Below are 72,089 nucleotides of genomic sequence, written 5' to 3' on the forward strand. Positions count from 1 at the left end.
TTAGTATGAAAAAATTTACCAAGAAATATTACTGGTGCTGCAAAAATGCCATAATAAGATGCTAGTATTTGAAATTTGGTATTGAAAACAAGCTGAAAATGAAAGTGTGACAGAGATCAGATTATTCACATAATAAGATGTCAATATTTCGTTTCTTTTTGTTTTTTTTTTTAATTTTCAGTTTTTGTTTTTATTTAAGAATAAAAACTCGATATGTAATTTGACAACAATAGTTAATTTTAAATGTATCTATATTTTAATTTTATTTGAGATAAATTATTTTTATCTCTTGTGATAATTATGACTCAAAATCCTTATTTATCTGTGATTGGATTTCTTAATTTGATCGTAACTATGATTTCAAATTTGACTATGATTATAATGTAAAATTTGATTTTATATGAGATTTATTTTATTTGGAGGAATATCTTTATGCATCATTTTCTGATTAGGATATGATTTTTTATGTTCATCTATAGAAAATTTTAGCTTTATAAATAAGTACTCAGGTCACATGAAATTAGATACAGAACGTGTGTGTCAATATCACTTTTGTATTACTATTTTTGATTAGTGATATTTTATTATTTCTGCTCGTAATTTTTTTAGATTTGAGTTTTTCATATTAAATTTGATGTTCGTGCGATTAATTGATTTGATTATGATTTGTTGCCGATTCAATTTCATAACATCCTTCTAGCATTTTTTTTTTTAAATCATAGAAGTTCATGCATTTTTTTTTATTATTTATTGTCAGGACACTCTTTTGCTAAAATAAAGTTAAATTGAATTTAATAGACATTTTTTTAATATATCTGTATAATTACAAAAAAAAACTAAAAAATTAAATAGGATGGGTTTGGATGTATGTAGAACCCATGATCGGGTCTAAACAAGTACAATCATTCCAAGGTCTTCATGTAATTAATGGTTTGAAATTAGTGAGGTTATTTAATATTTCAAAGTTAAGAATCTAAGAAATAAAGAATTTATTAATGTTAAAGGTGTTTGACTTGGTTTAAATTAGACTTTTATATGTTCTATAAAGAGTTTATAACTTACAAAAGTTCATTTTATATGATATTTTGATCATTTACTTAGTTAATAAGAACATGTTTTATATAATTTATAAGTTCTTGAAAAGAAAAAAAAACCATTAAGGGGACACCAACTCTCGGAAAAATTATATTATTTAAAGAGTTTATAACACTACAAGAAAAACGAAATTTAGCGACATAAATTTCTATCACTAAAACAGGTTTGCAACGATTTAGTGACAGAACTGCTCCGTTGCTAAAATACTCGTCGCTATTTGACTTAATGACAAAACTGAATATTCCATTGCTGATCAACGATAAAATTGCCAAATTGCAACATAACATTCAATTGTTGGTCAGCAATAATGGAATTGCAACAAACTCTCCATCGTTGAGCATTCGTCACTGATTGCAACAGAATTGGAATTGATTATTACATCGTCAATCTGATACGAAATACTTCGTCATTGATGGAACATAGCATTGCAATTCAATCTTCGATCAACGATGGATGTTAAGCTGCAAATCTATCACTATTTTTTAATGATGAATTGTTTTTATTAAATATTTCCTTTGTCATTTTGTGGCTACTATAGTTGTGAAATTTTGGTTATCAATGTTATTTATGCTTGAAACTAATAATTTACTTTTGAAAAGTTTTACTCATTGAGAGATAAAAGGTAAATGTATTAATATCTAATTGTACTAAAATATAGAATTTGAATTTCTATATTTTTAAAAAAACTAACTATAATATAGTTTATAAAGACTAAAAAAAATCTAAATCCTAAACTGTAGAAACCTAATAATGGTGTGGTCAGGCTCCTGGTTCTCTTTAGGTGTATTAGATGGAGGAGGCTTTGTGCAGACATTTTGTTGCCACAATTGGTGCATAAGTGCCTCCACTGCTATGAACGGTTATTGCCACTATTACTGGCCCTGCTCTAATTGTGCTTGCTATAGGTGCTAGACCTACTCTTGTGCTTGTTGTAGGTGTTGGACCTGCTCCTCCATCTAATGCTAAAACTACTTCTGCATCTGTTGGTGGTGCTACTAGAACTTTTACTATAGCTCAGTATGTATTTGCTCACGAAGCGATCCTTTATCTATCTCTCTATTAGGCGACATGCGAGATGTCGAGATGTTGCTACCGAGGGACTACTGATTGATTAGGTGTAGAATCCCGATGCTTCGGAGCCGAGGTCATACACCCGATGCTTCTTCTCCCTACCCACGACCTCCAAATATATCTACTTAATGTCCACTTCTTGCTGCTCTGTGCTCCCCTCCTCTGGCTAAGAAGTAGAGGTAGCTAATGACTCGACCTGATCTTATATATGAAACCATTATATAAGGACAGGTTAATTTACTTAAAAGAGGAAAATTTGATTTTGTGACTTATTTAACTTACATTGATATCACTAGACTGCTTATCTATAAATATTTGTTGGCCATCAATTGACTTAGTGTGAGTTTTCTTGAAGACCTCGAATGGATTTAGCTCATGTCCCAATTTCGTGGCTTGAAAATTACATTGATCAAATAAAATTAAAAATGTGAACCCATGCAAAAGAATGAGGGGTATGTAAAAATTTTCACCAATCACTGAGTATGCTCAATGAGGGATATAAAGGTGCGGCAAGATGGACTTGAATTGGGACCGCTAGTCTCACTGAGCCAGTTCTTCGAGGCTTGTGTGGCTCGAAGTTTGAACTAGTCGGTGGCCAAATCCTATTGCCATCTATTCCATACCTTATGTGGAGAAACTTGGAAAACATGTCCGAGTATCACCTTCAAGCCTGTTACTGCCATGCCAGATTGAGCAGAGCCTCAATGGCCTCATCCCATGTGAAATACTTCTGCAAAAAAGACAAAACAACAAAATAGATAATAATCATCTTATATTTAATTTGAAATCTAGCAAGGTCTCACACATAATCTGATATGTTTAATGAGTAAATTATACCTTAAACTCTTCCTAATAAAAGTCCTTGGTCTCCTGGGACACTTTCTTCCATGCAAATCCATTTGTGTTTAGCCTCTCTTTTAAAATTGATGTGATTCAGTGAGAACACTGACTAGACGAATGCAAACTACGACAAAAATAATAAAAACACATTAGCATACAAATAGGGACATTCTATTTCATATGGTAACATATACATACTTTCCATTTATAAGCTCAATGTGACCGATGCCACTATTCTCTAAACTGGTCCCTGGGGTCGATAAGTCAACCTGGGGGCCAATGCTGCACAGGTATAGGTGATTTGGGCAGTGATTCAAACCTGGTGCAGATGATCGATCACCAAGCGATATGAGAGATGAGGGAATGCCTGTAGAATCATGTGATTGGGAACCATGACCTGTACTGGAATCAAAATGACCTTTACCTGAAGAAGCCCCATGGGGACGGTCGCTTCCTCTCATTTGGCACAATACCTATCATAGAAATCCTTTTTATTAGTTGGAATATATTCGTTTAACTATAAATCAAATACCTAAGTAACAAAATTTCTACAAAAATTTGATATAACCTGAACATCCCTAAGAAAACAATTACCTTGCATGAGACAACACTTACATAATATTAACATAATTTTGGTAGAGTTTCGACATAACCGAAACATACCCAAGAAAACCAATTATCACACTTATATAATATTAACAAAATTTTGACAGAGTTCTAGCATAACCGAAACATCCCCAAGAAAAACAATTACCTTGTATGAGAAAAACACTTTTAATTGCACTCGATATAAGTGATTCACACGTTATCTACATCTCCCAATTCAAATCAAATCATCTCAAACAACCCACAAAGCAACTCTTACAAGTAATAAAAAATAGTACGTAACGCATTCACACTTCTAATAAAACTACCTTGAATTTGTACTTACAAGTAAGATAATACAATGAGTAAACAAGAAAACCTAGTCAAATTCTTCATCTTCAGACTCTGACCTGAACCGAACTTTTAGTTCATCTTTTAACTCAACGTCTACGTCATCAATGTTGATGAAAAAATCATTTGGAATGTGTAAAGGCCTAGATTCTCCGTTTGCTTGAATGTCAATTGAGTGAATATTGTTGACATCCTCTTGGAACAATAATACACTTGGTGGAAAGTGTAAAGGCGATGGGGATGGAAATAGAGGAGGCAAATGTAAGCATTCTCGTCTGGATATCCTCAATCACTCGGACTAGCTGAACGGAAGCGCCTATGGAGGAGAAAAAGAATAAAACACGAGACGAAAATACACTGGCATGCATACTCAAAAATGAGAGTAACGAAAGCAAAGCTAAACACATACATGCACTACGGGAACACCGCTACCACAGCGGTCATAAGATCAATAAATGAAAACAAACTCCTGTGCCAACATACACGAGACTTGAGAGATGACCTGGCACAGTAAAAATAATAGAGTAAATCCTACTCAACCATCAGAGTTGATGGGGACTGACGGGACTGTCTGTACACCATACTAACTTTGTCGCTAAAAGCTGACTCCCTTGCTCGGACCCACACTAGCACTACCTGGAATGATGGAAAGCAAAGTGAGTCGAGAGACTCAACAAGTATAAGAAAAGAAAGGCTGAAAGCTGCATAAATCCAATAAACTCTCCCCAGAATAAACCCCCAGGTACACACAAGCCATGAGACGCTACAACACAATAGCATAACATAATTAAAAGCACATATCGGTCCTTGGGGCCCACACAAGACACACGGCACCCAAGTCTCATACCAACCTGCCGCTACCCTGAGAGGCAACATGTATCTCCAACAAATCTGCGCGCGCTGTCCTGGGTCGGTACTCCCGTCACCCGTCCATGTTGGTACTCCCGACACCCGAGCAATAGGCTCCCTTGGAACGATCCTCCCACCCAAGAACTAATAACTACCAGTATCCATGCAATGCACATAGAAATGCAATGGTGTAATGAGCATCAACGTGATACACTGGCGCCCATACATCCAGGCATCAGGCCATGCTCCGCTCACATAGTAAACCACACGCGATGCATATGCCCGTGCTGGATGCAACCTAACCAAGCTAGAATGTCTGTGTCCAAGCATACTTAATAAATGAATATCCCAACATGCAATCCGTACTCATGTGCATATCAAATCATAAACAATAATACAATGTATATAATTATGCAGTAAATCACATACCGGTAAAACTAGTCAGCATTGCTCGGCACCAGTCAACGACCAGTGACTAGGAGTGTCCACCCGACGGTCCACTTCAGGACAGTACCATAGTCTACCCCAACGTCACCAAACAGTCAACCCCTACCCCACTGCTCGATTACTCTAACTGAACTATAATTAAACCCAAGAAAAGCTGAAAATAAATCCGCATATATAGGAACCTAGTCCCTAAGCTGGTTCAGCATCATTCCCAAAAGGAATGGGGGCGATACAAACCCCCGTAGGCACTCAACAAATAAAACTCTAGAAATCTCGGATTTAATTTAAATTAAAACAAATGAATAATAATTTAACAAATAAGGTTAGGTGCCGAATTAGAGTAAGAGAGGCGATAAAATACGAGAAATGATGGGGTCTTTCACGGGAATTAAAGATCATGAGGAGAGGGTTAGGAGCTTGCCTTTACACGACCGTTCCTTGCCTTTCTTGCATTCCCACTGCAAAATAAAACGTTTAATAGCGATTAATAAAACCATGACTGGCATTAATTAAATCTAACCGTGTAATATAAATAATTTAACGGTCTAAAATCCTACGTAGGCGCATCTCAAATAAAATTCCAATAAATCTCATATTTATTTTAAATTAAATAACGCCAATAACATCCTCCATTTATATATATAATTAATACGCGATACCGAAACGAGTTAAGGGAAGATGAGGGGTTCATAAAATGGAAAGAAATTGTATGGGTAGATGAGAGCTTGCTTGTATCTAGTCATTTACAGCGTTTTTAACTGCTAAAATCAGCCTTTAAAAAGGCAAAAGAATAGGCATCCAGAAGCTGCCACGTGGCAGCTTAATTGAACCCACCGCCTTGCCCCAAATGACGCCGTTTTGGGCAAGGTTTTGGCTGAAAATTCAGCCAAAATCCTTCCACAGTGCGCGCAGCCCCCTTGGCTCGATCCTGGATCGCCTGGCTAGTCCCTTGTGACGCAACCAGCTAGGCTAGCTACTTCCTTAAATATATATGCGCGTACTATTAAATTTAAAGGAATCCTCAGCCCATTTTTGCATTCACACTTTAAGCCCCCTGACTTTCGAAAATGCCATATACACCCCTAAACTCCAATTCCTCTTATTACACTCACACCCCAACTTTTCAGAAATTCACCCAAATAATTTTATTTTATTATTTTCCTAAATACTCCCCAATAAATAATTATTTTCTCAAAATAACATCGATAAATATTTTTCTTAAATCTCCAAATTTCCAAATAAATTAATATTTTCTTTTAACCCACAAATAAAATAATTAATAATTATTAACCATTTCTAAATAATGTAATCAATTATCTAAATTTCTTATTTTCCTCAAAACCATATAAATAAATACTTCCTCTTAAATTTCTAAATATTTAATAATGCCCTCAAACACCGATATTTATAATTATTATTTATTTTCAAATTTTAAAATATTACAGCAAAGACGATGGGACTAGAGGTGACAAAGAAGATGGAGATGGAGATGGAGATGGAGATGGAGATAGAGGCAACCAAAGAAAAGCTTGATGGAGGCGTCAAAATGAAAGGAATTGAAAGGTCATTTTACATTCATATTTTATGTCATTTTAGGCTACAGAATCCTACGTTACTTTAAAAAATAATCAATTACAACTTCATTAATAGTATTAGAGATTTAACCTCTATGAAATTTGTAATATGTTAAAAATATAACAGATATAATATAATTAAAATATAACAGTGGTGTGGTCCATGTTATGTATATACAAATTGAAAATATAATATTTTAGATAATTAATGATTAATTAAGTATAATTTAGTAGTAGTAGTAGAATAATTTTCAAATTTTAAAATAAATATGAATCTTGATATAATAACAAAAAAAAAAAAAACTCTATTGGTGAGTTACAAATATTTCGTATTTTAAACATTTTAACCACTGATAAAATTATTTTAAATTTAAAAAATGTGCACCTTTATATCTATAAGAAAAAGAAATTCTTATCTAAAAAATTGCATCTTTTATATCTAAAAGAAATTCTTATGTCACGTAAAATTATAAACCAACGTGCCATTTCAAGTTATGTATCATTTTAGGATACATACAAAGTAATTATTAGTTGTTTGAATTTTTTTAAAATTTTACCTAATAAATCTTAAAAATAAACTCATAATTTAAATGATAACAAATTATTATCAAATGCAGATTAAATGATATATTCACCCAAAAATTTCTCCCATAGTAAGAGTAACATCCCTTGTATAGGAAGAACACAATTCAACTCCCATTCACAATTTGAATTTGAAAAAGAAATTGCTACTTTAACGCTAAATAATAATATTCTAAATAATATTAATATATTTTATATTTAACTTATCAACGTCAAATATTATTGAGACGAGTGTCTTTACACGGCTCTCGATACTCGTACTTTTGATTATGTATAAAATATTATTACTAATATTATTATGTCTCTTTAGATTCGTAAGGTGAGCCTTCCAGATCAACACGAATTTCTCAGAGAATCTTTTAAATTTTTCTTTGTAACTAGTTTCTGATGATGAGATACAGAAACATAACTGATTCATTCGTATGCTTGGGGACTATAACCGTTGAATTTATAGAGGTAACAGCCCGTTACCCTGTTGATAATTTTGTTTCAACCCATCAAGAAAACATAATTATCCTTTAAGTATCTACACATTAAATGCTCACACCTTGTTAGATACATTAAAGCCCAAATGGCCCAAAACTTAACAGATCACTTTTTAATTGGACTTAAAATTATTTGACAGCTCGCAATACATAATCACTCACATATGAGCCCAACATTGGATTAAGGATCCAACAATCTCCCACTTGGGCCATATGTGTAATCTCATAATTATGCTTTGCAAAAAATAACCGAATGAGCTCAACTTTGCTGTCATTACCAAAATGTATCTATAACCAATCTTGTCCATCAATTATACCAACATAGGATCAAAGCGGCCTTTGTTACAGTTATCGTAACTCAACCCATGAATGGTCACGTATGCCGATACAATTAAATGACATGGATCATGATGTGGATGTGTAACATGGAAATTTCATGTAATGTGATCTTAACATGCTTATTTCCAATTGGCCCACCCTTAAACCTTAGTGAGATTACCATAGCAAAAACAAAATGTAAATAAACTAAAATTTTATTTCTGTAGAAAATAACCTCAACATATCCATTAACTGAAATAACTGAAAATGTGTCTATATCATAAAAGCATCTAAAATTACAAACTCCCACTAAACCTGAATATCCTCAATTGAAATGACACTCATACGAGCAGAGTGCTCATGAAACACTTTGGGTGGTAATCCCTTAGTAAGCGGATCCGCAACCATGGAGTTTGTTTCAATGTGTTCTATAGACAATTGTCCACTCTAAACTCTTTCTTTAATAACTAGGAACTTAATGTTTATATGCTTTGACTTCGTCGAGCTCTTGTTGTTGTTGGAATACATAACTGCTGACTTATTGTCACAAAATAATTTGAGTGGTCTTTCAACACCATCCACTATGCGCAGCCTCGTGACAAAATTCTGCAGCCATATTCCGTGATTGGACGCCTCATAACATGCTATAAATTCTGCTACCATAGTAGAATAGACTATAATTGACTATTTAGCACTTTTCCAGGAGATAGCACCTCTAGTAAGCAAGTAAACATAGCCCGGCGTAGATTTCATACTATCTTGGCATCCAGCAAAATCGGAGTCAGTATACCCAACGATCTCAAGTTGATCCAACCTCCGATACATGAGCATGTAGTCTTTTGTTCTCTGTAAGTACCGCAAGACCCGTTTAGCTGCTTTCCAATGGTTTACTCCTGGATTGCTTAAATATCTGCCCAACATCCCAATGACGTACGCAATATCCGGACGCGTACAAACTTGAGCATATATTAGACTCCCTACTACTGAGGCGTAGGGAATCTTCTACATTTCATTTTCCTCAAAATCATTTTTAGGGTACTGATTGAGACTAAATTTGTCTCTCTTAGCCACAGGGGTATCACCTGGTTTGCAATTCTGCATGCCATACCTTTTGAGAACCTTTTTGATATAGCCCTTTTATGATAATCCAAGAATACCTCGAGAGCGATCCCGATATATCTGAATGCCCAATACAAATGAGGCGTCACCAAGATCTTTAATCTCAAAATTCTTAGATAGAAATCTCTTGGTTTCGTGCAATAAGCCTATATCGTTGCTGGCAAGCAAAATGTCATCGACATATAAAACTAGAAAAATATGTTTGCTCCCATAGAACTTATGGTATATACAATCATCGACCAAATTCATCTCAAAACCAAACGAGATGATCACTTGATGATACTTGAAATACCATTGTTGAGATGCCTATTTGAGTCCATAGATGGATTTCTTAAATTTGCAAACCATATTTTTCGGGTCTTCCGACACAGTTTTCTGGTTGCACCATATAGATTGTTTCATCAATGTTACCATTGAGAAACGCTGTTTTCACATCCATCTGTTGTAACTCAAGATTGAAATACGCCACCAATGCCATTATAATCCTGAAAGAGTCTTTCGAATATACTGGAGAGAAAGTCTCTTTATGGTCGATGCCCTCTTTTGTGTAAAGCCCTTTGCAACAAAATGAGTCTTGTACCTTTCCACATTGCCTTTCGAATCCCTTTTGGTCTTAAATATCCATTTGCAACCAATGGGTTTCGCACCTTCTGGCAATGGGACAAGATCCCACACGTTAATGTCTTTCATGGACTTAATCTCTTCATTCATGGCATCAATCCACTTTTGAGAGTTAGAACTTTAATTTCATGGCTTGATGGAAGTTGATCGGATCATCTTCCATCACTCCAATGTCCACCTCATGTTCTTGAAGAAATACAATGTAATCATCTGGCACTGCACTTCTCCTCTCTCTAGTGGATATTAATGGCATAGGTTCTTGTGGTGCTGGAGTTTGTTCTTCTGGATCAATTTCTAGAATGGGAGGTTCTCCGACATTGTTTTGATTTGATGTGTCTTGAATAAGGTCAGTAATGAAATCCCGATCAATACCAATAACACCTGTGGGAATATCAACATATTCCTCTTCAAAAACAATGTCCCTACCTACATTCCCCCTGCAAACTCGGCATCCTCAAAGAACCGTGCATTTCTAGACTCGAAAATCGACTTAGTCGTGGGATCATAAAACTTGTACCCCCTGGATCTTTTAGAGTATCCAATAAAATAACAACTCACCGTCCTTAAGTCTAGTTTCTTTTCATTCGGCCTATAAGGCCTAGCCTCAACTGGACATCCCCAAATGTGCAAGTGCTTTAGACTAGGCTTCCTGCTCGTCCAAAGTTCATAAGAGGTTTTGTTAGTCGCTTTAATTGGGACTCTGTTAAGGATATATCCTGCAGTCTTAAGTGATTCTCCCTAGAGTGATTCCAGTAAGGTAGAATGACTAATCATACTTCTTACCATGTCCTTAAATGTCTTGTTTCGTCTTTCAGCAACACCATTGATAGTGGGAAAACTCAGCATGGTGTACTGTGGGATAATATCGCATTCCTCTAGGAACTTAGAAAACAACCCTGGACGTTGTTCACCTGAACCGTCATATCTTCCATAGTATTCACCACCATGATCAGATCTGACACTTTTAATCCTTTTGTTGAGTTGGTTCTCAACTTCAGTCTTATAATTTTTGAACACGTCCAGTGATTGTGACTTTTCATGAATGAGATATATATAGCCATATCTAGAAAAATCGTCTATGAACGTTATAAAATATTGTTGACCATTCCAAGCAACCGTAGAGAAAGGCCCACAAATATCTGTATGTATAAGTTCTAAGATGTCTATAGTCCTATTGGCTTCAAATCTCTTTTTATTGGTTTGTTTTCCCTTTATACAGTTAACACAAATCTCAAAATTTGTGAAATCTGAGGGATCTAAAATTTTGTCTGACATAAGTCTCTCAATTCTCCGTCTGGAGATATGACCTAATCTTTTGTGCCATAACGTAGCTGAATTCTCAGTGGTTAATTTTCTCTTTACACTTCATGTATTTAATTGAAGGGATTCATTATATGAAGCAATTGTATCAATTAAATAAAGATTATCATAGCCTAACAAAGAGCTGGAACCAACCAATTTTGAATCATGAAATAAACTAAATTTTCCATTTCCAAACGAACAAGAATAACCAAATTTGTCCAAAGTAGAAATAGAAATCAAATTCCGTCTAAAAGACGGTACAATAAATGTTTCATCATGATCCAAATAAAATCCAGTCTTTAACAATAATCTAAATTTTCCTATTGCCTCAACTTGAACCATCTTGCCATCGGCCACATAGATGTATCTTTCAACATCATTTAACTTTCAGCAACTCAGGCAACCCTACATAGACACACTGATGTGAGTTGTTGCACTAGAATCTATCCACCACGTGTGTCTAGGTACCAAAATTAAATTAACCTTAGAACAAATCAAATTAAGAAGCATACATTTCTTAGCACACCATGCATGATAGTTGGTGCAATGTTTCTTTTGATGCCTTTCAGCTCCATAGAAGAAACTACCCTTACCAATTGAGTCAGTCAATTTCTTTTATTGTTTCTTATGAGGTGTTGTACCTGCAGCTTCCGTATCCTTCTTCCTTTTCCTTGCTTTGTCCTTAAAGGTTAAGGCCAACTAAGCACTCTCTGTCTTATCTTGCTTCAGTCTTTCCTCTTCCTGAACACAATGTGAGATAAACTTGTTTAGAGACCAAGTCTCTTTCTGACAGTTGTAGCTCACCTTAAACTGGTTAAACTATGTCGGAAGTGAAATCAAAACCAGATGCACTAGTAATCCCTCCGAGAGTTCAAGTTTAAGTGCTTTCAACTTAGAAGCAAGATGAGACATCTCCATGATGTACTCCTTGATGTTTCCTTTACCCTTACACCTCATTGAAATTAGGCTTGCCAAGAATGTACCAATTTCAGCCTTTTCATTCTTGGCAAACTTCTTTTCAATATCCGCAAGGAAATCCTTAACCATAGTAATCTTTTCAGATATTGTGCCCCTGAATGCTTTCAGAATGGCTTTCTTCATGATCATCATGCACATGCGATTTGATCTCTCCCACTTTTCCATCTCCCTCCTTTGATCAGAGGTACTCAAATTCGTAAGAGGTGCTGGAGAATCAACCCTTATCGCAAGGTCAAGATCCATGATTTCGAGAACTATCATGAGATTCTCTTGCCATGACTTGAAGTTAGAGCCATTTAACATAGGAATAGAATTGATAGTGGCAGTAATATTAGCAGGAGCGAGTGCTGAACAGAGAACAACAAACAAACAAAAAAGCTCATATAAGTCTCAAAACAAAAATAAATTCAAATAAAGGCAAATTCCATCTCAAGATACCGAGCACTCCATTAATAATTTCATCTTTGGACAAAATATTAACTTGTAAGTGATATCTTGATGTAGTAATCAAATACTGATAATAATAACATAACAAACAATAAATCTTCTTTTGGGCCGATTTATTGGTCATATGTAAACCAAATAATTATCACGCATTTATTACCACATGTGCACATGCAATTCTGTTAAATATTTACCTTCCTTTGGGCCGATATATATTTACACAAGTTACATGCACACAACCATTTATATTTCAAAACAAATTAATTTCCACAAGAGATGTCACTTTGGCGACATGTTGTTTTAATTAATTTATTTCAAAATATATATACAAAATCATGCCAATATCCGAATTTAAAATTGCACCAAAGGAAACAGTTTAATTAATTAATAAAATATAGTTAAAAAAAATACTAAATTTAATTAACTAATTAATAAATTAATTAATTAACTAATTTACTAAAATCAAACTGCTTTACTGAAGTTAATTAATTAATAAATAAATAAATAATTTACTAAATTTAATTAACTAATAAATAAAAAAATTAATTAATTAATTTACTGAAACCACAGTCCAAAACTTTCATGGGCCCATGTTTGAAAACCCTAAGGGTTTCCTCCCTAGGGAAACTGAACGCCGCGGCCAAATGGCCGCGGCTCTTCCCTTGATGCCACGGCCACTGGTCGCGACTTTCTTGATGAAACGACCATCTGGCCGCTACTTTCTACTTCTTGATGCACCGGTCAGATGGCCGCTTCTTTCATTACTCTGATGCAATGGCCAGATGGTCGCTGCCATCCCTGATGCCGCGGCTATTCCCTTCATGCCGCGGCCAAAAGGCTGCGACTTTCTTAATGCTGTGGCCAGAAGGCCACGACTTTCCCTTAATGTCGCGGCCACTGGTAGCGGCTTTCTTTTCTTAATTTCGCAGTCAGATAGCGGCGACTTTTCTTAATCGGCGCGACCAGAAGCCTGTGCTGCTACTTAACCCATAAAATTTCCAAATAAATCATGGACCAAAATAATATGATTCTTAATGACTTAACATGAAAAAGGCTCTGATACCACTTGTTGTAAACTTTAAATCTTTTTGTGAAAACTATCATCGAAATATCAAGAATAAATAAATAATAAATGGAAGCGTACCTGAATCTATAATGATTATGTCTATTTAAATCTATGCGGCGAGCCTTCCAGATCAACACGAATTTCTGAGAGAATCCTTTAAGTTTCTCTTCGCAACTAGTTTCTAATGATGGGATACAGAAATAGAACTGATTCGTTCGTATAACCTAGGGACTATAATCGCTGTATTTATAGAGGTAATAACCTATTATCCTATTGATAATTTTGTTTCATCCCATCAAGAAAACATAATTATCCTTTAAGTATCTACATATTAAAGGCCCACACCCTATTAGATACATTAAAGCTTAAATGGCCCAAAACTTAACAAATCACTTTTTAATTGGGCTTAAGATTATTTCACAGCCCGTAGTGCATAATCATTCACATATGAGCCCAACATTGGATTAAGGATCCAACAGTTCGCATATGCTCGTGCCCGCACCGGCTGAGTTACCCTTACACAAGTCTGCGATCCGCGCATTATTACCCCTGCGAGACTCGATCAAAACTATATTCGAGTTACTCACCAAAGAAATTTGGTCACTCGACACTTAATTGTCTCTTCCATCGCTATAAATAAGAGAGTCCCCTCCCCCTAATTCAGTATGCCATCTCCCACACTCGCATTTTTTTTCTTGCATTCGACTACTTTATACTTTCGAGAGGCTAACTTAAGTATCGGAGAGCCTGTGCGAAGATCCCTACTTGCATCCTTAACTAATCTTCTTTTCAGACAAGTCATCCATCATTCCCAATCCACCTGAGAGACTCATACATTGCTATTGCTATTCCCAAGAGAGTCATTCATCGTTGTTGCTACCCTTGGGAGAGTCATCTATCGCTGTCGGTAGAGTTGGCAATGGTTCGGTTTGGTTTCGATTTTTGTCAAAACCATAACCAAATCAAACTTAAACTATTAAAATCAAAACCAAAACCAAACCATTACCCATTAGTTTTAAAAATTAAAAACCATAACCAAACCATTCAGTTTCGGTTTGCTTTCAGTTTTAACCATGGTTTTTTTAGTTTAATCCATACCAACAAACAATGACAAACTCTTGCAAATAGCATTCATAAAAATTTTTGGTAACTCTACAACAAACAAAGACAAACTCTAAGAGCAACTCCAAGGAATATACAATTTTCAGCGCCAACTTCAATTTGGCGCTGAAGAGCTCTCCAACGAATACACCATTTTGGTGTTGTGCACAATTTCCAATCATCAAATTTGGTGTTGAGTGAATAGTATAACACCAAATTTTCTTTTTTATTTTATTTTCAATTTTAGCCTTCAAAACAACTTATTCTCTTTATATTATTTATCAATTTTATTATGTTTGTATATTTTTATTAATAATTAGAAATATAAATTAAATTATTATAAAAAATATATATCGATGTAAATATTTTATTAAGATCTATAAAATGAGTATAATATTGAATATATTTTAAAATATTTAATATATTTTATAAACACCATGTTAATATAAAATGAACTATTTTTGTTTATGTATATGAAAATTTTTTATTTTAATAATTACTTAATAGAAAGAAAATATTCTTAATCCAAAAACTCAATAATATAATAAAAGTAATAGCATTTTCATTAACTTAAATTAAAAATACATGATGAAAATAGAAAAAAATTTAAAATAAAAGCAACAACAAATGGCTTAAAAATAAAATACTTTCTATTCTTATATTATGCTAAATTAAATAAATTAATTAATATTTATTAAATATTTATTTATAAAATATTCTTTAAAGATTATCTTTTACACAAAAATTAGTGTTGAAAATTTTAGTGTAAAACACTATTGGACACCAAATTAGTACTAGATTTTATATCCAACGTTGGAGTTGCTCTAATAAAGTTACATTCTTCTTGCATAAAGTTACAAATTAACTTCAAACTTCTTGGATATAATTATTTGATTGATAAAAATAAAATAAATCCATATTAGATTTTATTTTTATTCGTTAATTACTTTATAAATGTGAAATATTTTATATATTTGTAATGCATTAGTTAAAATACTTGTAAAAAAATGCATTAATCAATATATATATTATGTATATATATAATATATTAAATAAAAAAATATCTATTATATATATATGTGTATTCGATTCGGTTTGGTTTGATTACCCACACATTCGGTTCGGTTTCAGTTTGAGTTTTGGTTTGGATTTAGTAAAATCATAACCAAATCATACCTATTGAAATAGTGTTCAATTTTTGTCCAAACCAAATCATTACCCAAACAAACGATTTTTAACAGCGTTGACCTGTTCGATTTCAGTTTGGTTCCCCACAGTTTTGGTTGCAATTGCCATCCTTAGCTGCCGGTCCACCTCGAGATAGTCACCTATTACTCCTGATAGTCACTTATCGTTCGGATAATCTACACATGAGTCCTATTAAGACAATTTTTTATCTATAAATTAATCGTTGTAATCGAGCAACAGGTCTCCATTAATGAATTGTATGTAAAAGGTTTTATTTGAGTTTGTATAAAAAAAATAAAATAAAATTGGGCCATCTCAAAAGCCAATCGGCCGAAGGGAACAATTAGGAAGCTGTAATTTTGACAACTAATTAATTATCTAAATTATTGATTATTGATATAGAATGTAAAAATAAAACTACTAAAATGCTTATCCCACATATAATAAACAACAATTAGGAAGCAGCTGTTTGCAGTAACTCACTCAGTTTGATAAATTTAATAAAGTGTCAACTTTTTATTAATTTAAATAAATATTAAATGATAAAATTCTAATTAGATTTGGTCCCAAACATTTTTCCCATTTAAGTAACGTGAATGATGTAAAAAGGCCAACTACCATCACAAATTCACAATCAGAGGAGGCTTTGAATGGTATGGAACCCTTCAGACTGCAACTTAACTTGGATACGATGTTATAAATTAATGCCAAGTTCATTTAATTTCCCAGCCCTTACAATTAATCCTTAACTGCTCTACAAGTCCAAATTAATTTGTGCACCACATAATCCATTTTAATCAGTCAATAATTATTTAGGTAAATTTCACGTGCTTTACTAGATTTCTTTAAATTGTATTGATTATTTTTATATTTTCAAAAATAATATAAATCTCTTTTAATTAAAATGGACTCTAAAAATTAATTATTTTATTTCTATATTTAAATTACTTTTTTTTATCTTTCTCTCTCCTAAGACTGTGCACGATTTGGTTTGGTCAATTTTTAATATTTTTAGTACGTCAAACCACTTGTATGGTTTTTCTGTCAAACCAGACTGCTTGGTTTGGTGTGCAGAAACCGTACCGAACCGCACCGCAAAACATCCAAACACCGAAATGCAGTGCGGTTTGGTGCAATTTTTGCGGTTTGTCCAAAACATCCAAAATATTAATCCACTCATTTTCGTAGTGCAATTTCTATGGTTTCATAAATTGTTTCATCAACCATTTAGCCCATGAACCAAAACAAATAAAAGATTATATATAAACAATATTTTATTTACACAATTTGTTTATATAAATAGATTGTATATAAACAATCTGTTTGAGATATGTTTTTTTTGTTTGAGATCTGTATTGGTTCATGATGTAAATAAATTGTTTTATAATTTTTTTATTATTACATTATACTCGGGCGGTTCGGTTTAAAATCAAACCGAGAAATCCTTAAATCGCGCGGTTTGTGGTTTGAGAATTTCTCAAATCGTACTGGACCACCCCCCTCAAAAAACCGTGTGGTACAATGTGGTGCGGTTCGATCGATTTCTACGATTTGTCAATTTTTTTGAACACTCATACTCTCTCCCTTCCCCTCCCCTTAATCTATCTTTCACTCTACTAAACACTATGGTTTGGCGACAATCCACGATCATTGTCAGACTTACCAATAGTGTCTCTTTTCTCCCTTACCTTTCTCTTTCCCCTCCTTTCATTATCTTTCCTTGTCCAACTGAAAACTAGGACTCCAATTAAAGAACACTAAACCCATAATGCATCAAACCTAGAGATGAGTCTAGATCTAAGTTTATCTTTAATGCTAAACCCAAATCTGATTTTGTATTTTTGGGTTCATCTTCAAATGAGAGAAAGATAAAGAGAAACAAAAAGAAAAAGAGAGAGATATACCATACGCACAAAGTGAGTTTCATTTTCATAGATACTTGTTGTCAATATCTTCTTTCTCCTCCTACTTCCAATTGGCACTAGTGATGGGATTACTTGTCTTCCATTGTCGGGCCTTCATGAGAGAGAGAGAGAGAGGAAAGGGAGTCATGGTCATTAATGGCTATCAATTAGAGTGAGAGAGGAAAAAGGTGGAAAGATGAGAGAAAGAGAGATATGGAAATATAAATATAAGAATATTTTAGGTATTTACAAAATATTAACAATAGTTTTAAGACGAAATAGGGAAATTGATACGGGGTAATAAAAGTCAAGGGAGGTCTATATTATTTTTTAAAAATACAAGAATGACAAATGCAATTTAGTAGTAATAGAATAATTTAGTGTTGGGATCGCTAGCGATGGCCCAGTGGTGTTTGGTCTTCGGCCTACAACTTCTCATATGACAGGGCCACCGGTCTCCTCTTGAGACTTGACTAGATAATTGCTTGAAGTGAAGGAATATGATCATAGAAGACATTCACTCAAGAAATGAACATTGGCTTGAAACAGATTCAGCTTGGTTGTGTCTAGGTTTAGTTCAACTCTAGATTGTCTTATGCTCACTAGACAATAGTAGAGTACTTGGCCTTTTATAAAAGTTTTGAGACTTGAGTTTTGCCTTGTTACGTGTATATACTCATAACTTCTTTTGATTTGATCGATAATAATTAAATTTATCAAGAAAAATATGCATATTATAAAGATAGATATTTTGCATATTATATATAAGCACATTTATCATCTTGTTACAAGAGGACATGTAACATCCTGAATTTTGGAGATAAATAATAATTATTAATACTAGTGTTGAGGTCATTATTGAGTATTTGGAGATTTAAGAAAAAATAATAATTTATGTTATTTTGAGGAAATAGGAAATTAAGGTAATTAATAATTTAATTTGGGGGTATTTATGAAAATAATGAATGAATAAAATAAATTAAATTAGTGCATTTTTTGAGATTTTAGGGTGTTAAGTGAAATAAGGGAAAAATGAGTTGTAGGGGTGTATATGTTGAATTTCAAAAGTGCTGGGGGTGCTGGTATAATTTTGGGAAAGATCCAGGAGGTTTCCTTATAATTAATTTAGGGCGCATATTTAACGAGGGGAGCAACCAACCCAGCTGCTGGCGTGCGCGTGGATGATGACAGTGGACGCGGGATCGAGCCGGGGCTTGCCAACGGGGGAGAAAATGCTAATTTTTATCAGTAAAGGTCCCCTTGAAACGACGTCGTTTTCGGGGAGGAAGGGGTGGCTGCGCGATAGTCACTAGCCGTGCCACGTGGCGGCCTCTAGGCTGCCCATTCCACCCTGCACTCCAAGCAGCGTTTTACTGCGTTTTTAAAGGCTAAACTTAGCCATTTTTCAGGCCAAACCGAGAGGAAGGAGAAAGGAATTACGAGAGAAGAATATGGAGATTGGCCAACAGGAAAATGGAAGAAAAAAGGGATGAAATGGGAGAAAATTAGGGATTTTGCGGCTATTCGGTATCTAAAAGTATCTTGGTGAGTGAGTAAAATTACTAGAAGTGTTATATATCTAAATTATAGATTTTATACGGATGGATTATGTATTATATGCAGTTGGGTTTAATTAATTTAAGCCACGATTTTATTAATTGCTAGGAAACGTTTTACTTTGCATCGGGAGAGCAGAAAAGGCAAGAATCGGTTGTGCAAAGGCAAACTCCTAACCCTCTTCTCATGTTCTTAACTTTCACGAAAGTCTCTGTAGTTTTTCGTATTTTATTCCCTCCCTCACTGTAACTCGGTTTCACTCACTAATAATGATAATTCGCATGGCAATCACCCTATGACTTATATTTATTTAATGAGATTATTGTTAATGGAATGAGTTAAGCAGTGATGTTTTGGTGTCTTTCATTATGTCCGTTTTGGGGCCTTGTATCGCTCCGCTTCCTTTGAGAATGATGCCGAACCCGTTAAGGCTAGGTTCTTAGAAGAGTTGATTATGGCTTAATGAGCCTATGTTAAGAGTCTTAATGAGAAAACTGTAATGTTCGGTACAATAGGTATTGAGACAATTTTCTATGTTTGAGAAGAGACAAGAATGAGAATGGTATCATGATGTCTATGTGACTATGTACATGAAGAGTTATGGAAAAATCTTATGTAATGCAAAGTCTAGAAGATATACAGTTAATGGTGTCTATGTGTGTCAAAGGGTATGAGGTACAAAGCCACTGACTGTCGACCGTAGGTCGTAGCAGTTGATGGCTAGATGTATGGGCGCTAGTTATCGACTGTTGCGATAAGCGCTAGACGGGTCAGAAGAGCTGGTAATGTTGAATTCCCGCCTTGACTTTGTGCATATCATGATGTGTGTGTTGCATGGGGTTGGGTTGCATTCATTGGGGGAAACATGTTTTGTGTGTGATGGGATATGTGAGCATTTGCATGACCCCGTTGGTCTAAGAGCCAATTTGGTTTCCCTAGGTGAGCCGGTGCATTTGGAGTATTTCGCATGTGTGTATTCCTATATGGGCATAGCATGACTTGATGCTTGGTTTATGGGGGCTTTGTCATCACGTTTATGCTACAAAAGCCATTGGATTTCCTATTTGTTGCATTGCATGGTGAGGATGTGTAATACCCGGTATTACATGGTATTGAAAATAAATTTTGACTATTTTGTCAGGATCTCGGGTGGTCCGGGAAGCCTAAAAGTCAATTTCGAGTAATTAATTAATAAAAATTGTCGAATTAGCGGTAGGGAGTGCCCCGGGACTTGGATGTCCAGGGAAGAAGGCAAGAGATTGATGAGCATCTCGAGATGAGGATGATGACGATGGAAGTGGTCCGACCGGGAATAAATTCTGTATAAGCTCGAGTGGGTGCTAATACCGAGGGGTTGCAGGGGACCCCCTGGAAGCTGAGGGGACCCTATGGGTGGTTCGATTTTCTAAGTAAGGCAACCCTAAAGCGTTTTCAAGTCGAATACAGGTCCCGTGCAGGCGCAGGGATGAAATTGATATTCCTGAGTAAATGTCGACAATTAATTTTTGAGAAATCAAGAAATTATGTGGCTTGATGGAATTTAAATTAAAGATTGAAGGGACTAAGTGCAATTATAGAAATCCCTAAGTGTAATTATAAATTTCTAAATGAAATTATGGAATAATTGAGGGGTTAATGTGTGTAATATATATGTATATATATATATGGCCGAGTGAGAAAGCTTTCTTGAAGCTTCCTAGCAAACGCCTCTATGTATTTGAAATGGCAGAGAGAGAGCTCATGGGAGCTCGGCCAAGAGGAGAAATGAGGCCCGAGAGAGAGAGAGCAATGTGAGAGAAGGAGAGTGAGAGAGATGAGGGCTCGAGTGAGAGGGGTTGATCGGCCATGGCAACGACTGCCATGCCCGATGATGGAAGAAGAAGACAACAGCAGGCGGAGCAGCGAGGCACGCGCGATGGAGCTCGTGGAGGCCGGAGGCGGAGCGGGCTTGCGGCTGAGGCGGTGCTTGCAGTGGTGGCCGGCGATGGCTCAGGGGCAGTTGCAGCAGCCGAAATGGCCCGCGACGAAGAAGCAGCTGCGTGGGAGGCGTCAATGATTGATAGGCCGTGGCAAGCTGCAACAGAGGTGACCGGTGAGGTCGCGGCTCACAATGGCGGTGGAAGGCAGCCACGGCAAGGCGGCCAAGAGCTTCACCAATCGGCTATGGCAGTCGGCAGTTGCAGCGAGGCAAAGGAAGCATTGGAGTTGTAGCAGCGCGCAAGGGGCTGCAGTGGCTTGCGGCAGCAGCGTGGTTGCGAGAAGCGGCCGAGGATGGCGAGTTGGCAGGTAGCAGCGGTGGCCAGCGGAGGCTAGGCAGGCGTCGGCCGGCGCTGGTTCGCGCTGGAGTAGCTGAGGAGGAAGAAGTCGCGCGCACGGGAGAGCTGGAGAAGAAGAACAGTGGATGAGAGAAAATAAAGAAGAAAAAAGAAAAATAGAAAATAAATAAAGAAAGAAATGCTAGAAAATTGGGAAAAATAGCCGAAAAATCTAGAAAAATTGGGGAAAGTCCTAAAAATTAATTTCGGGCTCGAGGAGTGGGCCGGAGGTTCGATATGGGAATTCGAGGGCATTATGGCGGACCAATAGGTGATGCCAATGTGGGCGATTAGCCGATTTTCTCTTCCAAATTAATTGAGGTGAGTTAATTAATTCCTTTCAAAATATTTCCTTTATGTGAGATATTAAATTGTGTAGAGTAATTAATTGTTGGATTAAACCCTGAGTCGGGGTTTGGAATTTATTGACGGCTGATGTATGCCGTGGTTAGTGTTGTTTGGAGATAGTGTTGATGAGTGATTTTACGGAGTAAGCAAAAACGAAGGCGTTGGTTAATGCTTGATATGGTGGGGTTTTGTCTGTTTGTATCTAGGTTCGACCGGGGAGGCGATGATCCTAGAAGAGCTCGAAGTTCGGGCTGGCGTTCTCGCCGAGGCAGAGATGAAGCTTCGAGCCAGGTAAGGGATGGCCCCATGTGGAGGTGGCCTTGCAAGTTGGTAAATATGTCTGATAATATTTTTATGTTACATTGCATGTAGTGGTTAACACTTGCGTGATGCGAGACCTAGTGGACCTGTGGCCATATGAAGGACTAGTGTGGTGGGGGCTGATAGGTTGATGCCTCAAACCTTAGTGGGTTGTGAGGATAAGTGGGTCTAGCCTCATTTGCATGCATTTGACATACATAAACATGATTATATTCATATTTACATGCATTACACCCTTATTGAGTCTTTATAACTCATGAGGTTTTACCTCATGTGTAGATGATGCAAGTCCAGATGCGAGCAGGGATGGTGCCGGGAGGCTATTGTGGCAATTAACGATATTGCCCGAGTTGTGTATTTATTTATCTCTTGTACGTAGCCATGTGGTGTTATGTATGTACACCCTTGTGAGTAAAATGTATGTGTTGATGAGCGTTAGATGTATCTAATTGTTGTAATCATCAGTGTGTTAGATGATTGTGAGTTTGCGTGATTATATGTGGCTTGAGTTATTGAAGCCAAGTTAGGGCCGAGTAAAGATCAGCAAGGTATGTTCTCATAAATCCCCAATACTCAGCGAAGTGTTTGTTATGCTAGCTTTATGCCTGGGTCACCTCTGGTTTGCTTTGAGACGAGCTGAAGGGAGGTGAAGCTCACTCGGGTTCGGGTCTAGGTCCGCTGTATTTTCTTGTTTAAATTGGGACCGATTCTTGAGTGGAGCTAAGGGAAGGACGAAGCCTAGTTCCCACCCAGGGCGTTTCCTGTTGAAACATAGTGCAACCCTTCAGTTGTGGTTCGTCGGGTGAGTAATCCGGTCGATTATTTACCAGTGGCGCTCGTAAGTGGGAGCGAGTCGTTACAGGATGCGTGGCTATAAGTGATGGGGATGGGTTGTGCCCACCACAGAGTGTATGTTGTGGAAGTGACCCACGTGGTAAGTGGGATACGACCCACAGTGTGAGTGATTATGGAAAGCGGGACACGACCCACAATGTGAGTGATTATAGGAAAGTGGGATACGACCCACAGTGTGAGTGATTATGAAAAGTGGGATACGACCCATAGTGTGAGTGGTTATGGGAAGTGGGACATGACCCACAGTGGAATAATGATAAAGTAGCCTATACGACATTGCTAACAGGTTTGTATGCTGGACTTGGGCACTAGTGTGTGTGTTATGTGGGCCCTAAGGGTCATTTATGTGCAGTTTACTTTATGGTTTTGCATTCGGGATTAAGGCATGTAATGAGCATGGCATGGTGTGTCGTTGTATTGGCATGAATTGCATGGGATGTTGGGGAAGAGTCTATCGTTAACCTAAAACCTTTTTTTCCAGAGCTTACCGAGTCTCGCGACTCACCTTTGTTTTCCATCATTCCAGGGGAGAGGATAGCTTGAGTTGGCAGGTACACTCAACGGGGTTGGGTCCTATTGACGTACGAGAACCATCAACCGGAGTTCGAGAACCCACAATGCGATAACAGGTGCCGAAGAGTAAGGAACAGAAGCAAAAGAACAAACAAGAAGCACAAAAGATTTTTACGTGGTTCGGCCCGAATGATGCCTAGTCCACGACTGTTCTCTGGTTATTCCGGCAGAGTCACAGTATGTAATTCAGTGATCGATCCCTTTATAGTGGCGTGTCCTTCTCTATAAATAGAGTCGTGTTGTTTACAATTCGAATCAGTTCTAAGTATGGAAGGAGTCTATTCCGTTGATGGCGTTTTCTTTATCGGCTTCGGAATATCAAGGATAGGTTCCTTGTCTTCAGGGATTTGAATTACTTCTGATAGGCAGGTGTATATCGCTTCCGATTATCTTGCGGTCTTCTAGCTGTTCTAATCTTTGGCGCGTCTTTCGGCGAAGCTGAAGTCGTGATGTTGTGATACTGGGATGTTGTTTTGAGCGAGCTCGCTTAGGGCGAGCTCGCTATCTTCAAGCGACCTGACTTTTTACCATGAGACTCTTCATTGGTGGTTCTCGATCTCTGGGCCTAGCGGGCCTCTAAGGAATTTCGGTCGGCCTATTGGGCCTTGGGTATTTTGGGTTCGCCCTGTGGGACCAGGTCCAGCCCGTCAGCTGATTCCCGGAGATCGCCCATAACATAAGCCCCCCAGCTCTTAGTGCGATCTGCGAACTGAGAGCTGTTTTAGTTGCCGCGACCTGTTTATCTGCGTTTCGGATTATCTCCCGTCCCTTCCTCGAGAAACGTTTCGAATGGCACGTCTTGTCCGTACCACTTTTAATGTGCGCACTTTCCCATTACTGTGCGTGATTATGCCTGTGGGCCCCACGAGATATCGTGCGACCGATTTACTTGGGGCATGCCGTGAGTCGTTTTCTGATTCGACGGCCGAGATCTTTCGAGTGAAAGGTATAAATAACGGGCAGAGGCTACCTTCTTCCCTCTTCGCTTGTCATTTCGAATTTTTGCTTGTGCAAAGGTTTTTTCTTCCGTCTCCGCGCTCAGCACCGGTTACAATCGCCTTCTTGGTTTTTGGGTGCCTTTGCTGCCGTTCCCGACTCCGGCACCACTCGCCTGCTGTTTTTCCTGTAAGTTCCAACTCTTTTAATTAGCCTTTTGGTTAGCTGCACTTCAGTCTTACTCGCGTACTGCCTTCTTCGTGATGGCTGTCTTTTTCCAGTTTCGGAGCGTCGTTTGCCCCTTTTTGGCTCGCAGCTGTAGAAGCGAGCTCGGCTCGTGTATAGATATCTTCCAGGCTGGAATGTCCAGCCCCCCCTTTGCTTTAGGCAGTGTCCTTGTTTCGCGGATCTTGCGCGACCTGATTGAATGGGGGAGCCCTTAAGGCTTTTTTCTATCTCGCGAGTACTGGTCGGCTTCCGGCGACCTGACTCTAATCTTGTCGTAGATGTCCCTCTCAGGTTACAGGCGCCGCGACTACAAGATAGGAGACATGGACACTCCGACTTCTTCGGAACCATGCGAAGGGTGAGAAGAGACTATTCAAGAGCTCTCCTCTCGGCGAGATGGGGGCGCTCGGGAACTCGCTTCGTCTGTCTCTGCTGCTTCGTCTCAACGGTCTAAGGATGACCGAAGCGCCGGCGAGGTGTTCAAGCGTCATCCTTCAAATGTGACCTTCAGCGAGCTCAATTCATGGGTTAGGGAGTATAACTTCCCTTCGAGCTCCAGTGCCATGGTTCTTTCTCTAGAGGACCATGCTGCCAACCCCCCTAAATGGTTCATTGCTCTGAGCCTTCAACATCTAGAATCTGGTTTTAGGTTTCCAGTCCCTCCTTACTTGATAGCCCTCCTGAACGACCTGAGACTTTCACCTTTCTAGCTCACCCCAAACTCCTACACCCAACTTTCTTCATTAGCTCTCCTTTTTAAGAGGGCAGACCTTTAGTCTCCATCCCCTAGGATCATTAGGTTCCTCTTCTCTTTCAAGGGTTTAGGTAGCGGGCTGTACTATCTCACCGCTCGTAGGTCCAAATATAAAGATCGCTTGCCAAAAGGTAAGGCAAAGGGGAAGTCCAACGTAGGGGCATATAAGGCACGGTGGTTTTTTGCCTCTTGCATTTCTCTTCACGAGCTACGACTTTGTTCAATGTCCCAGTAAGCGGGCTCATATCCTTGTCTTTCATGCTTTTCCCTTATTCTTTTGACTAACTACTTTCTTTTTCAGATACCTTTGGTGAAAAGCCCAGCTTGACCAAGGACGAGGTTGAGCTGCTCGAGAGTGTTGCTGCTTTGAAGACGGACGCCGATGACAGCGAGCCTTCTGACGACCTGCTTCGCAAGTTCGGGCTCGCCCCCTCGCTCAACGTAAAGGAGATAGACAAAAAGAGGATAGGGGTTCGGGGGAGGAAGGACGTTAAGTCTTCCCTTGAACAGATTGACTTGGGTGCGAGCTCGGACGAAGGTGATCGAGAAGAACAAGCCGGTCAATCGATGCCGAAGATGATAAAACTGAAGTACGCCCCGCGCGGCAAGCCGGCGGCGACCTCTACTGCAACTCCTTTAGCTCCGACTTCGCAGGCTCAGGTGGATGCGCCCGGGTTTGAAGGGTCCATAGTACCTGCGGCCGATCCTCCGGCGATTCCATCTACTCTACCTCCCCAGAGACAATCACGACCCACGACTGATTAGTGGTTAATTTTGTAAAAATTTTGTTATAATTATACCATTCTTTTGATCTTAAAAATGGTTTAAATTAGATATTAATATATATTTTATGGTTATATGCAAGTTTAAATTGAAAAATGAATGAAATGAAATTTTAAAGTAAAATTTAATATTAATAATAATAATATATAAAATTATATATAATACATATACATCATTATATGCATGCATGTAATATATATATATAATATAATCTAATATATATATGTGCCATGTGTAATACATATATATAATATATAATTTATTAATAACATTAAATTATTATTATTATTTTTTTTTTTAGGCATGAAGAATTCAAGCCCATGAAGACTTAAAGTCCATGAAGAATTCAAATCCATGAAGAAATCAAACCCATGAAGAAATCAAGCCCATGAAAAATTAAAGTCCATGAAGAATTCAAATCCATGAAGAAATCAAATCCATGAAGAAATCAAGTCCATGAAGAATTCAAGCCCATGAAGAATTAAGGCCCAATTTGAACAACCCATGGAAAATATTATTTTAAGAAGGCCCAAGGATTATTTTTAATCCTAATGAAGATTAAAAACCAATTTATAGAAATCTATTTTTATTTTTTATGTGAGAGCTTTATTAGGTGTGTTTTTTAGCTAAAATCCATTTAACTATTAGGTGGATGTTATAGCTAAAATCCATTTAACTTTATGAGTGCTTTATTAGGTATGTATTTTAGCTAAAATCCATTTAATATTAGGTGTGTATTATAGCTAAAATCCATTTAACTTTAAGTGTGTGAGTGCCCATTAGATATAATTATGTCTAATTGAATAATTGAAATTGTGTGGTTTGTATTGCATCTTGTGGCCTATAAATAGCTCACTTGATTGCATTTGTAAGTGTGATTATTATTCTTGAATAAAAGTTTAGTTGTTTCCTTATAATTCTCTCTTTGAGAATTGTTCTTGTTCTTTCCCTTTTTCTTTAGTATTCTCTCTTGTGATCTTACTTACTTCCTTTCTTCTTTTAAATTCTTATGTCATTTATTATTACTTTATTATTCACCGCCTAAATGGCCGGTTAATTTATACCTTTAAATTTCTGCAATTTTAATTCTTATCATTTAATTGTTCACCGCCTAAATGGACGGTTAGTTTATGCCTTTAAATTTCTGCAATTTTAATTCTTGTCATTTAATTATCTACCGCCTAAATGGCCGGTTAGTTTCTTCTATTTTAATTCCTGTCATTTAAATTCTGTTATTTAAATTATGTCATTTAAATTCCTGTCAATTAATTTAATGGAGATGAGTAGCTAAATCTAATCTTGGGTTAAGGCAAGGACAGTGTCCAACGCCAATGATTCCCAAAAAAAGCTGCGTTTTAAATAAGTAACATTAATTTAAATTTCAGTATGAGTGTGTATTAATTATTGAAAAATCACTAGGTTTGGATTGGAGCGTAAGCCTAACTTAGAGCTTTCATGCCATGTATGAGAGTTACTAGAACTGAAAACGCTATCATACTCAAACCCGGATGATTAATTTAGTTGTTTTGTGTATTAATTGCAATTGGATTTATGGTGGTTGCTTAAATTAGAATCCCGCATATCATGTATGGGGATTGCTTAACCTAGAACTATCATCATCTCTAATTGCATTTAATAACAAACCCTCATATCTGAAATTAAATTAATGTTGCTAATCTTATATGCTAAAATTTGGGAATCAACGGGTTGGTACTGAAATTGTCTTAACTCAAGCACTATCCAAATTCATATTTTTACGTTTAATGTTTATTTCAATTTTTGCCTTACTTTATTTTCTAGTATCTGTTGTCTAAAAACAAAACCATAAAAAATCTTGTTGTCAATTTGTCCAAATGCGTGTGCGTGTGTGTGACATTCTTTTTCTTTTGCCATAAATAAATCTCTCAGTGGACGACCTGGATTCATCCAGAAAATATAAATTTAAATTTGGACTACAATTGCACTCGTACACTGGCGAGTATAAACCTCTCACTAAAATAAAAAAAATATAAAAGTTTTATTATGATTTGTTTTTATTGTGTTTTAATTGCAGGGTGAGAGTGCAGTCAAATTTTGGCGCCGTTGCCGGGGAGATTAAGGCAAAAACAAAAAGAAAAAAAATAAAAATAAAATAAAAGAATAAGCATCTCTTGATAAAATCGGTAACTCTATTTCTCTTTTACTTTATTTTTGTTTGTGCATTGTATATGAGACTGAGATCAGGTAGAATTTTGAAACAGTATTTTCATATCATTTTGAGTCTTTACCTTCAATTGGATTGTCAACTTTACACTCATGTCTCAAAATTACGACAATCTGTCTGCACAAGATACTTATCATGATGAAAATTATCATTTTGAATCTGATTTGTCTAGACCTCTTAAGGATTATCTATACCCTCTTAGGCAAACCACTTTTGATTTGCAACCAGACACTACCCATTTGTTACCTACTTACCATGAAATTGAGGTTTGGTGTGCTGTGTGTGAGACTTCAGCTCATTTAACGGATGACTGCCCTATAATACCTGCTTTTAAGGAGGTATTGTATGGTCAATCCAATTACACACACACACACAACTATGAGAGAATGTATTACCAGAACCATGAGGAAAACTACCATTCGGACTTTGATGCATATCACCTTAATTCACACTTTCATCCAAATTTCTCATGGGAAAATGATTTTGTAGCCCAACCATATGGGCACTTCCTTTCCCAGCCTCAATCATTTCAAACGAATGAAGGGTCTACATTCGATGCATATCAACCCCCTCATGGGAGTTCATTAGAAGATACCTTCAATCTATTTATGCAAGGCCAAATGGAAATTTTTACACAAATGTCCAAATGTCAAGAACATACCATTAGAGTTACAGAGGACATTAGGAACCAATTGACACAGCTAACACAGACTTTGAGCATGTCAGAGCCTGTCCATCCCAACTCACTCCAAATCCCATTAATAAAACCCATCATCAAAAGTGAAAGTCAGGAGCAGGACATAGGAGTGACTGTCTTAAGGAATGGAGAAATAATTGAGAAACTTGATGCCCCTAGGACAGTACACCCTTTGGTGCAAGAAGAGAGAGTGGTTGATCACAGTGAGGTAGATGTCAATGAAGCCTTGAAAAAAAAAAGAGACCAAAATGATGTAAGAAAAGAAGAAACTTGGGAGGAAGAAGAGGATAAAATTCGAGAGCCAAAATGTGAAAAAATAATAAGTTTATCCACATTTACCCCTCAATTTCTATCTTTTAGGTTAGTCGATATTATTGAGGATCAAATTAAACCAAACACGTGTGAGATGTTTGTGCAAATTAATGTGCCATACGCGGATATAATAAAACCAACACCTCCGGACGATATATTTTCAAAATATATATGTGCATTCATGAGAAAAATCAATTTATATAATTTTGAAAATAACTTTAAAAGTGGTGTAGTGAATGGGAGATATTATACGATTAGGTGGGCAATCACTCATTTGATCCTTAATTGGAAGAAAAGAAAAAAAAAAAATCTAAAAAAAAATAAATGAAAATATAATAAAATAATTTTATATATACATATAAGTTGTTCCTTTTCTGCATTACTTAACTAGTGTTTCTCTATGTGCAGTCTAAATAAAATTTCTCCATACGAGTTTATGTATTGAAGACCACCAGGTATGCCTATCTTCTATCCTTTTATTGCCAATTGAGGACAATAAGCAATTTAAGTTGGGGGGTAAGGTGTCTACAAAAATTTACCTAAAAAAAAATAAAAAACAAAAATTAAAACAAAATTAATTAAAAAAAAAAAAATTGAATTGAGAGAGACAGAATTGACGCTGGTGGTAGCCATCTTTTCTTGGGCAGTGCAATCACACTGCCCTATAAAGAAAGAAGGCACACTGCCAAATGTTGAAAACAGAGGCGCCGAGCGTTGAAAAAAAAAAAAAGGCACACTGCCAAATGTTGAAAAATAAGACGCTAAACGACGTCAAGTCTGACGGTGCAATTATGGCATGCCTCGAGTCGAGTGTAGAATAGTGATGCCCATTGCTCTATAAGAGACTGCATATCTGTATGAGGCAAGTCACCCCTCTTGAGCTCAATCTTCTCTCCTTTGTGTTATTCTCCGATCAGGTACTCTCATCCCTTTTGTAAAGTTTATAGTTCTTTACTTTCTTCTTAGTATAATTTTTTTAAAAAATAAAAAAAATGGATCTTTATCTCTCAAAAATTCACAAGTACTATCCATCTCTCCCGCAGAATGATTTGAAAAAAATTTATGTTGCTAGGTGTGAAAGACTTAGGTTGTTGATGCTTAATAACATCCCTGAAGATATTCGTTGGCTGATCGAAGCAAAAGTTCGATTAGCTGGTGAAACTTCACCTAGTTTTAAGCATTTTCCAGACTTAGGGAAGAGTAGTTTTGCGAAGAAAAGAAGAGCGAAAAGAGTGAATGGTTGTTACAAATGTGCTCGATGGACCTGTAACACACGATGCAAATCTGTGGGGTTTACGTCCATAAATCGAGAAGATAAAATTAGTTTCATAAAGGATGGACTGAGTAAGGAGTCTCTGGATGATATCCGATTGACTCTTGAGACGCATCCGTGTGGAATAGTGCAAAGAGAACTTCTTGCTTTATGGACCCAGTTCAGAAGTGACCACCAACGCTATAGTCTTGGGAATCTGACTAAAAACGACCCTGTTTGCCAATCTATAAGAAAATTGGATGGGAAGCTTATCCCCACTTCATAGAAAGTGTTTAAGCCGTTTCTGGACGTAAAACCAGAGGAAGATGTGAGCCACAATCACAACTACTTATACATACGCATGATTTTTGTTTGTATTTATTTCTTGTTGAATTGTTGTATAGCTACTTTTGATCGCCAAACTTCTTTTCAGGACATACAAAAGAAACAAACATGGAAGGTCAGTTAGTTCGTCGAATCAATACCATATGTGTACTTTGTGGCTCTCAACTTGGGAGCGATATTTGTTACGCACTTGCAGCGAGCGAACTTGGTAAAAAATTAGGAGAGAAAAAAATTAATTTGGTATATGGAGGGGGAAGTCGTGGATTGAATGGTTATGTTTCACAAGCTGTACATCTTGGAAATTCATCTGTGGTAGGTATAATGCCAATCCCTTTAGCTGAACCACATATTTCCGGGATTACACGCGGTCAACTTATAGAAACGACTTCTATGTCTGAGCGCATGGCTTGTAAGATTTATCAGTCAGATGCCTTCATTGCTTTACCAGGAGGTTTTGGAACACTTGAAGAAATCTTTTGTATAATCTCCTGGGCCAAGAGTAATCTCCATACCAAACCTATTGGACTTTTAAATGTTAACCATTTTTTCGATGGGTTACTCTCTTTTCTTGATCAGGCTGTGGACCAACAGTTCATTTCTCGTTCAGCAAGAAAGATTCTCATTTCTGCATCCACCATTGATAAGCTGCTAGAGAAATTACATGCTTATGTTCCACAGTACGATCTTCATGAGCCTCGGATAGACTGGTCTAAGGCAATTAGTAACAAGCGCCAAAGGGGTCCGATTAATTTAGATTTATCACTGTGAGAAATGCTCTTTATTAAGATGGCTGAGTAAGGAGTACTTTTTGTACTCTTGAGACGCATCTAGTTATTGTACAACTTGCAGAATTTTTCTTGGTTGTGTTCTTTAAAAAAAACAAAAAAAAAACAAAACAAAACTGTGGAATGTTGTTAGCAAAGTCTTTGATAAGATGGCTGAGTAAGGAGTACTTTTTGTACTCTTGAGACGCATTTTGCTTATCTTATGACTTGCATGAAATTTTTATTTTGGTGTGAAAATATAAATATATATATATGGTGTGCTCATTTGTTGTTTAAGTTTTAGCAGTTCACAGCAAAATGAACTTGTGGAGTTACAGGTATTCTTAACAACCCTAATTTATTACTGCAATTCAAGTTGGGGGGTGTAAGGTTTAGTTATGAATTATTTGGTTCATATTTAACTGTGAGTTTGCTATTGCTAGTTTGTAGTCTTGTGTGAATTGATTATCTTTATCTGCTCTTATTAAAAAAAAAAATTGTGTTTTAAATAACGCTATTCCTAAAGTTTTGAAGTTATGCACTGATAGCCGGTTAAGTTTGCAATACGAAACATGAATGTATTGATTTCTCATTTGAAAACGTTTATGCATGAGAATAAGTAATTTGCATTCATCGGGGATTCAAAATTTAAAAATTGGTTATCGGTCATAAAGTCAAAGGTAACAGTAATTAGCTTATTAGTACATTGAATGATCCCTCAACAGAAGTGGAGACTATTACCCAAGCAAGTGTTTGAGCCTAATAACCGTTAATTCTGAGTGAAATAACACTTACTCTAAATATGCTCTCTTGTTTATCTTATCTTTTCAATGGCTTCAAAATATCAATTCGCTTTGAATGTCTAGTATGATAGCGGATGAATTTAACTGGTTTCAAACTATGAATTAGATGACTGAGAAGCATGATAGGGGGATCAATTTCTTTCATTTTGAGCCTTTTTTTTTTTCTTTAAATCAACCTCTTGTTAGCCCATTTGAGCCATTTGTAGTACAACTTCTTTCGTTACCCTTGTTTAACCCATAACCATATGAATTTTATCCAACCTGGTGTGATTTTGGGAATTAGTCTGTTTATCTATTTTCATATTTAAAAAGAAAAAGAAAAAAAAAGAGAAAAAAAAAGAAGAAAAAGAAAAAGTGAAAAAAAAGGGGCAAATTCTCTTAGCTATTCAGCATAACTGTTTCAAAATGAATGCTAAAAAAAAAAAAAAAAAAAAAATCCCTACACACCCTTTGCACACTCTACATTTTCTTTGACAACCCGTATTAACCTTATAGCCCCATTACAACCCAGTCCGGTCCCTTTTGATGCTATAAATCATGTGATCTCAGAATTCGAGTTTGGAGTAGGGAATCATGTTTAAATTCAGAAGTTACTCGTCTAGAGCATTATTCCAATCATGAAGCTATGTCAATTTCCCTGTTCTTTCATGAAAATACGTTCCTTGTATTTGGGATAGCACCGAGTTTTGAACTTGTTCTGCATTTACTCTTATAACGGTGCACCCCCTTGTGTGTACACCTGATGAATCCTTTTTATTGGAGAGAAAATCCATAGTAAGATTTGAAGTCAAAACTTCGAGGGAGTAAGTCTGTGTGTTGGTTATCCTAATTTCCATTCCTGAGATTGTATGACCTTTAACCAAAAATCTGATTTAGAATGCTAAATTATTTATTTAATTTTATGCATTTCGGTTTCGAATTTGAAATTTTTACATTCATACAGTTATTAAAGCTTGGCATGTGTATAATCTGATTGCTAAGGGACTAGCAATGTTTAAGTTGTGGGGTATGATTAGTGGTTAATTTTGTAAAAATTTTGTTATAATTATACCCTTCTTTTGATCTTAAAAATGGTTTAAATTAGATATTAATATATATTTTATGGTTATATGCAAGTTTAAATTGAAAAATGAATGAAATGAAATTTTAAAGTAAAATTTAATAATAATAATAATAATATATAAAATTATATATAATACATATACATCATTATATGCATGCATGTAATATATATATATATATAATATAATCTAATATATATATGTGCCATGTGTAATACATATATATAATATATAATTTATTAATAACATTAAATTATTATTATTATTTTTTTTTTAGGCATGAAGAATTCAAGCCCATGAAGACTTAAAGTCCATGAAGAATTCAAATCCATGAAGAAATCAAACCCATGAAGAAATCAAGCCCATGAAAAATTAAAGTCCATGAAGAATTCAAATCCATGAAGAAATCAAATCCATGAAGAAATCAAGTCCATGAAGAATTCAAGCCCATGAAGAATTAAGGCCCAATTTGAACAACCCATGGAAAATATTATTTTGAGAAGGCCCAAGGATTATTTTTAATCCTAATGAAGATTAAAAACCAATTTATAGAAATCTATTTTTATTTTTTATGTGAGAGCTTTATTAGGTGTGTTTTTTAGCTAAAATCCATTTAACTATTAGGTGGATGTTATAGCTAAAATCCATTTAACTTTATGAGTGCTTTATTAGGTATGTATTTTAGCTAAAATCCATTTAATATTAGGTGTGTATTATAGCTAAAATCCATTTAACTTTAAGTGTGTGAGTGCCCATTAGATATAATTATGTCTAATTGAATAATTGAAATTGTGTGGTTTGTATTGCATCTTGTGGCCTATAAATAGCTCACTTGATTGCATTTGTAAGTGTGATTATTATTCTTGAATAAAAGTTTAGTTGTTTCCTTATAATTCTCTCTTTGAGAATTGTTCTTGTTCTTTCCCTTTTTCTTTAGTATTCTCTCTTGTGATCTTACTTACTTCCTTTCTTCTTTTAAATTCTTATGTCATTTATTATTACTTTATTATTCACCGCCTAAATGGCCGGTTAATTTATACCTTTAAATTTCTGCAATTTTAATTCTTATCATTTAATTGTTCACCGCCTAAATGGACGGTTAGTTTATGCCTTTAAATTTCTGCAATTTTAATTCTTGTCATTTAATTATCTACCGCCTAAATGGCCGGTTAGTTTCTTCTATTTTAATTCCTGTCATTTAAATTCTGTTATTTAAATTATGTCATTTAAATTCCTGTCAATTAATTTAATGGAGATGAGTAGCTAAATCTAATCTTGGGTTAAGGCAAGGACAGTGTCCAACGCCAATGATTCCCAAAAAAAGCTGCGTTTTAAATAAGTAACATTAATTTAAATTTCAGTATGAGTGTGTATTAATTATTGAAAAATCACTAGGTTTGGATTGGAGCGTAAGCCTAACTTAGAGCTTTCATGCCATGTATGAGAGTTACTAGAACTGGAAACGCTATCATACTCAAACCCGGATGATTAATTTAGTTGTTTTGTGTATTAATTGCAATTGGATTTATGGTGGTTGCTTAAATTAGAATCCCGCATATCATGTATGGGGATTGCTTAACCTAGAACTATCATCATCTCTAATTGCATTTAATAACAAACCCTCATATCTGAAATTAAATTAATGTTGCTAATCTTATATGCTAAAATTTGGGAATCAACGGGTTGGTACTGAAATTGTCTTAACTCAAGCACTATCCAAATTCATATTTTTACGTTTAATGTTTATTTCAATTTTTGCCTTACTTTATTTTCTAGTATCTGTTGTCTAAAAACAAAACCATAAAAAATCTTGTTGTCAATTTGTCCAAATGCGTGTGCGTGTGTGTGACATTCTTTTTCTTTTGCCATAAATAAATCTCTCAGTGGACGACCTGGATTCATCCAGAAAATATAAATTTAAATTTGGACTACAACTGCACTCGTACACTGGCGAGTATAAACCTCTCACTAAAATAAAAAAAATATAAAAGTTTTATTATGATTTGTTTTTATTGTGTTTTAATTGCAGGGTGAGAGTGCAGTCAACGACCCCGAGGTGGTTGTGGCCATATCTGGTTGTAGGAAGGCTCGGGCCGAAGGTCAAATTGCCTCAGCTTTTGGGAGCAAGAGGAAGGCTCTATCGACTTCGTCTCCTACTACAAGGAGCTAAGCCGAGAAGAAAAAGGCTGCCGCTCCTCAGGATTCTGCAGCCCAAGAGGTTTCTGCGGGGGGAGTATACTTCGACCTTCTTTTAAACAACCTGAACCGAGTCCTTGGGAATTCTGCCCAGGCCTTGGAGAGGGAGAGTGTTACGGGAGAAAGACTCCCACTCTTTTCTGCTCGTCACGGCCTCTTGGTAAGCTTTCCTTGTTTTTCATATCTTCGTCGTTCCTTTTGTTTGCAAGTTTACACGTTTTGTTTTTCCTTTCAGTCTGTCCTCAGCTGCGTCAAACAAGCGGAGGAGCTCTCTGTCCTCCTGGAGGAGAAGGAGAGGCTTGCGACTCTCGCGAAGGACCTCAAGGAGGATAAGAAGAAGTTGCAAGATAGCCGCTCCTATCTGACGGAGGAGACCCGGAAGATGCGGAGTCACCAGGAAGGGCTCGCAGACCGCGTCCGGGTGGCCGAGGAGGCTAAGAGGGAAGCTGAGGATGAACTCTTTAAAGAGAAATCCATGTATGTCGAGGCCTTTTCCAGTTATAACGTGAAGCTCAAGAAAGCTTCGGAGTAGTTGGAGGAAAGCAGGAAGGCACAGAGGTCGGCCGAGGAGCGAGCTGAAGCTGTTACTTGCGAGCTGGAGAAGTTTAAGGAGGAGCTCGTGCGGAAAGAAGTCGAGGTTGGAGCTCGGGTGACCCGGGAGCGCGAGGAGGCTACTTCAGAAAATTCAATCGAGTTTCTGTATACTTTGTGGACAGTTCACCCCGATCTGGACGTCTCTTTCTTTGGTGCTGATGCCGTGGAAGAGTTCGCAAGGTATGCAGCTGAGGCAGCTGAAGGAGAGGCTGCTGGGACATCCACTCAGCCTAATCAGACTGAGGTAGCTGAAGGAGAGGCTGCTGGGACTTCCACTCAACCTGATCAGACCGAAGCTACCCCTCCTACTAAGGATGCTGCCGGCCTTCCTCATGAAACCGCGATTCCCCCCTCTAGCTAGGGTTTTTCTCCTTTTTTTTTTTTTTTTGTAAGACATTTATGTTTCAATGAAACCCCAATGCTTTTGTATCTCTTTAGTTTTTTCTTCGAGCACAGATTTGGTCGAGCTTTTGGGTCTTGGTAGCTCAAGTCTCGGCAGGTCGGGCTTTAGGGTGTAACTTTTAGAGAACTTCATAAATAATCAAAGTAAACTCAATCAAAATTTCGAAGAAGTGGAACTTAAACCTGACTTATCGAGTAGGGACGTTAGGTCGTGTCGGAGTGGGCTTTGAATTGGCTTTGGGTCGTTGTTTCGAAATTTCAAAATTTTCGCACTGCGAGCTCGTTATCGGTTGTTCGAAGACCCGTCAAGGAGCTCGCACCTCGCAACGCTTCGGATATTGGCCCAGCTCAACCTCGCACCTCGCAACGCTTTGAATATTGGCCCTGCGACCTATCCTTTGCTTTACGAAGTTGAACCGTCGTCTTGGGACTCGCCATATCCTTGGGAACAATTTTTGGGCTCCGGAAATAGTCAGCGGACCCAGGAACGAGGGCTACCATTACGACCCCGCTTTTCATGGTTTTGATCGTGCGTCCCCCCTTGTTCCAAGACGGGGCTTATAAATACCCCATTTGTTTTCAAGCTATCAAGGCATGTTTATTCTGGGTTGCTTAGTGGAATGTTCTTGCAGGCATGAGGCTGCTCGCTGTACTTCGATATTTCAACTGCGGCCAAGCGGTCCGACAATCTTCTTCTTCCTTTTCTGTCGAATGTGGGATGAAGAGGATTACCAGCCGCTCGGTCAAAGCTGAAGGTTGTTAGATCGCGCGGTTAAAGCTTGAAGACTGCCAAGCCTCTTGGGATCCGGCTAACTGTGTCTTTTTCTTGCTTTCGGGGGAGGCCAAAGATCATTGTGGACTCTGGTTATCCTCTAGTTTGTTTAGGCTTCATTCCTTCTTCATGCTGTAGTTCGGTAGAAAATTCTTGTATCAGATACCTTCTTGTAATAAAACGATGTTTGCTTTGAATTAATCCTGTGATCTTAAAGAGTTTCTCAGAACAATTGTTCTTTAATAATAAATCTTTGATTGTAGGTCGCAAGTTGCTTGTCTCGAAAGCTTTGCCTAGTTGAGCAGTAGGTCATAAATAACCTTTAGACGCTTTAATCAGTTCGTCAAGAGGATAAATGATCTGCTGTTGAAATAACTTATAAAACCAAAACGAGCTGTTGCAAACATAGAGAGAGAGAGAGTTGTATTGCGACTTGGCCGAATCATATGCCTGCATAGACCATTTCACGATCTCAGCTAACGGGCTGTGGCTCGAGACGAGCTTCCTGTGGGAGATATATTCCTGCGGAAAAGTTGAAGACAGCCAAGATACATGTCCGGGTAGGTCGTGGAGCGACCTCAGCTAACATATCAGGGCTTTTCTTGTAAATTCGTGGAGTTGAAGATCCAGCCAAGATATATGTCCAGGTAGGTCGCTTAACGACCTCAGCTAACATACCGTGGCTCTTCCATAAGTTTTTGCATGGGAGTTGAAGACCCAACCAAGATATATGTCCAGGTAGGTCGCATAGCGGCCTCAGCTAACATATCATGGCTCTTCCATAAGTTTTTGCATGGAAGTTGAAGACCCAACCAAGATATATGTCTAGGTAGGTCGCATAGCGGCCTCAGCTAACATACCATGGTTCTTCCGTGGTTGGCTCGAGAGGGGGGGACACCCAGGTAGACCGCAGATCATGGCCGTATTGGAGATGAAAGGGGTCTCAACTAGTGATCCCTTCGCTCGAGATGGAAGTGGTTGCCCAGGTAGGCGCCAAACCGTGACATTGGGTCAAGATGAATGGGCCTCAACTAGCAAACCACGACCTGAGGGAGGACCAAGAGGAATGCTCAGATAAGCCACAAACCATAGCCTGTCGACTAAGATGAATGGGCCCCAGCTCGCAAACCATTGTTTTTACCCTTCCCCCGAAAATGTTAAGATGTTGTGGTGGAGAACAGACAACAAAGTGCAGCAAAATTGATTAGGCAAAAATTTATTAATCTCAATCGAGCTTAAAGAATTGTAACATGAAACATAGGCAAAGATAAACACTTTTACTGATAGTAGGGGCGGAGATGCTCCGCGTTCCAGGCTTGAGGGAGGACAGCCCTGTCCTGTGTTGGCTAGATGGTACGCCTCGTTGCCCAAGTCTTTGTGGATGACAAAGGGTCCTTCCCAGTTTGGGCCAAGCGTGCCGCCACTAGCTTTCCGAGCTGCGGGAAGTATTAAGAGTAGTACACGATCTCCAACTTTATAATGACTGATCCGGACTTTTCTGTTATAGTAACACGCTACCCTTTGTTGGTATACGACGATCTTTAAACGAGCTATGTCTCTTGCTTCCTCCAATAGGTCCAAATTTACAGCTAGCAATTCGTGATTCCCTTCTGGGTTGAAGGTGGCTCTTCACTGTCTTGTCACCTCGTATTCTGCTAGGATCATAGCTTCGGATCTGTAGGCCAACGAAAAGGGAGTCTCCCTTGTGCTGGTGCGAGCTGTCGTCCGATATGCCTAGAGCACTGTTTGCAGTTCGTCTTCCCAAGCACCCTTCCTGTTCTCCAGCTTCGTCTTTAGGGCGTGCTTGATGATCTTGTTAACTGCCTCGACCTGCCCGTTCGCTTGGGGGTGGTCTACGGTTGTGAAGCTCTTCTCAATGCCTAGTGACTCGCAAAACCGAATGAACTACTCGCTGGTGAATTGAGTCCCGTTGTCCGTAATTATCTGCTGTGGGACCCCAAACCTGCAAATGATATTATCCCAGACGAATCTTTGTACCTTGGAGGTGGAGATTTCGGCGAGTTCTTTCGCTTCGGCCCACTTGGTGAAGTAATCTACCACCACGATAGCGTGCTTGCAGTTGCCTCGAGCCGTTGGGAGAGGCCCGATCAGGTCCATGCCCCAGAAAGCAAATGGCCATGGGCTGCTCATCTGTTGGAGGTAGACTGGAGGAGCTCGCGGGACTTTAGCAAACCGTTGGCACTTTTCACATCTCTTCACCAGCTCTATCGCATCCTGTTTCATCATGGGCCAATAGAATCCCTGCCAAAGTGCTTTCTGGGCTAGCGACAGAGCCCCAGCGTGGTTGCCGCAATGTCCAGCATGTATTTTCTCCAGCACGGTCCGACAATCAGGGCCCTCGATACACCTTAACAGTTGAGCTGTGAATCCTCGCTTATACAACACCTCATCGTAGATACAATAGTGGACAGCTCGAGCTCGCAGTCTGCGCGCTTCGAGTTTGTCTATTGGCAGCTTTCCACCCCGTAGATACTCCAGAATAGGACTCATCCATGAACCCTGGGGCGCGCCAATCACCATCATCTCAGCCGATTGTTCTGTGCTAGGGGCGGCTAGAAATTCCACCAGTATAGCCCCCAGGAACTCTGTATCTCGCGCAATTGCCAGTCGAGCTAGTGCATCTGCATGTGAATTTTGAGAACGGGGAATCTGGAGTACCTCGAATTTTGGGAGAAGGGCCAAAAGCTCGCGCACTTTGAGCAGGTATGCCGCCATCTTTGCACCTTTCGCTTGATATTCCCCCCGTATTTGATTAACAACCAGTTGGGAGTCGCTGAAGATTACAACTGCTTCGGCTCGTACCTCCTTTGCCAGGCGTAGCCCTGCGAGCAATGCTTCGTACTCGGCCTCATTGTTGGTAGCTTGGAAACTGAATCGTAGGGCACAGAGGATCCTGTGGCCCTCCGGGCTGATTAACATAACTCCAGCCCCAGCTCCTTGATCGCTTGACGATCCGTCAACATATAGCTCCCAAGACGGTCCTTCCGAGGCTTCTTCTCCCACTTGGGCTGGTCTAGTGAATTCAGCAATGAAATTTGCGAGTGCTTATCCTTTGATAGCCGTCCTTGGTTTGTATTCCAAGTCGAACTGAGCGAGCTCGATCGCCCATTTCAGCAGGCGACCTGAAGTGTCTAGTTTCTGCAAAATCTGCTTCAGGGGGTACTTGGTCAGAACGTCGATCTAATGGGCCTGGAAATAGGGACGCAACTTCCTCGATGCTGTGACTAGGAAGTATGCGAGCTTCTCCATCGGTGTGTACCTTGTTTCCGCGTCACCAACCTCTTGCTGACATAGTAGACGGGGTATTGCACCCCTTCTTCCTCCCGAACCAATGTTACGCTAAGAGCGTGCTCTGACACTCCCAGGTAGACGACAAATCTTTCCCCATCCTTAGGTTTTGAAAGTAACGGCGCTTGCCCCATGTACGCCTTCAACTACTGGAAGGCGAGCTCGCATTCTTCAGTCCAATTGAAGCCTTGGGCCTTCCTTAACGTATTGAAGAAAGGAATACACTTGTCAGTTGCCTTGGAGATAAACCGGCTCATGGCAGCGACCTGACCGGTAAGGCTCTGCACATCCTTCATCTTTGTGGGAGATCTCATATCCAGCAAGGCCTTTATTTTTTTGGGTTGGCCTCGATGCCTCTGTTGTTGACCATGAATCCCAAGAATTTCCCGGAAACCACTCCAAAAGCGCACTTTAGTGGATTTAGTTTCATGTGGTAGCTCCTGAGGATCTCGAACATTTCTCCTAAATCGCGAACATGATCTGCGACCTGCTCAGATTTAACCAGCATATCATCGACATATACGTCTATTATTCTCCCAATCTGCACTTCGAACATCGTATTCACGAGCCTCTGGTAGGTGGCCCCAGCATTCTTCAGTCCGAACGGCATAACTTTGTAGCAGTACAGCCCACGATCGGTGATAAACGACATGTGCTCCTCCTCGCTAGGATTCATGGGGATCTGGTTGTATCCCGAGTAGGCGTCCATGAAACTGAGGAGCTGGTGCCCTGTTGTTGCATCCACGAGCTGGTCAATCCTGGGAAGGGGAAAGCTGTCTTTCGGGCAGGCCTTATTCAGGTCGATGAAGTCGATGCAGGTCCTCCATGTTCCGTTCTTTTTCTTCACCAGGACTGGATTGGCTACCCAGACTGGGTACTAGGCTTTTCTGATGAATCCATTGTCCAGGAGCTTATCCACCTCCTCCTTAAGGGCAGCATAACGCTCTGGAGTCATTGGCCTTCTCTTCTGCCGCACTGGTCTGTAGCTGGGGTCCACGTTGAGCCTGTGCGACATGACCTCCGGGGCTATGCCTACCATATCTTCATGGTTCCATGCAAACACATCCAGGTTAGCTTTAAGGAATTCAACCAATTAGCACTTTACCTCAGGGGCCAGATTCTTTCTGAGCTTCAGACACCTTTCAGCATCCACTTCGCTGGCCGGGACTTCTTCAATTCTTCCATCGGGCCAGAGGCCTTGTCACAATCCACTTCTCGGGGATCTAGGTCATAGTTTACCCCGCTCTGACTTGAAGGTCGCTGAGCTTCTCCTGCGACCACGTTCACTTTCTTTCCTTTGGCCCCCATCTTGACCGCGTCCTCATAGCAGCGTCTCGCGAGGTGCTATTCTCCCCGCACGCATCTTGTTCCATTGTTGGTCAGGAACTTGACGGTCAGAGACCTAGTTGAGGAGACCATGTCCAGCTCATTCATCACTGGCCGCCCGAGTACGACGTTGTACGCTGAGGGACAGTCAATAATGAGGAATTCTGCCATCACCGTTGCTTCACGACCTGGGCTCCCAACAGTGAATGGGAGTTTAACCCGCCCTATGGGAACAACTGCGTCTCCCATGAATTCGTAAAGCGGCTCTGGGGACGAGCTAAAATGCTCGGACCCTAGTCCCATCTGGTCGAAATAGGCCCTATACATCACGTTCACTGAGCTGCCAATATCCACCATTATTCTTCGTACCTCCATGTTGCCGATGTGAGCACGAATGACAAGGGCGTCATTGTGCGGCGAGTGTATGTCCTTGGCATCATCTTCGGAGAAGGTGATTTCTTTCATTGCCACCCTAGCTTGCTTAGATGGTCCCATCTGCTCAACAGATCCTGCTATCAAGACATGATTAGCTTCGCGTACATACCTTTCATGCGACCTGTTCGATGTGCCTGCGAGGTGAGGTCCACCGTGGATTGTGTAGATCGTTCGAACGGCAGGCACATGCTCATCCTTGGGGGGAGGTCGTTGTTGATTCATCTGCTGGGGTGGCTGGTTTGCAGGTCGCACCACGTAATCTCACAGCCGGCCCCTTCGAATCAGTTCTTCAATTGCATCTTTCAGGGCGTAGCATTTGGAGGTGTCGTGCCCTACCTCGTTGTGGTACGTACAAAACTTCTCCTGGTTTCTGAACTTATTAGGAGTTTTTATCGGGTTCGGCCTCCCGAAATCTTCTCTCCTCTTTTCCATAGCGAAAATCCTCTCTTGAGAATCCGATAGGGCCGCGTAGTTGTTGAAACAGCCCTGCCTTGGAGGTCGCTCCTCTCGCTCTTCCCATCGAGCTCGCTTGGCTACCTGATTGTTGGACCGCTCATCACGGTTGTCCCTTCCATTCCCCCCGTCATTTCTTTTCCTGTCTCGACTAGAACTTCTGACTTCCTCCCTATCTCCGGCGGGCTTCTTCGAACCGAATGCCTCTTCCCACTGGATCTCTTTTGCAGCTTGCTCATAGAACTCTCCCAGATCTGTAACGGGGGATTTGTAGATGCTCTCATAGAGCTTCCTGTCTTTCCGGAGGCCTGCCGAGATGGCCGTCAAGATACTTTCGTCAGAGGGACTTTCGACGTTACTCACCTCACGCCGAAACCTGGCGATGTAGTCCTTGAGCGACTTGCTCGACCTTTGGAAGACCGTGGGGAGGTGGCACGGAGGAGCGAGCTGCCGCCTCAGTGCCCTGTACTGACCGAGGAACCTCCGCTGGCATTCTTCCCAACTGCCAATGCTGCGAGATGGAAGGCTTCTGAGCCAAGCACGCGGAATGTCTCCCAAGGTCGCAGGGAACACTCGACACCTTACCAGCGAGCTAGTGGTCTGCAGGTCCATCTAGACATTGAATGCGTCCAGATGGTCATAGGGGTCGCTGTCGCCATTGTACTGCGGTATGCCTGGAACCTTGAATCTCCTGGGGAGAGCTTCGAGCTCGACTTCTCTAGTGAATGGCGTCCTCTCTCCGTAGCCACTACTTTGGCCACGAGCTCCTTGCCGTGCCTCCAACTCTTGCACCCTTTGGAGCAACTCCTCCACAGCTGTGCCCTAGTCCACAGATCGCTGGAGCTGCGGTCGCCTGCTTCCTCTCCCCGGGGAGCGATATAACGGGGGGTCTGTACTCTTGGACCTTGAGTTAGACGAATTTACTGACCCTTCTGGCGAGGGAACTCTGTCAGCTTCTCCATTTGGCGGGGGCTTTTCCTCTCGTGGGTGGCGAGCTCTCTAGGGTGATGGTGGTTTTGGCTGTCTCGGGACCATTTGCGGTTGGGCCCGGGCAAGGGCCCTAACCGCTTCAGCGAGCTACCTTATGGTGTTTTCCAGTGCCTCCTGACGTTGCTGCCAGGCCTGAATCGCCTCTGCTCTGACGGTTGGGGCTGAAGGTTGAGCCGGAGCCCGCGAGGGCACTCCAGCAGTGACTCCGGTAATTAGTGGAATCAAAGTTTCCGTTGCTGGGGCAACGGACCCTTCGACAGGTAGATCGTCGTGCGGTTGGTTGTGATGATTTTTTGGCAAATCGGCGATTGCATCAGAGCTTCGTGCATTCCTTCCTCTTGCCATTGCTATCGATCAGTGCGGGCCCTCCTTCTAGCGCCAAGATGTTGACGTACGAGAACCGTCAACCAGAGTTCAAGAACCCACAATGCGATAACAGGTGCCGAAGAGTAAGGAACAGAAGCAAAAGAACAAACAAGAAGCACACAAGATTTTTACGTGGTTCGGCCCAAATGATGCCTAGTCCACAACTGTTCTCTGGTTATTCAGGGAGAGTCACAGTATGTAATTCAGTGATCGATCCCTTTACAGTGGCGTATCCTTCTCTATAAATAGAGTCATGTTGTTTACAATTCGAATCAGTTCTAAGTATGGAAGGAGTCTATTCCGTTGATGTCGTTTTCCTTATCTGCTTTGGAATATCAGGGATAGGTTCCTTGTCTTCAGGGATTTGAATTACTTCTGATAGGCAGGTGTATATCGCTTCCGATTATCTTGCGGTCTTCTAGCTGTTCTAATCTTTGGCGCGTCTTTCGGCGAAGCTGAAGTCGTGATGTTGTGATGCTGGGATGTTGTTTTGAGCGAGCTCGCCCTAAGTGAGCTCGCTATCTTCAAGCGACCTGACTTTTTACCGTGAGACTCTTCATTGGTGGTTCTCGATCTCTGGGCCTGGCGAGCCTCTAAGGAATTCCGGCCGACCTATTAAGCCTTGGGTTCGCCCTGCGGGACCGGGTCCAGCCCGTCAGCTGATTCCCGGAGATCGCCCATAACAGGTCCAGATCGCTCAATCATAGTAGCAAGTGCAGAGCTCTCCTGAAACTAGATCCTGGGTGTCGTTGTAACGACCCGCTCCCACTTACAAGCGCCACCGGTAAATAATCGATCAGATTACTCACCCGATGAATCACAACAGAAGGGTTGGACTATGTTTAAATAGGAAGCGCCCTAGGTGGGAACTAGGCTTCGTCCTTCCCTTCGCTCCACTCAGGAATCGGTCCCAACTCAAGCAAGAAGAACTCAGCGGGCCGAGACCTGAAACCCGAGTGAGCTTCACCTCTCTTCAGCTCGCCCCATAGCAAGCCAGAGATGACCCAGGCACAAAGCTAGCATAACAAACACTTTGCTGAGTATTGGGGATTTATGAAAACATACCTCAATGATCTTTACTCGGTCCAAAACTCGGCTTCTCCAACTAAGTCATATACAATGAACCGTCTCACAATCATTTATCACACTATGATGTTTACAACAATTAAATACATTTAACGCTCAACAACACATACATTTACTCACAAGGGTATACATACATAACACCACATGGATACGTGCAAGAGATAATAAAATACACAACTCAGGCAACACAGCTTGTTGCCACAACAGCCTCCCGACGCCATCCCTGCTTGCATCTAGACTTGCAACATCTACACATGAGGTAAAACCTCATGAGTTATAAAGACTCAGTAAGGGTGTAATGCATGTAAATATGAATATAACCATGTTTATGTATGTCGAATGCATGAAAATAAGACTAGGCCCACTCATCCTCGCAACCCACCAGGGTTTGAGGCATCAACCTATTAGCCCCCACAACACTAGTCCTCCATATGGCCACAGGTCCACTAGATCTCACATCACGCAAGTGTTTACCACTACATGCAAATGTAATATAAAAACATTATCAAACACATTTACCAACTTGCATGGCCACCTCCACATGAGGCCGTCCCTTACTTGGCTCGAAGCCTAGTCTCTGCCTCGGCATGAACGTCAGGCTGAACTCCGAGCTCTTCTAAGATCACCGCCTTCCCGGTCGAACCTAGAGGCAAATACACACAAACCCAACTCCATTAACATCCGGCATTAAATCAATGCCCACAACTTCGCCACACATCGCAAAACTCACCCGACAACAACTTTCAATCACCCCCACCAAGGGTTCAATCCAACCAATACGACACAATTTATTATCTCATTTAATGAAAATAACTAGGAAATGATTAACTCAATTTACCTTGATTAATTCTGAAGAAGGAATCAGGAAAACGCTCACCCGGCGTTGCCTCGTTGGCTGCAAATCTTGCGCTCAAATCTTATTCTCGGCCTTTAGCACACTCCTCGGGCCCTAAATTAATTTCCAGAACTTTCCCTAATTTTTCTGGAAGTTTTGGAATTTTCTAACATTTTCCCTCCCATTTTCATTTTCCTTTTCTTTTTCTTTTTTATTTTTCTTTTCTTTTTCTCTTTATTTTCCTTTTTTCCTCCTGCTTCTTCCTTCTTCTTCCGCGCACACTTGTTCTTCTTCTTCACTGCGCGCGCGCAGGGCTGTTACGCATGGCCGCTACCCACCACCACCTAGTTCGCCGGCCGTCACTACTACTCGAGCCGCTGCTGTCGGCCCCGCCTTCGCGGCCAGCATCATCGCGCGCCACCACCTATGCGCGGCCAGCCTCTGCTGCAACCAGCGACCATTTTCGGCTGTTGAAACTTCCGCCGACACCGGCCATCGCCTCAGTTGTTGCTCACACGGCCACCACCAGTCACTTCAGCCTCCACCGTCGCCCAGCTCGCTGCAGCTGCCCCGCCGTCGCTGTTTCATCGTCGGCCATGGCAGCTGCTGCCATGGCCGAGCGACCTTCTCCCCCATCTCTCTCTCTCTCTCTCATGCTCTCTCTCTCTCTCGGCCCGACTCCCTCTTTCTCGGCAAAGCTCTCTCTCGAGCTCTCACAACCTCTCAATCTCTTCTATTCTCTCTGCTCTCTCGGCCATTGTACAGAGACAACACGTGAGGAAGCTTCAAGGAAGCTTCCTCCTCACACACGGTCATACATACATAAATATATATATATTATATATTAACCCCCATTAATTACATTAATTCCACTTAGGAATTTTTATTACATTTAAGGATTTTTTATAAATAACACTTGGACGCTCCAATGCTTTAATTAATTACTCTTAAGCCACTCAAAATCTTGATTTATTCGAAATTAATAACTAACCACTACTTGGGAATATCGACCTCGTCCCTGTGTCTACACGGGACCTTTATTCGACCCGAAAGCACTTAAGAGTTGCATTACTCAGAAAATCGAACCACCCCCAAGGTCCCCTCAGCTTCAAGGAGGTCCTCTCTGACTATTCGGTATTGGCACCCACTCGGGCTTATACAGAATTTATTTCAAAAATTATTCCCAGTCGGACCGCTTCTAGCGTCACTATTCTCATCTCGAGACTCTCTTGCACTCTTCCCTGGACATCCAAGTCTAGAGGCACTCCCAGCGGCCAATTCAGCAAATTTTATTAATTAATTTCTCGAGATTGACCATTGGTCTTCTCGGACCACCCGAGGTCCTGACAAAATAATCAAAAGTTATTTATTTTTAATACCATGTAATACCAGGTATTACAGTCGTTGTGATCAGTCAGGGTAAAGCTTTTATGGTATTGAGATGTATGTATATTATGTAAGCCCAGTGGGCTCACGAGGTGAATGTTTATGTAATAATGATTATGAAATGTTATGTGATAAATGGTTATGGTATTTATAAAGGTTGTGTGTGAGTTAGGGTGTGTTTTGTTCGATATCATTCAAATAATGACCCTCTCACGGATGCTTTTTGTGCACGGAGGTTCTGGGAGGCGGGCTGTTACAAGACATAATCAGACTTCTTAAAATAAAGAGATAAAGCTCAAACGGTCAACAATTATTATGTCTTTCTTCTCTGATTAACAACTATAAAATTTAATATCTAACAGAAAATACTCGAGTAATTTTTAAGCTTACTTGACTAATATTAATCTTTACTTAATAGGATATACTATCTAATTGATTATATGAAAGGTTTACTCGAGTATGACCAAGTCATTAATCGACTAATATAGAAACTATAGAAACTTGCATTATTCACTCGATTACAAAATTAAGATTACTCGACTAATAGACATCTTTACTCGAGTAAAAATACTTGATACTTGATTAACTTTAAGACCAGCTAGCATCCAATCTATCTTCATTCAATTAAAAGGATTATTCACTCGAGTATAAAATTATATTAACAGATTATCAAGAAAGTTTTACTTGAGTAAAAAGATACTCAGAAGATTTAGCACAAAAATACTCGATTATCAAAAAGGTTTACTCGAGTACAAAAGATTGATACTCAAGTAAAAAAATTCTTTACTAGATTATCTTTTAGAAAAAATAAAAAAAAATGTATAATATACTCGAGTAAGAGATTATGATATTTGATTATAAAACATCTTTTACTCGATTAAACTGATATGAGTAATTGACTAATTTGCAAATGGCCTGAGCATTACTTGATCAGATTCACAACATACTCGATCAAAAATATTTTCAAAAGTTTTACTTGATTAAAATAAAAAGGTTACTTAATTGGCTCTCACAAGTTTTATGAGATACTCAATTAATATGAACATATAAGCAATTATTTTAAAAACATATTTGAGTATAAAATTATCAAACTTAAGAGTAATTCAAAATGTTTTGAAAATCATCAATAAACAAAATTAACTGAAAATATATTTTTTTATTTATTTAAATTTGTTTAAAATTATTTTCTTAATAAATTAAAATACAAATTTCTCAACAATCATCCTCAAATAGGCTCATAAATCAAAAAGGGGGAGATTGTTGAAAAATTTGTATTTTGATTTATTGAGAATATAATTTTTAGTAAAATTAAATAAAAAAATATTTTTTCAATAAATTTAATTTATTGATGATATCCAAAACATTTTTAAGTATTCTTGTGTTTGATAATTTTATACTTTAAGCATGTTTTCAAAATAGTTGAGTATATATTCTTATTAATCAAGTATATTCTCAAAATAATAGAGTATATATTGAATATAATTGAATATGTCATAAAGCTTGTGAAAGCCAATCGAGTAATCTTTTTGTGTTAATCGAGTAAATTTTTTAAAAGTATTTTGTAAAAATTCAATCGAGTATATTTTGTATATAATCGAGTAATGCTCAAGTTATTTTCAAATTAGTCGATTATATGTATGTATATAATCGAATAAAGATGTTTTATAATCGACTATCATAATCTATTATTCGAGTATGTTATGCAATCTTCTGTCATTTCAAAAATCAATCAAATAAGGAATTTTCATAATCGAGTATCAATCTTTTATACTTGAGTAAAACTTTTTTATAATTGAGTATCTTTATGATAAATCTTCTGTGTAGCCTTTTAATCGAGTAAAACTTTTTTTATAATCAACTAATGTGTTTTTATACTCGATGAATAATCTTCTTAATCAAGTAAAGGTAGGTTGGATGCTGGCTAAGTTTTTGGTCTTAAGATTAATCGAGTATTAAGTGTTTGTACTCGAGTAAAGTTTTATATTAGTCAAGTAAACTTAGACTTGTAATTGAATAAATATTGCAAGTTTTTGAGGCTTCTATATTAGCCGAGTAATGATTTGGTCATACTTAAGTAATCCTTTCATATAATTGATTACATAGTATATCCAATCGAGTAAAGTTAGTCGAGTATCGACTAACAAATTTTAATAAATATAGTCGTTGGATGCATTTAATTTTGTCAATTTTATCCTTTCAGTTCATTAAATGCATTTCAAACAACATGAATATACTTTTATGAATTTATATTGTTGTTTAATGCTCATAAAAACAAAAAATGACAATTGTGACTCAGTTGAATCATTCCAAATGTCATTTGCCATATCAATTAACATTTAATGCAGTAAATCTATAAATAAGATAAGAAGTTACCTGAAAAAGATTACAGTGACAACAACAACACTTAGAATATCTGCTTCTCAAGAACTTCAAACAATCATTCAAAACATTTTCAAAAGCCTTCTGCATCTCACAAGTTTATATATATTATTATTCTTTTGTGAGATTTTTTAAAAAGAGTGTTTTATATTCAAATCTTGTAACTCTCTTTCAAGAGAAAAGTTTCAATTCTTGTTGTTTTATCTTATATTTTTCTCTTGAAAAATCACTACATAATATTTGTGAAACTTGTAAAGGTTAAACCTAATCTTTAAAAATGTTGTTTGATTGTGACAGAGCCAGGTGTAAACAACCAACATTCGTAAATGTTACGCCTTATCTTTTGAAAGACAGTGGTTGTGGTTGAAACTTGTTTGAAAAATCCAACTATAAAGATTAAGTAGCTGATATTGTGAAAAACTACAAGATAATAGTATACACTTTGTGTGTTTGTCAAATCCTTGATTGTGAACCAAGATAATAAACTAAGTTTTATAACTAAACTACTTCAAATCCCGTGTGCTGTTTTTTTAACTTTCCTTACATTCTTATTATAGTTTTATTTATTTAAGGTCAATTTTTAAGAGGGTAAAAAAGCTTATTTCACCCCTCTTAAGCTAACAGATTCATCAAAAACCAATCACAAAATTACAGTGATAACGATAGAATAACACAATTGCAGCTGGTGGGAACAATAGCATGAAATAATGAAAACAAACATATTATGTCAAAAGTAACAAAATATAAAAAATATTGCATGACAAGCAAGCGATAAATTGTAAAAAACCATTTGCTCTCGATGCATATCAGAAGGTAAAAAAATATGATCTATTGCTAAATTCGTTTTTTTCTGCAGTGAGATGGGTGTTTTATAATTGTTTTGAACTTTGCCAAATAGGTTAAGTTACGCTAAACACCCATTGAGTCAACAACAATAATATAACGTTTGTTGTTGATGGATTGATGATAGAAAGCAATTTGACACCACAACCAATCGGCTAAAGGCAACAATGGCAACATAACATTGGCAATGAGGGAGAAATGGATGGCAGGCTACTGCTCATTGATAAAATCGGTCAAGAAATGGCATCGATGATGCAGACAACATCCATTAGGTTTTCTAACAATGTGCAAACTTTCGACCATTTCAACTTTTTAACTTTCCAATTCCCCCCATACTGTAGAACCCTCCCTTACTGCCTCCCTAAGCCCACCCATTCCCCAAAGTCTCATGCCTTTTTACTCTGTATATTTATGCTTGGCTTCTTTAATGCAACTTTTGACAACTAGTTAATTATCTAAATTATTGATTATTAATATAGAATGTAAAAATAAAACTACTAAAATGCTTATCCCACATATATAAGAAACAACAATTAGGAGGCAGCTGTTTGCAGTAACTCACTCGGTTTGAGAAATTTAATAAAGCGACAATTTTTTTATTAATTTAAATAAATATTTGGTCCCAAACATTTTTCCCAATCAAGTAATGTGAATGATGGGAAAGGGCCAACTACCATCACAAATTCACAATTAGTGGAGGCTTTGAATGGGAACCCTTCAGACTGCAACTTGGATATGACGTTATAAATTAATGCCAAGCTTCATTTAAAAGAAGACTGGACAAATTCACAATGTTTCTTTTCACAACTATCCAAATGAAGCTTCATTTGGATATGCTGTTACAAATTCACAATGTTTCTTTTCACAACTATCCAAATGAAGCTTCATTTAAAAGAAGCTTCATTTGGATATGCTATTACAAATTCACAATGTTTCTTTTGACAAGACAGGGTGGTGGTGCGTGCATGCACACGCACTAATGTTGGACTTGGAGAAGCTTTTAATATCATACATATTTTCTGGAACTTGGCTCAGCTGGGCTACGCCGTTCGCACCCTCCTACTTATTACATCAGCTATATATATATATATATATATATCATTCTCCAAAACAAGATGCAGGAAAATGTACTTTATGTAATGTTTGACTAATTTATCAAATTAAATAATTATATATCAAAGAATTCTTCTCAAACTTTTAGGTCTGAGATTATTTTATGATAAAACTTTTTCTCTTGTAACAATGAGTGCCCTCACTAAGTCATGAATCCCTTGTCAGCTTCCAATTTCAATACCTGACTACATCAAAATTAAGACTTTCCAATTTACCCACTCTCTACATTAAAATTTAATTCCATGTCTTACTTCAAACAGGAATTAATCTTAAAATATTTTCTAGCTTCCACCTACTTATTATTACTCCAAAAGTTAATTTTGCTATAATTTATTAGGATTAGTGCCTTTTAAGTTAAGGTGCATGTAAAACACTTTTTTTTTTTTTCAATATCATATTCTAAAATATTTGACCATTAAACAAGAGTGTGCTTAACTGTTAAAAATAAAATATATTAAATACATCTTAATAAATATCTTAAGAGCTACTGTTATCAAAATCCAATTTATAATATCATATGATGAATCTTTTACTGAGATTAAATAACATATTCAATACGTCCCTAACAAATCATCATCGCAAGACAGGATTAAGACAGAAATACGTGACTTACAAGTTTTCAATTGAAATGGTGGAATAATAAATTGCAATATTCTTTCATACATATAAAATAATTTTTTTTATCCAACATCATTCAAAACTACAAAGGCGACACAGTCTAAAAGATCTGATCAAGAAGATCTGTTACATAACATGGTCGAAACAGTGGCCTTTTTTACATTGAAAATCCTTACGATTTTAAAGTTGAATCGCACTCGATTTTACAATTTTATATGTCAGAAACCCTATTACGATTTTAACAACCTTGAACAGGTCTCATAGGGAATGAGTTTACGGACTCCAACTGAGGGAGTCTCCTAGAGACCTTCGGGTCTCCTGGGAGAGTTTAGCTTATGGAGTTTTTCTAAGGTTTCTTGGCAATCTTCTAGTCTCCCAGGTTTTTTTTGATTTTTTTTCTTTATTTTATTCATTGTTTTTGGACTTCCTTTTTAAAATGGCCTTGGTTCAACGTAGGTCGCATGAAAATAAAAATAAAAAATGAATACGATATGAAATGAAAATAAAAAAAATAATATTTTTCAAAAAAAAATAGGACGCAAAGAAAATGAGTAAGTAAAAAAAATATAAAGATCTTTTTGTAAATATAATTTTTAATATAAATATAAATTTTATTATTCATCAGGGAAATATAAATACAAGTTTTTTTTTATTTCTAACGTGGAACACTAGAAATAGAATTGATTTCATCTTTAATATGGTTGTGGAACATAAATACGTTTCTAATATTGCAAAATGATCTTGAAAAGTTTTCAAAATTTTAGAAACAGCTTAGAAACGACAACTTTTTAGGTAGTGTTCTCTTTGTGTTTCATTTTTGAGTTTTGAATTTTGAATTCATTTTGAGTTTTGTGTTTTGAGTGTTTGTTTTGAGATTTCTGAAAATGCATTCTCTTTGTTATTTTGAAAAATTGTTTCTCAAAACTAAAAATTGAAAACGCGTTTACTTTGTAATTTTTGAAAAATTATTTTATGTTTTTTTTTCTTTTCTTTTTTATTTCTTTCCTTTTCTTCCATTTCCTTTTTCCATTCTCCAGCGCTGCATCTTCTCCGGTCGACAATTCTGTCGCTGGCGACCACCGATCAGAGCCTATTATTAGAAGTTCCAAGCCAAGGGAGTTAACATACCCCAAAACCAATAAGATCTAACGGACAAACCTCCGTAGATCTAAGATCGATGGTGGAGGCTTTCAATAGAACTAGCAAGATCGACGATGGCAGTTTTTAGCGGTGGCGAGCGAGGTCGATGGCAGTTTTAGCGGTGGCAGGCGAGGTCGATGCTTATGAGAGAGAAAGCAGAGAGGAGAGTGGCAGCGACGTCGATGGCGAGACGATCGACAGCCGATGCTTGCGAGAGGGAGAGCAAAGAGAAGAGTGGCAACGACAGAGATGGCGAGGCGATCGATGGCTGATGCTTGCGAGAGAGAGAGCAGAAAGGAGAGTGGAGATGGCGAGGTCGTTGATGCTTGCGAGAGAGAGAGCAGAGAGAGCAGTTCTGTCGAGAATCTGGGGGGGGGGGGTGTGGGAGTGTTTTCCGTGTTTTTGAGTTTTCAGTGTATTTTCACTGAAAACGCCCAAAATAACAAATGTTATTTTGGGTTTTCTTTACAAATTTTTTAGTTGTTTTTGAAAATGCGTTTTTGAAAATAACAAAGTAAACGTGTTTTCAGTGTTTTGAAAAATTGAAAACTCAAAACGGGCTGAAAACGCCAAAGAGAACAGGCCCTTATGTTTCTTGACATTTTAAGATAGAAAACATTTTAAAAATACCAAAATAACATCATTTTGATAGTTTTGTGCAATTAAAAGGTTCAATATGGGCCTTAACCTATTTCTGAGTTTGTTATCTCCATATTTGATAATAGTTTTAATAATTCGAATTAATAAGACATGGTGTTTCATCAATGAATTAGAAGAATTTAATTAACTTGGGTAAATAATAAACTAAAATGAACATATTGTTGGTTTTTAAGATTTTATTAAAGCATTACATTATAAGTTGGGTACCAGGATTCATCTGATCACCAGAGTGTTAATGATTTCTAATAATAATAATGAATAAAAATCATATGATCATGTCAATTAAGAGATTGATGGGCTGATGAACGGAAAGAACCCAATGGGGTGGAGTGGAATGGAATGGAACCATCAGTTGGACTATTTAAGGTTGTCGTCATGGCTTAGAAGGTTGATGTTGTATGAGATGGATGCTGACGTTGTATTAGTTTTGTCTCAACACTGGGTTCATGTCAGATGGGTCATCAATGAGCTCAGCCTTCTTTTTGTTTGGCTTTGAATCGATTGGTGTATCAAAATTTGGGAAGTCTATCATTTTTGGCGGCCAAGGAACTTATTAAATACACGCGTACAACATACATAGAAATCAACAAAAGTTCGTAAGTCAACTCAAAATAGAGACCCCAAAAGTCCAACCTGCGTGATTCATCAACTAACCGAAGCCTCGACCACCAGTTCCTCTCTCTCTCTCTCTCTCTCTCTCTCGATCTGTCTATATATCCCCATGGAACACCCCCTTATCGTTGCCACTCTCTGTCTCTCTCTCGATCTGTCTACAAATCCCCATAGAACACCCCCTATGTTAAACCTATATTAACAAGCCAACGCAAAGCAGAAACGCTCACGCAAACACTCACATAGAGGCTGATCAAGTTCACAGTGCATAAACAGCATATATATAGATTTTATAAGCAAAATTAAGATCAGAAGAACGGGTACCTCTGATCTGTTGCTAAGTAGTTGATCTGTTGGAGAGCTTCTAAATATGCCGAGAAAAGGAATGCGAAGCCTATGGTTTTCCACGAAGCCACCATCATCGTTTTCGGTTTCACACAGCCCTTCTCCTTCAAGGAGGCTCTCTAACGCAGCCATGGAGCGAAGTATCGCAGCGGCGGAGACGATGATCATGAAATGGAACCCGGAAGCTTCGACCTTCGCCAAAGTTACTTCCCTCTTCTACGAGAACCGTGGAGAAGCCAGAGATTTCATCAACTCCGTTGCTGAATTACATAAAGCAATGCATTTCCTAGATAAGGAAGATCCGCAATCAGAGAAACTCGTGCGTAGTCAGAAACTGATGGAGATTGCCATGAAGCGACTTCAGAAGGAGTTCTATCAGATTCTATCCATGAATCGAGCTTACTTGGATCCGGAATCAGTTTCTGCAAGATCCTCGCTAACCTCGACACGATCTAGCATGTCGGATTATGACGATGACGATGAGTCTGAGGAGGAGATTCGTATCGCAGGAGAATCCGTCAAGGACGTCGAGCAAGTTTCGGTCGCTGTCATGGCCGATCTGAGACTGATAGCCGAGAGTATGATATCAACTGGTTACGGAAAAGAATGCGTGAAGATATATAAGACTATACGAAAATCGATTGTTGATGAAGGTATATATCGACTCGGCGTTGAGAGAGTCAGCAATTCGAAGATTCACAAGATGGATTGGGAGCCGATAGAGTTGAAAACGAAAAATTGGTTGAGTGCTGTGAAGATCGCAGTGAAGACACTATTCAATGGGGAGAGAATTCTCTGTGATCACGTCTTCGCAGCCTCCGACACCATCAGAGAATCATGTTTCGCTGAGATCACGAAAGAAGGAGCTCAAATTTTGTTTGGATTCCCTGAACTTGCGGTGAAAAACAAGAAGAACTCGCCGGAAAAGGTTTCCCGTATGCTCGACATGTACACCGCAATCTCGGAAAACTGGCCCGAGATCGAGTCCATCTTCTCATTCGAATCCACCTCCGCCGTACTATCACAAGCCATCACCGCGCTGGTCAAGCTCGGCGAATCTGTTCGGACAATTGTAGCCGATTATGAATCGGCGATCCAGAAGGACAAATCCAAGTCGCCCGTTCCCGGTGGTGGAGTTGATCATCTAACGGTTGCAGTCATGAATTACCTGTCTCTCCTCGGCGATTACAGCAACATTCTGCCGGACATCCTCGCCTATTCTCCACTGCCGGAGAAATCATCCTTACCTGAGTCTTATTTTGACTCCTCCGACTCCGACGGATCTCCCAAACAGGCTATCTCCCTCCGGTTCGCGTGGCTGATCCTTGTCCTCCTCTGCAAACTCGACAGCAAAGCTGCCCATTACAAAGACGTCTCCCTCGCTTACCTCTTCTTAGCCAACAATCTCCAACACGTTGTCGACAAAGTACGCAAATCGAATATCAAGTACCTCCTCGGCGACGATTGGATCTCAAAGCAAGAAGCCAAAGTCAAGCAGTTTGCCTCCAGCTATGAAAGACTAGCGTGGGGGTCCGTCGTCGAATCGCTGACGCAAGATCCAACGGCAGGGATGTCGGCGGAAGAAGTAAAAGAATGTTTGAGGAGATTCAACAGAGCGTTGGAGCAGGCGTACCTGAAGCAATCTGGGTGCGTCGTGGACGATAGCAATCTCAGGCAGCAAATCAAACTGTCGATAACGAGGAAGGTTGTGGAGGGGTATACAGAGTTCTACCACACGCAGGGAGTGGAGGCGTGGAAAGGAGATCGGCATTTGGTAAGATTTGCCCCTCAGGATGTGAGAAATTACCTATCAGATCTGTTCTTTGGTACCGTAGAGGCAGGGAGTTCTTCGCTGCCATCGAGATTGCGATCTCCCTGAACTCGATTCGTTTTGAAATGCACTTTATTCCTTCCTTCTATTTCGTGGCCGTGGCGGGGCACGGGAAGTTGGGTTCTTCATTTTCCACGTATAAATCCACCTCTTCCGGGAATTATATATTCTATTTTTTTAATTTCATCTCTATTATTATTCTGTTTATTTATTTTTGTTTTTTTTGAAATGAAAAAATATTTATTTATTGTTAAGACTTAAAATTATCTCTTAAAGTTGAACAAAAACTATAATATCCTGAAATATTGGAGACGATAATAATTATTAAATTTTAGTATTTGGAGTCCATAATGAAAATTTAAGGATTTAAGTTAATTAAATAATATTAATAATAATAATAAATGTGTAAATTATGTTAACTTAATTTAAATTAATGAATTAATATATAAATACACATATACATATATATATTCATAATAATAATAAAAGAATAAATCAAATTAATTTAAATTAAAATTAAATTAATTAAAATGTTAAATTGTGTGGTTGTGTGTGCGTGCTTGGAGGCCAAGCTATCTACAGTGGCCATTTCTTCAAATTAAAACAGAGGAAAGAGAGAATGAGAGCTTGCGAGAGAAAGAACAGTGGGCCAAGAGATTGGGAGAGGGAGAGGGCGGCCAAGTGATGGAGAAATGGAGAGATCGAGATTGAGAGAGAGAGCTCAACTGAGAGAGAGGGAAAGAGAGAGGGAAAGAGAGAGAAAGAGAGAGAGAGGGAGGTGGCGGCCATGGAAGTTGGCCGAGAGAAGCTCAGCCATGGCAATCGAGCAAAGCGGCAGCAGCGGGGAGGGACGACATGGGCAGTAGCGACGCGCGCGGCCATGGGAGGCGGTGCCGATAGCGGGGCGAACCAGCGGTGCTACTGGCCGGAGGCGACTGGTGGAAGGAGGCCGCGGCAGGTGGGCGCTGGTGTGCAAGGAAAAAGATGCGGGAAGAAGAAGAAGAAAGAAAAGAAAAGGAAAAATAAGGAAAGGAAGGGAAAAGAAGAAGAGCAGGCGCGTGCGGGAGGTGAAGAAGAAAGAAAAGAAAAGAAAAAAAATAAAAGAAAGAGAAGGAAAATATATGAAAAATAAACGAATTTTGGGATTATTTCGATGTGAAAAGTGATCAGCTACGTGGATAAGAATTAGTATAAGTGTTATATGATTAAATTATAAATTTTACGCGGTTAGAATTAATTAATTTAAGTCCCGGTTGTGTTAATTGCTAGGAAGTATTTTACTTCGCAACGGGAGCACAAGAGAGGCCGAAAGCAGCCGATTTCAGGCAAGCTCCTAACCCTCTCCTCATGATCTTCATTTCCTGCGAGAGTCTTCGTTATTTCTGATATTTTAAACCTCCCTCACCGTGACTCGGTTCCACGCATTCATAATTATAATCCGTGTGGCAGCCACCTTATGACTTATGTTTTATTAAATGGGTTTATTGTTAATGGAAGAAGTTTAGCTAATGATGATTCGGAGGCATTCAGTTCGTCCAATACGGGGTTTTGTATTGCCCCACTTCCCTTGGGAATGATGTCGAACCCGTTGGGGCTAGGTTATTAGAAAATGATATGGTTTAGATTATGGAAATATGTTAAGAGTCTATTTTGTTTGATGAGATGGTTTTATGAAAATTAGAAGGAATGAGAACAGGAATGGTATATTAATGGTTATGTTACGGGTGCATGTGATGTCATGGGAGTGGTTTAATAAATGTTAAGTTGGAAGTGTATAAGTTTGATGTTGTCAGTAAGAGTATCTAAGGGTATGGGGTACAAAGTCACTGACTGTTGACCGTGGGTCCTGACAGTTGATGGTTGGATGTATGGGCGCCAGTCATCGGTTGTTACGATAAGCGCTAGACAGCCAGAAAAGCTGGTATTTCAGATTCCCGCATTGGTTTGTGCATATCATGATGTGTGTGCTACAGGGGGCTGGGTTGCATTCATTTGGGAAAACATGCTTTGTGTGTGATGGGATGTGTGAGCACTTACATGATCCGGTTGGTCTAAGAGCCAATTTGGGTACCCTAGGCGAATATGTGCATTTAGAGCATGCCGCATGTGTGAATTCTTATGTGGGCGTAGCATAGACTGATGCTTGATTTATGGGGGCCTTGTTATCACGTTGATGCTGCATAAGCCATTGCATTTCCTATTTGTTGCATTGTATGGTGAGGATGCAAGCTCGAGGAAAGACTTTAGAAATTAGCTCGGGGTTGGCCCGATGGAATTTTGGCTCGGCTTAAATATTAGCTCGGGGTTGGCCCGAAGGAAGACCAAGATCACGGAAGTATATGACAATATGATGGATGACAAGAAGAACACATGAAAGTATGATGGATATCAAGAAGAGTATGTAACGAGTATCAGGAAAAGCCAACCATGTTCAGAAAAAGGCAAGTCCTATTGAATGATGAAATGGTAGCCTATGTTGGGCTGCAACTGATAATTTACTCTTAGTCATAAAATGGTTTTGTTAATGACTATATGAAAATCAATCTCTACAAAATGGATTACATAAATGAGAAAATAATTTTTATAATATGAAGCAAGGCATGGATTATACAAATGAGAAAATAAATTTTAATATGTGAATTGTGAAGAAATGTATGGATTATATGAATGAGAAAACAAACTTTTAATACATGAATTTTGAAGCAAGATATGAAATCCTATAAAAGAATCATTGAGTTTGGTTGAGTGATATTTATTTCAAAATATACTTTTGATAATCTCAACTTGCTTTCAAAAAGATCTAAATGAGGTTTTGTTAAAGTTTTCTATGTTTTCAAAAGGATAGTCGACTATATGTTTCTTTCTGTTGACTATGCTTTAGAATAGTCAACTATGCTGTTAAGGATAGTCGACTATGTATAAGGATAGTCGACTATGCTGATTTGATATGTCGACTATGTGAGGCATCTGTCGACTATTTCTTAATCTGTCGACTATCAAGTAAGGATAGTCGACTATGGCATTTCATCTGTCGACTATTTTTGTTCTGTAAATTCAAAATTTTCTTCACATTTTCTCATTTGTCGATTATACTCTTGTATCTGTCGACTATGGGATTTTTGTATTAAAAGATAGTCGACTATCACTTTCTGTCTGTCAACTATGCTTAGATTCATTTGTAAAAATAGTCGACTAACCTATTTTCTCTGTCGACTATGTATTTCACAGAAACTTATAACGGCTAGTTTTTGGCGCATTAAATGCTTGCCCAACCACCCACAACGGTCCAAAAATTCAACTTGCCCACCATCAACTATAAATAGGTGGTTGAAGATGCATTGAAGGCTGCTGAAATACATTGAATATCTTGAACGATCGTGCCTTCACTGTTACATCGAGCTTTTAACTTTTCTCTCTGTATTTTCATTTAAGAGGCTTTGATATTTTATTGTTCTATTACTTTTAAGCCTCGATCCTTCATTTAAAGAGAGAATTTGTAACTAAGAGTTGTACTCTTAGAATCTCTATTTTCATTCTCTGTATTTTTTTCCTAGCGGTAGCTAGAGGGCCCATTAAGTTGGGAGGTTGTAAGTTCCCTAGTCAAGGACTAGAGGACCTGCTCGTATTGAGTAGGGGGTTTGAGAGTAAAGATTGGTTTTAAAAATCCTTAGTTGATAGCTAAGGTAGTGGACTAAGCTTGGAAAGCTGAACCACTATAAATTCGTGTCTTCACCATTTTCCATACTTTTCTTGCTTACCTTTGCATTTCTGTTTCTACTGACTTTGATTGTTCATTGATAAATTCCATATTTACTCTTCACCATTTGAAAGTATCTTTGCTTCTCAAAATAAATTTTTTAATTATACCAATTCACCCCCCCTCTTGGTGTGTGTCATATCAGTTCAATTCTATCAATTGGTATCAGAGCCAAGTTCCCTTGTTTTTTTTCGGTTTAACAACCTAGGGAAAAAGATCTTATCATATGGCTCATTTTGCATCATCATCCCAATCTGAGGGTCTAAGCACCACTCGTCCCCCATTCTTTGATGGAACTAAGTATAATTACTGGAAGACAAGAATGCAGATTTATTTGATGTAGGACTCAAGCTTAATGCAAGCTGTTTATAAGGACATCAAGTTAGCTGACATGGAGAAAATTGAGACCTGGTCACCAGAAGAAAGAAGAGATATGGAGATAAATGCTAAAGCCATGAATACTCTTATCTGTGCACTAAGCTCAGAGGAATTCAACAGAGTGTCAACGTGCAAAACAGCTAAGGAAATTTGGGACAAATTAAAGGTAACACATGAGGGAACAAATCAGGTAAAAGAAACAAAAATCAATCTTTTGGTCCATGATTATGAATTATTTTCTATGAAAGATGATGAATCCATAAAAGATATGTACACCAGATTCAATAACATTGTTACTACTTTAGAGGCTTTAGGTAAGACATTTACAAATGGCGAAAGAGTTAGAAAAATTTTAAGAAGTTTACCCAGATCGTGGGAATCTAAAGTCACTGCCATAACAGAAGCAAAAGACTTAGATACACTTCCTTTTGACAACTTGCTAGGTTCTTTAATGACACATGAAATAATGATGAAAAGAAATGAAGTTGATGATTCCAAGAAAAACAAAAATGTAGCATTTAAAATTGAGGATGAAGATAAAAACTCTCAAAGTGAAGATGATGATTTTGCTCTATTAGCTAGGAAATTTAGGAAATTTATGAAGAAAGGTAGGTTTAATCAAAGTACAACATTTCGGAAAGAAAAAGATCAAAAAGAGTCTAATCCAACTAATGAGCTTCGATGTTTTGAATGTAAGAAGTTAGGTCACATTAGAAGTGACTGCCCTCAACTGAAAAAGATGGATCGCAAGGAAAGAAAAATAAAGAAAAAGGCTCTAACTACATGGGGTGAAGAAGAGCTCTCATCAAGTGATGAATCACAAGATGAAGAAATTGCCAACATTTGTTTTATGGCCAATATTGAAGGCGAGGTAAGCTCTCAGCATCTAAATTCAATTTCTGAATTTACATTTGAAGAACTTCATGATGCATTCAATGATTTGCTAGGTGAATGTGAGCATATGAATGAGAAAAATAGTGGTTTAAAAAGAGAATTAAATTCTTTAGAAAATAAGGTAAATGATCTGAAAAACAAAATAGGAATGTTGGAAAATGAGAGAGACAGTTTAAGTACAGAAAAGGAAAATCTATTGAAAGAAAACAAAGACATGAAGGAATCTTTAGAAAAATTAGTTGAAGGTAAAAATAAATTAGAAATGATACTTGGAGCTCAAAGAAATTTTGGAAATAAACAAGGAATTAGATTTGATCCATTCCAAGCAAGCTCCAGTAAAACAGTGTTTGTTAAAGCATCAAACCAAATTTTTTTTCAAAGAAAATCATCTCTCAAACCAAAGTTTTCAAAAAGAGATATTACCTGTCACTACTGTGGAAAAGATGGCCACTCGATTAACAAATGTTTCATACGAAATTTTCCTCAAAAATTCAAACAAATTTGGGTTCCTAAAGAAATAGTGTCTTCTAACAAGAATGGACCCAAGATGATATGGGTACCAAAGGGAACAACGTGAATGATTTCTTGTGTAGGCTGCATTGGTTTCAAATGATTCAAGGAGCAAGTGGTTCCTTGACAGTGGGTGCTCTAGGCACATGACAGGAGATCAAGATCTTCTCAGCAACATCGTTTTCAAGGAAGGAGGTAAGGTTTTCTATGGTGACAACTCTCAAGGTAAGATCATAGGTATGGGCTCTATTTCTTTTGAAAACATTACATTAGAAAATGTATTTCTTGTTGATGGTCTTAAACATAATCTGATTAGTATTAGTCAACTGTGTGATTTAAGTTATGAAATTTGTTTTGATGCTAATTCTTGTAAAGTTGTATGCTCAAAGACAAAAGAAATAAAATTAAAAAGAAATAGAATAGGAAACATCTATCTCACATTTCTAGAATCACCAAAAATGGAGAATTGTTTAGTTGCAAATTCAACTCAAAATTCCTGGTTGTGGCATAGTAGGTTAGGGTATGCTAGTATGAACCTAATAAACAAGTTAGTAAAACATGATCTTGTTATTGGATTGCCTAAGCTTAAATTTGAAAGAGATCACATTTGTGGCACTTGCATGAAAGGCAAGCAAATCAGTATTTCATTCAAACCAATAAATGAAGTATCAACATCTAGACCTCTAACACTACTTCACTTAGACTTGTTTGGTCCAATGAGAACTCTAAGCTTAGGAGGTAAGCAATATGTTTTAGTAATAGTAGATGATTATTCTAGATTCACATGGGTAATCTTTCTTGCATCTAAAAATGAAACCTTTAAGTCTTTTGAAATATTTAGTAAAAGAATTCAAAGAGAAAAAGGCTTTTGTATTTCAAAAATAAGAAGTGATCATGGAGGAGAATTTGAAAATGAATCTTTCAAACTGTTTTGTGAAGAAAATGGAATAGATCATAACTTCTCTTGTGCTAGGACTCCCCAACAAAATGGTATAGTAGAAAGAAAGAATAGATCCTTACAAGAAATGGCTAGAACAATGCTTTGTGATAAAAATCTTCCTAAATACTTTTGGGCAGAAGCTGTGCATACTGCCTGCCATATCCTTAATAGAGTTTCAATGAGACCATTATTGAAAAAGACTCCATATGAATTATTTAAAGGAAGAAAGCCTAACATAAGTCATTTCCATGTCTTTGGTAGTACTTGCTATATTCTCAATAATGGAAAAGAATCACTAGGTAAGTTTGATGCTAAAAGTGATGAAGGTATATTTTTAGGATATTCATCTCAAAGTAAAGGTTATAGGCTATTCAACAAAAGAACCTTGGTAGTAGAAGAAACAATTCAAGTAATAGTTGATGACATAAGCATTGGGGTTCCAAAACCTAAAGAAGATGGTGAAAATGATGTAACTCAAAATTTTGAAAGGCTTTCAATAAGACAAAATGAATCTAATTCTCAAGAAAATGATCCATTTGAAGAAGAACAAGAGCAGCAAGTAGAAAAAGAACTAACATTTCCAAGAGAAAGAAAATATGTCAAAAAGAATGAAATCATAGGAGATCCATCCAAAGGCATTAGAACTAGATCTTCCATTAGAAATGAATGCCAATTTGCTGGCTTCCTATCTCAAGTTGAACCCAAAAATATCAAAGAAGCTCTTGAAGATGAAAATTGAATTATAACCATGCAAGAAGAATTGAATCAATTTGAAAGAAATGGAGTTTGGAAATTAGTGCCAAGATCAAAAGATTATCCTATTATAGGCACAAAATGGGTATTTAGAAATAAGATGGATGAAAATGGAATTGTAACAAGAAACAAAGCAAGGCTAGTGGCTCAAGGTTATAGCCAAGAAGAAGGTATTGACTATGATAAAACCTATGCCCCTGTTGCTAGATTAGAAGCCATAAGAATGTTGTTAGCATTTGCTTGTTACAAAAACTTCAAACTATATCAAATGGATGTTAAGAGTGCTTTCTTAAATGGATATATTAATGAAGAAGTCTATGTAGAACAACCCCCTGGTTTTGAAAATCACAAGTATGAAGATCATGTGTTCAAATTGTCTAAAGCTTTATATGGTCTAAAACAAGCCCCTAGAGCATGGTATGAGAGACTTAGTAAGTTTCTCTTAGAAAAAGGATTTAAAAGAGGCCAAATAGATACAACCCTATTTATAAGAAGCCATGATAAGGACATCTTATTAGTTCAAATATATGTAGATGACATCATCTTTGGATCTACAAATAAATCTCTATGTGATCAATTTGCAAATCTTATGCAAGGAGAATTTGAGATGAGTATGATGGGTGAACTTAAGTACTTTCTAGGATTACAAATAAAACAAGAAGAAGAAGGTATATATATTTCTCAACAAAAGTACATAAGAGATCTTCTCAAGAGGTTTGATGTTCAAGATTGTAAACCTATGGCTACACCTATGAGTAGTTCTCAAAGTCTAGATAAAGATGAGTTAGGCAAGGCTATGGACAACAAGCTTTATAGAAGCATGATTGGCTCTTTATTATATCTAACAGCCAGTAGACCTGATATTATGTTTAGTGTGTGCTTATGTGCTAGGTTCCAATCCAATCCCAAAGAATCTCATTTAAAAGCAGTTAAAAGAATCTTGAGATACCTAAAAGGAACTGCAAATCTAGAACTATTTTATGCAAAATCAAATATTTTTGATCTAATGGCATACACTGATGCAGATTATGATGGATGTAAAATAGATAGAAAAAGTACAAGTGGTTCATGTCAATTCTTAGGAAATTGTTTGGTGTCTTGGTCTAGTAGAAAGCAAAATACAGTGGCTCTATCATCCACTGAAGCTGAGTATGTAGCAGCTGGAAATTGTTGTGCTCAAATATTGTGGATGAAATACCAAGTAGAAGACTATGGCATAAGACTTCATAACATCCCAATAAAATGTGATAATACTAGTGCTATAGCTTTAACAAAAAATCCAATGTTTCGTGCAAGAACTAAACATATAGAAGTAAAACATCACTTCATTAGAGACCATGTTCAAAAAGGAGACATAAGTCTTGAATTCATAGATACAAATCATCAAGTAGTAGACATCTTTACAAAACCTCTTGATAGAGAAAAATTTGAATATTTTAGGAGTGAACTGGGACTAATTATAACATGAGTAAGTGTGTGGTAACTGATTTCTTTTCTTATTCCTGTTTATATATATATTTGACACGGCCAAGATTCAAATCTGTCAAATCAATATAAAATCTATTGACAGAATGCTTTCGGGCCAAAATTTATATGTGATGTTTGGGGCACATCTTTGCAAATTAATCTGTTTAAATCTTAAATATAGTCGACAGCATTTGTGCTATTGTCGACTAAGATGTTGTGAGATTGCTAAGATAGTCGACAGAAGGCTCAGCCTAGTCGACTATGCGCTAAGTGTAAAGCAAAAATCAGTCGACAACTTTATTGTATCTATCAACTATTCCTTCGATTCTTTTAATAATAGTCGACTATACCTCTCTCATCTGTCGACTATACCCTAGAAATTTAAGCCAATATTCGACAAAGCTATATCATCTGTCGACTATCATATCCCGCCTATTTAAAAGATAGGCGACTATCGGGTTTCTTATAAACCCTAACTTCTCTTTGTATGTCCGGTTTGCTCTCCTTGAGTCTCGACCCCTTCTCTCTTTCAAATCTCTTGCATTTGGTTGTTCGCGATTCCATCCAAGCACACGTTCTCTAAGTGCCGATCACTCGAAATCACCTTTGATAGTATCCTCGGTCATATCTTTGGCTTGCCCTCTCGGCCAAATCCGTGGTTTCTTTTTGCTCTTCTTCTTTGTCGATTGCTTGTGTTTCATCATCTTAAATGGCTCGAACGAAGAACTCAGATAAGGGCAAAGGCAAAGGAAAAGAGAAGGCATCAGGCTCTTCAAGCCATCCTCCATCTCAACCGAGGCCTCAACTTCAACTTTTTAACTTTGAGGGACAACAAGAAAGGTACTCCATTCATTTTGAGTCCCGCAAAGTCCTTGTCGGTCGATATTTGGATTTATCATTTCTAGACACCATTGGTTTTCCATACATTCAAACGTTTAAGGACTTTGGTTGGTGGGAATTTTTAACCATTCATAGATGCATATATGAAGATGCGGTTAGGGCTTTTTATTCCAATGCTGACAATACCTATCACAAAAGAAAGTCGGATAAGAAGTTTAAGACCAACATTGGGGATTCTCATATGGAAATCACTTTGACATTAATCCACGATCAGTTTAAAACTCCTTTAGAAGGAGAGGAGTATGCCTCTTGGACTCAAGACTTTGTACAGGCCAGTAAAGAAGTCATAGGAGATGACTCTCTTACAACTAAAATCACTGACACATCAAGTATGGACTTAAACACTAGGATTCTTCATCTTATTTGTTGTCAGATGATCTACCCTAGAAATGGAAGCTTCTCCCTTGTTACAAGACTTGACTTATGGCTACTCCAATGCATTAAGGCTAAGAGAAGGCCAAATCTGTGTTTACTAATGATGAATCTGATGATAGACTCATTTTCCACCAAAACTAGGTCACTTCCCTATGGTATGGCAGTCAGTGTTTTACTGGATAGTCTGGTTGGGAACATGGACAATGCTAGAAAAGTATATCTCAGTCTCTCTCAACACACAAATGACAAGACACCCATTAGAATTGGCTATGCAAATAAGGATGGTGAATGGGTTAAAGCTGACAAACCTAAAACTCCTAGAAAGAAGAGAAGATCAGAAGGACCATCTTTATCTCATGAAGATCTAGTAGTTCAAGGTATGGCAGATTTGAAATTAGACATATCAAGAGTTGAAACCAGTTTGCAAGAATTTAGAGAAGAAGTCAGGTTAGACTTGCAAAGTCTCCATCAACAGCAAGAAGACCTATCTTCTCAGTTGGGGCACCTTATTCAGATGCTATCTTCTCAGTTTCCTCCATCTGCTGCATCTCCATCCATTCCATCAGTTGCCTCTCCTTCATCAGCTCAGTCTTCTCCTTCATCCATCTCTCCAGATGTTTAGATGATGCCCTCATCATACATTCCACTTTACTTTTTCCTTATGTATGCTTATTTTAGCAGATTTACTAGTTGCTCTTTTGTTCTATGGTTTGTTAAACTCAAGCATCACTTTATGAATGAATGTTTTACTATTGACATTTTTATCTTAATAATGTATGTTTCAATCTGCTTGAATGGTTTACTTGAATCTCTATGTGCAGCTTGGTTTAAGGGGGAGCCTTAATGTGTTTCAAAAAGGGGGAGTATTCTTTTTATTTGATATTGACAAAAAGGGGGAGATAAAATGATGAATTGATTTTCGAATTGATTTTCATAATTATTTTGTCATCATCAAAAATGGGGAGATTGATAATTTACTCTTAGTAATAAAATGGTTTTGTTAATGACTATATGAAAATCAATCTCTACAAAATGGATTACATAAATGAGAAAATAACTTTTATAATATGAAGCAAGGCATGGATTATACAAATGAGAAAATAAATTTTAATACGTGAATTGTGAAGAAAGGTATGGATTATATGAATGAGAAAACAAACTTTTAATACATGAATTTTGAAGCAAGATATGAAATCCTATAAAAGAATCATTGAGTTTGGTTGAGTGATATTTATTTCAAAATATACTTTTGATAATCTCAACTTGCTTTCAAAAAGATCTAAATGAGGTTTTGTTGAAGTTTTCTATGTTTTCAAAAGGATAGTCGACCATATGTTTCTTTCTGTTGACTATGCTTTAGAATAGTCGACTATGCTGTTAAGGATAGTCGACTATGTATAACGATAGTTGACTATGCTGATTTGATATGTCGACTATGTGAGGCATCTGTCGACTATTTCTTAATCTGTCAACAATCAAATAAGGATAGTCGACTATGGCATTTCATCTGTCGACTATTTTTGTTCTGTAAATTCAAAATTTTCTTCACATTTTCTCATCTGTCGACTATACTCTTGTATCTGTCGACTATGGGATTTTTGTATTAAAAGATAGTCGACTATCACTTTCTGTCTGTCGACTATGCTTAGATTCATTTGTAAAAATAGTCGACTAACCTATTTTCTCTGTCGACTATGTATTTCACAGAAACTTATAACGACTAGTTTTTGGCGCATTAAATGCTCGCCCAACCACCCACAACAGTCCAAAAATTCAACTTGTCCACCATCAATTATAAATAGGTGGTTGGAGACGCATTGAAGGCTGCTAAAATACATTGAATATCTTGAACGATCGTGCCTTCACTGTTACATCGAGCTTTTAACTTTTCTCTCTGTATTTTCATTTAAGAGGCTTTGATATTTTACTGTTTTATTACTCGATCCTTCATTTAAAGAGAGAATTTGTAACTAAGAGTTGTACTCTTAGAATCTCTATTTTCATTCTCTGTATTTTTTCCTAGCGGTAGCTAGAGGGCCCATTAAGTTGGGAGGTTGTAAGTTCCCTAGTCAATGACTAGAGGACCTGCTCGTATTGAGTAAGGGGTTTGAGAGTAAAGATTGGTTTTAAAAATCCTTAGTTGATAGCTTAGGTAGTGGACTAAGCTTGGAAAGCTGAACCACTATAAATTCGTGTCTTCACCGTTTTCCATACTTTTCTTGCTTACCTTTGCATTTTTGTTTCTACTGACTTTGATTGTTCATTCATAAATTCCATATTTACTCTTCACCATTTGAAAGTATCTTTGCTTCTCAAAATAAATTTTTTAATTATACCAATTCACCCCCCCCTCTTGGTGTGTGTCATATCAATTCAATTCTATCAGCAACAAGTTTGTATACGGGACTTGGGTGCCAATGTGTGGCTTATGTGGGCCCCAAGAACCCTTTATATGCAGTTGATTTTATGTTATGTATTTAGAAATAAAGCACGTATGAATCATGACATGGTGTGGTTGCATTGGCATGAATTATATGGAATGTCATGAGAAGAGTCATATCCTAAACCTATAGCTTTTCTTTCACGAGCTTGCTGAGCCTCGCTGCTCATGTTTGCTTTACATTATTCCAAGTAAGAACATCTCGAGACCGCAGGAGTGTATGCGCGGAGTTAGGTCCAGATAATCAAGTCACGATAGCAACTAGCAAGTACAGAGCTCTCCCGAAACTAGACCCTGGGTATCATTGTGCATGTGTGAAGGTTAATGTTTTATGTTTGAGATATATGTGTATTATGTAAGCCAAATGGGCTCATGGTGATTGGTTTTGTAATGGCGATTATGAGAAGTTATAAAAATAAAAAGAAAAATTATGATTTAATAAGGGTTGTGTGTCAGGTATAGTTGTGTTATTGTTCGGTATCATTTTAGTAATGACTCTCTCACGGATCTTCTTGGTGCACTGGGGCTCCAAAAGGCGGGCCGTTACAAAAACAGAAACGGAAAAATAATATTTTTTCAAAAAGGTAAAAAACAAAAATGCAGATAAATTGTAAATTTACAAAATATAAGAGTTTTTTTATAAATATAATTTTTAATATAAAAAATTATTCAAACATAGTCCAAACAAATATAAACAATAAATATAAGTTCCATAATGTATTCAAACAAATATAAACATAAATTCACAATATATTCAAAGAACTATCAACATTATTGATAAAGTTATATCATCCTGACTTAATAATTAAAAATAAATAAATAATTTAAATAACGTGAGAAATTAAGAAGTAGGAACAATATTCAGCTTCATCTTTAAGAAGAAAAAATTATTATCCTTCCAATCTCCACCAAATTCAAACTCTAATATTTTGATGATAACTGAATTTGATGTATCTGTGATGTATAAATGAATCAAACACGTAACTCATAGACATAACTCCATATCGTAGCTGTACACTAACTCAAATAGCAAAACAATCCATATTTAGACGCACACTAACTCAAATAAGATAGCAATAAGTGAAGTAGTGAACAAACACAAATACGTAGTTTAGAATTAAAGAACACAAACACACAAGAGGAAGGAATACTAATAGCCAGCCAGCCACAACTAGCAAATGTCAAATGAACTGAGAGAAAGATGGGGTGTTACTTAGAGTGGGAACGACAGGCAGCGAGGAGAGAAGGAACAAGCGGTGATGAGGGGAAGGGAACAATCAGCGGCCAAGAAAGAGGGCATGTGTAACACCCCAATTCCCGGGAGCATTAACGTAACGTAAGATTCTGGGGATAATTTTTTTCTTAAACAAAAACCCATCACAAAAACCATTCCCCGAAAATCCCGTTACACCTTCTCAGTATATCAACTATGAACCACTAATAAACCAAGACAGGTTCACCAACACAAATGCGGAAGCTAGATCGAAACCTCAACAGGTCATAACCGAAACCACTTTATTTATATATAAAGTTGCACCAACGTTTACATGACGTTTTCAAAAATAAATAACATAACTGAAAAGACATAATGTAAACTATCCGCTAATCGCCGTCACTCCTCGACGATTCCTTTCCCTTTTGCACCGCTGCCTTCACCTGGAACGTTTGAATATTCCAGGGACAAAGTCCAAATTAGATGATGAATCATCTAAGTGAGAGTTCAAAACACATTTTTCATGAATAATGCAAGACATGAAATAAACCAATATACTCGGTAAGCCCTAGCTCAAGAGAATTCCCACGCGCTTAACCCTACCATGGGGAAAGAGCAATCTCTCTAAAAGCTATGCCACCACACCGACTCGACGACACGACGACGCGACGCGATTCTAGCTTAAATGGGGCTGCCAACGCATCTCACCAGAATACGTTCCCACCTTAAGCATCCAAGAACCAC

The 72,089-nt window shown here is 37.9% G+C and overlaps 3 protein-coding genes and 1 long non-coding RNA gene across 4 annotated transcripts; 3 read left to right on the plus strand and 1 right to left on the minus strand.

Annotated features, from left to right (window-relative positions):
- The first annotated feature begins 21,932 nt into the window (after positions 1-21,932).
- Positions 21,933-23,536, plus strand: LOC127789157 (uncharacterized). Its single transcript, XR_008020508.1, has 3 exons — positions 21,933-22,113; positions 22,347-22,431; positions 22,741-23,536. It is a non-coding gene; the product is annotated as an uncharacterized LOC127789157 (long non-coding RNA).
- Positions 23,537-25,449: 1,913 nt separating this feature from the next.
- LOC127788820 (eukaryotic translation initiation factor 4 gamma-like) lies at positions 25,450-37,178 on the plus strand. The gene is made up of 5 exons (XM_052317450.1): positions 25,450-25,501; positions 26,109-26,467; positions 36,057-36,161; positions 36,459-36,700; positions 36,770-37,178. Exons 1-5 carry the CDS (start codon positions 25,450-25,452, stop codon positions 37,176-37,178), a joined length of 1,167 nt encoding a protein of 388 aa, XP_052173410.1.
- A 6,144-nt stretch (positions 37,179-43,322) lies between these two features.
- LOC127788821 (uncharacterized) lies at positions 43,323-44,126 on the minus strand. Its single transcript, XM_052317451.1, has one exon. It carries the CDS (start codon positions 44,124-44,126, stop codon positions 43,323-43,325), a length of 804 nt encoding a protein of 267 aa, XP_052173411.1.
- An 11,478-nt stretch (positions 44,127-55,604) lies between these two features.
- On the plus strand, positions 55,605-57,899 carry LOC127787831 (exocyst complex component EXO70H1-like). Its single transcript, XM_052315859.1, has one exon. The coding sequence runs from the start codon at positions 55,913-55,915 to the stop codon at positions 57,764-57,766; it is 1,854 nt and encodes a 617-aa protein (XP_052171819.1). The 5' UTR covers positions 55,605-55,912; the 3' UTR covers positions 57,767-57,899.
- Positions 57,900-72,089: the final 14,190 nt, after the last annotated feature.

The sequence above is a fragment of the Diospyros lotus genome, chromosome 13, assembly GCF_014633365.1.
Source record: "Diospyros lotus cultivar Yz01 chromosome 13, ASM1463336v1, whole genome shotgun sequence".
NCBI lineage: Eukaryota > Viridiplantae > Streptophyta > Magnoliopsida > Ericales > Ebenaceae > Diospyros > Diospyros lotus.

Bases quoted from the DNA above. Each gene is read 5' to 3' on its own strand.
- LOC127788820 (XM_052317450.1), top strand. From the start codon at position 25,450: ATGGGGGCGCTCGGGAACTCGCTTCGTCTGTCTCTGCTGCTTCGTCTC. The intron at 25,502-26,108 runs GTCTAAGGATGA...TTTCTTTTTCAG, and splicing joins TCTGCTGCTTCGTCTCAACG to ATACCTTTGGTGAAAAGCCC. The intron at 36,162-36,458 runs GCTCTATCGACT...TTTTCCTTTCAG, and splicing joins CTTTTGGGAGCAAGAGGAAG to TCTGTCCTCAGCTGCGTCAA.
- LOC127788821 (XM_052317451.1), bottom strand. From the start codon at position 44,126: ATGGACCTGCAGACCACTAGCTCGCTGGTAAGGTGTCGAGTGTTCCCT.
- LOC127787831 (XM_052315859.1), top strand. From the start codon at position 55,913: ATGCCGAGAAAAGGAATGCGAAGCCTATGGTTTTCCACGAAGCCACCA.